The sequence below is a fragment of the Anomaloglossus baeobatrachus genome, chromosome 11 (genome assembly GCF_048569485.1).
Source record: "Anomaloglossus baeobatrachus isolate aAnoBae1 chromosome 11, aAnoBae1.hap1, whole genome shotgun sequence".
Lineage (NCBI taxonomy): Eukaryota > Metazoa > Chordata > Amphibia > Anura > Aromobatidae > Anomaloglossus > Anomaloglossus baeobatrachus.
Genome location: NC_134363.1, coordinates 98,467,271 through 98,539,359, shown reverse-complemented (window position 1 = coordinate 98,539,359; position 72,089 = coordinate 98,467,271).

Genomic DNA, 72,089 nt, shown 5'->3' with positions numbered 1-72,089 from the left:
TTATACATAGACAGGGTGGGAGTGGAGAATTGTTGGAAAAGGGACGAGTTTTAAAATGTGTCTAAGAGGGGAAGGCGAGGGAGGTGGGGGGGAATTTAGTAGGGATTATGGACCAGGTTTGGAAAACCCGATGCTTCACGGGAGTACTCGAAAACAGGAAGTGGTGGGGAGCAGGAGGGGAGGGGGGAAAGGGGTAGGGTGGAGGCAGCATGGGGAGATACTACAAGGTTTGATGGTTTTACTGGGTGGGATAATGGGTGATAGAATTAAAGTGTTGAGTTGGAATATTAGAGGGTTATCAGATAGGTCTAGGAGAGCGGCAATAATTAAATATGTTCAAGACCAGAACCCGTCAGTAATATGTCTACTAGAAACGCATCTCACAAGGGAGACAACACATGTTTTAAATAGGAGATGGGTGCAGAGGGCCTATCACTCCACCTTTTCCAACTATGCAAGGGGTGTATCACTGCTGATCCATAACTCTGTGCAATATGAAGAGATAGAAGTGTATGTGGATAAAGAGGGACAGTGTGTGGCCGTCAAGTGTAAAATATTTGGCAGACTCATGTGTATAGCTGCAATAAATATACCACCTCCATATAAGTGCACCAAACTAAGGGAGATGAGGGAATTCTCTGAGAAGGGGGGAGTAATCCCTTTTTTACTGGTGGGGGACTTCAATAATGTGATAGATCTGTACTGGGATAGGAGTAGTAGACCTCCAGGTATCCAGGATAGTTGTATGACTTCGTTTGGCACTCTTATTGGGGAACTTGGAATGGTGGATGCCTGGCGAGTGAGAAATGGGAGGGTATCCTGCTTCTCTTGTTATTCGGCTTCGCATAACACTCTGTCCCGCATTGACATGGCTCTAGCTAGTGATCTGATGGATGCAATGATAGGCGACGTGCAATATCTGACAACAGTGATTTCAGATAATAGCCCAATTCTAGTGTCCATACGACGGGGGACCCTGACAGGGGGAAGGAGGGGAGAGTGGAAGCTTCATCCAGCATGGATCTGTCATATTAATATGGGGAATATAGAACGGGATCTTGGGGATTTCTTTATCCACAACGAGGGTAGCACTGGTCCGCTGGTGGTATGGGATGCGATGAAGGCATACCTCAGGGGGCTCCTGTTCAGGGATATCTGTAAACGTAAAACACAGACGAGGCAGGATGAGAAAAATAGCCTGGAGGCCTTAGATAAGGCAGAGCTGGAAGCAATCCGGAGTACTACTACGGACGCGAAGCAAAATCTTAGGCAGGCGCATGAACAGGTTAATAAGATGCTTTTGGAGAAGGCGGTAAGGAAGCAGGCATTCCAAAAATTGCATTTTTATGAGGAGGGGGAAAAAGTTGGTCATCTATTATCGGTCACAGCTGCAGCTCAAAGGAGTAGCTCATTTGTGCATGGTATGGACACAGTGGAGGGGACACAGGTCACTGAGGTTGAGGAGATCCTTGGGGTCTTTAAAGATTTCTATCGCACGCTATATTCTTCTATTGGAGAGATGAGGGTGGAAGAGGTGGACTCATTTCTTGAGCGAGGTGAGCTTCCGGTGTTGTCTGTGGTGGATAGAGATAAACTGGAGTCACCTATTACTATGGATGAACTGGAGGACGCTCTGCATGGCATGAGCAATGACAAGGCACCGGGAGCAGACGGGCTACCAGTTGAAATTTATAAACAGTTAGAAGAAATCCTATTACCCAAACTATTGAAAGTCTTTGAGGTGGCGGAGGGGGAAGGTATATTGCCTGAATCTATGAGAGAAGCAATAATAGTAGTAATTCCTAAGGAGGATAAAAGTCCGAGGCTTCCAGACTCATATAGACCCATCTCGTTATTAACAGCGGACGTGAAGCTTCTGGCTAAGGTGTTGTCAAACCGGCTGACTGGAGTTATATCTAACCTAATACATATGGACCAATCAGGATTCATGGCCAATAGGTCGACAGCTGCTAATATCAGGAGATTGTACCTTAATCTACAGTTGCCGCCTGACAACCCTGGCCGGAGGGTGATCGCTTCGCTAGATGTCCAGAAAGCGTTCGATAGTGTTGAGTGGGGGTATCTGTGGAAAGTGTTGCAGCATATGGGTTTTGGCCCACGGTTTGTAAAGTGGGTGCAGCTGTTGTATAATAGGCCTACTGCTAAAGTTAGAGTTAACGATATAACCTCCTCAGCGTTTGAGTTGCACCGGGGAACGAGACAGGGCTGCCCACTATCGCCGCTCCTATTTGCTATTGCAATAGAGCCTCTGGCGCCGGCCATTAGGAAATCAAAGGAGATCCATGGATTTAAGTATGGGCATTTAGAGGAGAAAATAGCTCTTTATGCTGACGATTTATTACTTTTCTTGGGGGATCCATCAGCCTCATTGGATCATGCCATGCAGATAATAGAGAAATTTGGAGAAGTTTCGGGACTGACCATTAATTGGTCTAAATCGAGCCTCTTTAAAGTGGATGGGGAAGTAGCCTGGACAAATGAGGATACTGGGGCTAACAAATTGAAGAATGTGGATGAATTTAAATATCTAGGTATCCAGATATCTCTGCCAGTAGAAAAATACATACAGGTGAACTTATGGCCTCTCCTTAAAAAATTGAGAGCCAAGGTGGATGCCTGGAACAAGCTACATTTGTCAGTTGTTGGAAGGGTTAATTTACTAAAGATGGTAGTAATGCCTAAACTCCTATACATACTGCACAATGCCCCTGTTTGTATTTCCAGGAAGAGATTTAAAGGGATAAACTCGCTGTTTAGGGACCTGGTGTGGGGTAAAAAGCAGCCTAGGGTGCGATTAGAGACTTTACAAAGGCCGAAGGATGAGGGGGGTCTAGCAATCCCAAATCCGGAATTGTATTATATAGCGGCGCAATGTCAAAACCTCAGGGGTTGGTCTCATCAAGAGAAAGATGGGGGCATTAAAGAAGTATTGGAATACATAGTGGGTAGAAGTCCATTGGTAATGGGACTAGAGGATGGTGCGGTGGGGCTCCTAGGTAGAACATCTCCTACAATGGCACTTATAAATAAGACCTGGGATAGGCTGAAAAGGGTGAGAGGGGTGACCCGGTTAACTAAGTTTACACCTATCTGGAATAACAGTAATCTGTCGGAGATTCAGAAAATGGGGAATATTGAGGAGTGGAAACGCAAGGGTGTAATATACATGCATCAGATATTGGACGGAGGAATTGTGAAATCGTTCCCACAGTTACAGAGTGAGTTTCAGTTACCGGCGTCCGGCTGGCTCCACTACAGTCAATTAAAACATGCGATTGCAGCCCAAGCGGCTAAACAAAGTGTGGCCATACAGACTGACCTGGTACTGGAGTATGTGTGTAAGGGCGGAGGAAGCACTAAAGGGATCATTTCTGGCACGTATAAAGATATATTACATACCTTTCTTTTAGACTACCCAATTAAAACTAAATCTAAATGGGAGGAGGAAGTTGGGCCGATAACGGAGGAGGTGTGGGAGAGTATCTTAGAGTATGTCCCTAAACTTTCCATGAGCGAACCGGCCAGACTGTCTCACCTATACGTGATTCACCGGGTATATAGGTCTCCCTTACTGATGTTTAAAATGGGGTTGAAAAGGAATTCGGAGTGTCCAAGGTGTCAGGGATCTGACGCAGGTATTTTTCACATGATGTGGTCTTGTCCGAGACTGGTCTCCTTTTGGACTAAGGTTATCCACAAGATAGGAAGAACATATGGGTGTGTCCTCCCCAGGGAACCAGTGATATGCCTATTGGGATATGTTGAGGAGCTTGGGGTGGAAAATACTATGAAAATTGCCATTGCTAGGCTGCTGTATGCGGCAAGAAAGCTAATCGCCAGGTCCTGGATTAAAAAAGACCCCCCGACCAGGGGAGAGTACATTAAAAGGGTGAAATGTATTCTTCAGCTGGAACAGGGAGTGTATGAAAGAAGGGGGAATGTTAAAATGTTTGAGAAGCTATGGTCTCCTTGGCTGCAATGCGGATAGGACGAGTGATGGACCAGTAAACTGATATGGGACGGGGATAGCCGTCTGAGACCTCTGATGTGTGTGTTTTGTTTTATTTGTGTTACTAGTTGTTCCTCCTGCACATAGGGGTGAACAGGATGGTTGCTATACTGCAGTTGGAGGGTATTATAAGTGTGTACTATATGGGATGTAGTATCGGGGAGAAGTGTTGCTGCCGGGGTGGGGGAGGGGGCGGGAGGGGGAGTTAAAGGGGTAATAGATGTGATAAATTTAATTTGGATGCCGATTTGTTATTCTGTTGTATGTATTCTGTTTTAATAAAAAAGTATCTGATTTAAAAAAAAAAATGAGTAGGATGGGGGCATATTATGAGCCAGATGGGGGCATATTATGAGCCGGATGGGGGCATATTATGAGCCGGATGGGGGCATATTATGAGCCGGATGGGGGCATATTATGAGCCAGATGGGGACATATTATGAACCAGATGGGGCCATATGCCATGATGGGTTATATAGCAGGATGCGGCCACATGCCAGTATATAGCAGGATGCGGCCATATGGCAGGATTACGGTATATAGCAGGATGAGGGACATATACTGTTTATACCAGGCAGGGAGGATCATTACCAGGATGTGGCACCTTAGTAGAGAATTTGGGGACATTACCCCCATAAAAGTGTCAGCAGCAGATCCTCGCCCCATAACAATGTGTCATGACCACATTTTTTGCTTACATTTTTTTTCCTATTTTCCTCCTCTAAAACCAGGGTGCGTCTTATAGTCCGGTGCGTCTTATAGTCCGAAAAATACGGTATATAGCAGACATGTATAGTTTTACTTTTATCTAAGTGGAGAAAAAAAAGTTTAGAAGTTTGTAAAAAAAAAAGAATTGCGCTTTTGTCGACATTTTCCGAGACTTGTAGCGTTCTCTTTTTTCTGGATCTGGTGCTCAGTGATGACTTATTTTTTGCATTTTGAGCTGGCATTTTTAACTATACAATTTTTGCATAGATAAAAAGTTTTAATCACCTGTTAATATTTAATGAAATGTTGTGGCAACCAAAAAAATGTTAATTTTGACGATTGGAATTTTTTTAGCAATACGCCATGTACTGATCAGATTAATTGATTTTATATTTTGATAGATTGGGCATTTCTGAAATAAGTGATACCAATGTGTTTTTTTTATTATGATTGTTTTATTTCAAATGGGGCAACAGGGGGTGATTTGAACTTTTAGACTTTTGGGGAGTTTTCACATTTTTTAAAACTTTTGTTTTGCATTTTTTATTCATTCTACTAGTCTCCCTAGGGAACTTTGTGGCTGCACATGACTCGCCCACCCCAGGGCTATGGGACACCCGGTGCCGGGCCGGACTAGTCCGGTGGTAGTCAGTGGTGGCTGGGTCCGGCTCCGTGGCCCTGGTGGGTGTCAGTAGAATATGTGGCTGACGACTTTAAGTGTGTGTTCGTGACGCCACCTGTGGTATGCGGCTATTAAGCCGCCGCTGCTGTGTAAGGCCTCCGGGGTGATGAAGTGGCAGCAATGGTGATACTGCTCCCCACAGGTGGAGCGGTGCCCCGGGACACAGTTGGTGCTTGTGGAAGTCTATGGTGTTGTGTGACTAACACGGTGCAGGGCCGACAAGCAATGAAAGAAACAGGTACAAACGGTAGTCTCTTTACCTTCTCCTCTTTTACTCGGCAGAAGTTTAGTCCAGGGAGACCGTCACAGATGGTAAAGATGGTCCGGCCGGCCTGGAAGTGCCTGGGGTGATCTTTGGCCAGTTGAGTATGAGGCCTACTCCCTAATCTTGCTTTTCTGTTTTAGGACACTGCACTTTGGGTTCGCAATTGCCCTCTTGCTGCTGGGACTGGTGGTTCGTCCCCTTTTCTGTGTGGTAGACTGCGCAGGCCCTCTCTGGTGCTCCTCTGCTGGAGTCCACACCGGGCCCTTGGAATGCAGCTGTACCTTCAGATTACTTCTTGGCCAGGGGGCTTGCAGCTCTCCTGCCCTCCGGATTCAGCTGCCAGGGATGGATTTTATGCCCTGGCAACCACAGACTCCGATGTCCGAGTCTCTTCTGTGCCTCTCTGCACCTCTTGCTTCACTGGGCCAAGCTATTCCAGCTCTAGGCCCCAGTTCTACAAGGCAGCACTACTCTCCGTCTGTCCTCTTTCACTCCTGTCTACAGACTAACCACTACTTCCTCCCTCCAGCCAGATTTAAGGAATGCTCCCTGAAGTTCCAGGTTCAGAGCTCCCCCTGCTGGCCGGAGGGAGAACTGCGTTGGGTGTTACACTTACTGGCCAATAGATCTCCCAATTACCTCCAGGCTCAGCATTAACCCTTTGGGAGGGCAATGCTGTTGTGGCGACCAGGTCCTGGGGCGCCACACACACACTGATCACTTCTCCTGATCAGAGTGATGCTTCAGCATTGCTTTAATTAGGAGAAATGATGTGTTACTATGAGTGCCCGTGATCTGCCAGCATTCACAGGAAACACATCATGGCAGTGACAGAAGTCATCCTCTGACCCGACGCTGCCATGCCAAACTATTAGACGAATGTTCAAAGGAAAACCGGGGTCACCGCCACGCTTATCAACAATGCAGGCCGGAATTATTGATCCAAGTCTTTTATTGCAGGCACATATACAGGTCAATGCGTTTCAGGGGTCTCTGCCCCCTTCTTCAGGACAGTATAGTAATGACACTATCCTTGTCATTACTATACGGTCCTGAAGAAGGGGGCAGAGACCCCTGAAACGCATTGACATGTCTGTGTGCCTGCAATAAAAGACTTAGATTAATAATTCCAGCCTGCATTGGTGATAAGCACGGTGGTGACCACCCTTTTTCCTTTGAAAATTCGTCTAATATTACTGCACGGCTGCCGCTATCTCCGTCCACGATTATGTGATTTTAGGTGTTGTAACTTTTTCACAACCCCTATAGGTGAGTGCACCTAATTATCATTATCTGTTTTTTTATCTGGTAAGAACCTATGCGCCTTTTTCTCCACAGTTATTCAAACCTTGTTGCATGCCAAACAATTGGCATCCCATGATTGCATCATGGGGCTGCCAATGGTGGCTGGGAGCAGCGCAATTCCCGCCAGAGAGCTATAGATTGCGCTGTCAGAGTTTGACAGAGCGATCTAAGGGGTTAACAGGTGGGGGTGAATCAGAGGACCACCCCAACCTGTTAGCTGGACATGTCTGCTGATCAGATCAGCAGACATGTGCGGGGAATAATGCAGGCTCGTTACACAAGTCCACATTAAAGGGACAGACACGAACAAGGACATACAGGTACGTCCTTCATCTTGAATGGGTTAAATACCTTCCCCCGTTAACAAACTTCTCTTACCCGGAAAAAGCTATGTTGCTTTATAGATACACACATGGAAAATAAGTTACAGCAAAAATCAGCAGTTAAGATCCGTGAATTTTACTTGAATATACAACAAATTCGCATTTTTCAGAATATGGAAGTTTGGTAAAAGTTGGTAAATAAATTACATTCCATCATTATTCATCTTGTTGTTCTTGTCCATCGGCAGCACAGGATTAACTCCTTCCTGTCTAGAACTTGTGTCAAATTACACTAAAGAAAGTTGTACAAAGTCTTGACCATTTGTTTGTATTATTATTATTTTTGGTTTAGATATTCCTTCCATCCTTCCCCCTTAATAAAACTTTTGTAATCCAAAAATGCTATGTTGCTAGGAAGATATTTACAGGAATGCTTAACTATTAATTTATTGAGTGATAACTCACCATTTAAAAGAAAGGTGTCACATAAAAGCACTTCTGCGCTAATTTCTGTATAAAAGAATGGATATAATGAGTAAATGGTTAATGAGAAATCAATCACAGCACTAGATACAAACACACAGTCTGACCCCCTCATACCAGCAGTGTGGGTATTAATACTTTATGTTATAAATGCGCATTTATGATTATAGTTACAGTTGAATCAAGTTACTATATCGCTTTCAGGTGTTTAGTAAATTTTACTTTTTAGGCTAAGTTCACATTTCCGTTGTTTTGCATCAGTCACATGCGTTGCTTGACGCATGTGACTGATGCGCTGTACAACGGATGACAAAGAACAGAATTTTCTTTGTCGGACTCCGTTGTGTGTGGGGGGCGGAGCGCGAGGGGACGGAGTTCAGGGTGGGTGGAGCCGAGTGAGGCCGTTGGCACTGAGGACGTCAGTGCCGCGGGGACTGCAGGGCTGGGGACAGGTGAGTGTGTGAGTGTGTGTGTGTGTGTGTGTGTGTGTGTGTGTGTGTGAGTGTGTGAGTACATGCTGAGTGTGGGAGGGGGCGGAGCCAAGTGGGGAAGCGTCGGGCTCCGTGCACAGCCAGGGTAAATATCGGGTAAAAGCAAAGCAATTTTTGCTTGGTTACCTGATATTTATCTTGGATACCAGCATACACCACTTAGCACTCCCTGCACACGTAACCACTGTAAATATCGGGTAACTAACCAAAGCGCATTGCTTGGTTACCCGATGTGTATCCTGGTTACGGGGGCAGGGATCCAGAGAGAGCATGCGCAGCAAAATCCTACGGATTGTGCTGCTCAAAAAACGTTACAGGCTGCGTTGCTCCCGCCCGGCGGTCAGTTACAAAATGACTGATCGCGACGCAGTGGATAGAAGTCTATGGGGAAAAACAGGATTCCTGCAAAATATTTTGCAGGATACCGTAATTCCTCAAGGCGACGGATTGTGACTGATGCAAAACAACAGAAATCTGAACTTAGCCTTACTAAGCAACACTCCCAGTGTGAACTGGTGTGTGATTTTATATGTATGCACCTCTGGGAGACACTTGTTTCTATTTAATGCGCTAATGGATTTATCTTAAACTGTACATTAATTAAATCCATTCTTTTATACAAAAATTAGCACAGAGGTTCTTTTATGCTATTTATGCTATTTATATATACTTTTCAGTGCACAATATACAGGTGCACTTGTCACGATTGCAGTTTCTTTCCATTTAGCCACTGTTAGGCTGAGTTCACATGTTGGCAAAATGATGTCTGACAGATCAGTTTTTTAACATGGGAGTCTAGGGAGAACGGATCCGTTAACAGATTGTTATTTATATTCAATTTGAAATGGATCAGTTACAAAAGGAAGGAAAAATCATAGCAATCTGTTAACGGATCTGTTCTCCATAGACTCCCATGTTAAAAAAAACGGATCTGGCAGACATCAGTTATTTTACAATGAACAAAAAAGTTGTGTTTGCACAACTTTTTCCCAATGAATATCTGCAGGATTCGTTCTAATGGATGATTACTGGACATATGAACTCAGTCTTATTGTGACACAGAGTTTTGCACAAACTTTGCTGACTGTCATGGAGGCATTGGTCTCTGTTCACATTGCAGATTCTGACACTCCGCTCGATGGTTTCTCTAGTGTCTGGGATCAACATAGGCAGACAATAAACATCAAGCTGCGGTGTACTGATTCATAGGCAGCCTAGCAAGAATTAATTTCTACTAGTCTGCTTGTTTGGCTCCTATGATCACATGGGATGGGGAAGCTAATCACATCTGCTCCCCTCCTATTTATTCTGGATGAAATCTTCTACCCATGCCAGCTATAGGTTATTTCTGTGTTGGTCTGTGAGCTGAGCTTTGGTGTCCCAGACTCTCTGGTGAAAGTGTTGCTTTTGCTTGCAGTGGTTGTGGAATTTACCCCTGTTGTCTTGTTTCTTCCTTCCTACACTTGTTTTCCTCCTAATCTCTTATTGTCTTACTAGAAGGTGGCCCGATTCTACGCATCGGGTATTCTAGAATTTACGTATTGTGTAGTTAATGTATGATTTTTGTTATATATATATATATATATATATATATATATATATATATATAGATGTTGTTGTGTGTAGTTACCAAGTGTTTGTATAGGGCGCTGTACATGTTCTGGGTGTTGTCTATGTGTGTCGGGGGGTGAGAGCGGTTTTGTTTGTGTGTTGCATGTGTTGCGTTGTTTGTGGAGCACTATGTGTCTGTAGCGTTGTGTGTGTGTGATGCGCGGTTTGTGTGGGTGTGGGGTGTGTGTGTGTGTTTTGGGGGGAGGTATGTTTTGTGCAGTGTGTGTTGTGCGGTATGTGCGTATATTTGTGTGTGCCGCGGTGTTTGTGTGTTGGGTGTTGTGTGTGTGCAGCGTTGTCTGTGTGCGTGGGTGTCTGTGTAGGGCGGTGTTTGTGGTTCCCAGTGTGTGTGTGGTGTGTTCTGCAGTGCGTGTGTGGCGGTGTGTGTGTGTGTGTTTTGGGGGGAGGTGTGAACCCCTCATCGTGCTCCATCCCCCATACTGCGCACCCCCCATCGTGCTCCATCCCCCATGCTGCGCACTCCCCATCGTGCTCCATCCCCCATGCTGCACACTCCCCATCGTGCTCCATCCCCCATGCTGCGCACTCCCAAACGTGCTCCATCCCCCATGCTGCGCACCCCCCATCATGCTCCATCCCCCATGCTGCGCACTCCCCATCGTGCTCTATCCCCCATGCTGCGCACTCCCCATGTGCTCCATCCCCCATGCTGCGCACTCCCCATCGTGCTCCATCCCCCATGCTGTGCACCCCCCATCGTGCTCCACAGTCACACATCAGACAGTATACACGCACACATCTGATCGTATACACTCACACACACACCCCACTTCTCCCTGTGCCCACCGGTGGGCGGTCCCAGCAGCTGTGCTGCACGCCGTGCTCCTCTGCCGACACTCACAGATCCGATCGCATATACTCACACACACACACACACTCACACATCAGAACACACTCACACACATCCGATCGCATACACGCACACACACACTGACAATATCGCACATACGCGCTCACACAATCACAACATCCGGAGATACCACATGCTTCCGGCCATGTGATCCTCCGGCAGGTCCTGGAAGGTCACTGCACAGTATCGCCGCCGAGAAGCAAGCGATATCACGGGATGTTGTGAGTATGTGGATGCGATCTGGTGTGTGTGAGGTGTGTGTGAGAGTGAGTGTGATCTGATGTGTGTGTGTCTGTTCTTATGTGTGTGCGTGTGTGTGTGTTCCGCCGCTGCAGGACCTTGATGCGCTCACCTCGGGGCGAGAGGCCATTCCGTGTGGGGGGCGGAGCCTGGGTGAGCGGCCAATCCGTGCGGGGGGGGCGGAGCCGAGGCGAGCGGCCAATTCGTGCGGGAGGAGGAGCCGAGGCGAGCGGCCAATCCGTGAGGCCGAGCGGCCAATCCGTGCAGGGGGGGGGCCATGGCGAGCCCAGCGGCCAATCTGCTGTTTGTCACCGTAAGGACATGGCCAATCCGTGCGGGGGGGCGGAACCGAGGCGAGCGGTCAATCCGTGCAGGGGGGAGGAGCCGAGGCGAGTGGCCAATCCGTGTGGGGGGGCGGGGCCATGGCGAGCCCAGCGGCCAATCCGCTGTTTGTCACCGTAAGGACATGGCCAATCTGTGTGGGGGGGAGGAGCCGAGGCAAGGCGAGCGGCCAATCTGTGGGGGGGGCGGGGCGGGGCCATGGCGAGCCCAGCGGCCAATCCGCTGTTTGTCACTGTAAGGACACAATTTTGGAGAAAGACAGACAGACAGAATAAGGCAATTATATATATAGATACCTCTTTGTACAAAGTAACAAAGTTTTGGTTTCTCCTGTCTGTCTATTTCTGTAGTTTTTAACACACTCTTGTCTCATATCTCCCTTGGGGAGAGGGAGAGGTAATAAGATCAGGACTGGTCAGGAGCAGGGGCAGGAAGGAGAATCAGGCCTCTCCACCATTAGGATTATCCCTGAAGTTAGGGATAGTGTAGGGCCCCCTAGCTTGAGGGTCATGTTAGGAGGCCCAGATCCCTGCTTTCCCATAATCATTGTGACACTTATCTGGTGTGTTACAGGGGTGCAGGCACACATTTACTTTTTACCAAACTGTAGAACTCATTTTAGTGATAATGTTTCATATGTCATATATTTCACATTTGTCCAATAACAGGCGCTAGCAAAAAGATAAAATAAGTAAAAAAAAGTCACCACTTTAAGATAAATTGAATTTAATTGATAACATATGATTAACATACTGACATTTTCACAAATTTTGAAAAATAAATAAATTCTAGTTAACTTTAGTATCTACTTACAGAATTTTGGCATTTATGGAATAAGTGACATTGACCTAGTGAAGATCACTTGAGCGTTATAGTATTCCACATTCTCTGCATAAACTTGGCAGGCGTTATTCATGTTTTCAATTGCCAGAACATGTTGGTGCCTCTTTGTTATGCCAGTCTTGGATAAGCTTATCAGCTTAGGGTTGGTGGTCATACTCAGAGGTCACGGTATTGTTCTACAGTCCCTGGGTATAGCAAATAAATATTGAATTTTGAAGTCTTCTAAAGACCATACAGGATGTCTAAAGTAATACTGGGTGGTTAATTAGACAAAAGGAATGTTACTGCCTGTTTTTAAACTATAGAATCCACCTGCTGAAAATATTTCATTCATTAGAATAACAAAAAGCAATAAGACAAAATTGTAACCGAAATACATGAATATAATACAGGAAATATTTTAATGAAATATTGCTTTAAAATGAATCAGTGGTCTCTAACTTGTGGATCTCAAGCTTTTGCAAATAAAGAATGCTCTGACAGCCTGCAACAGGAGGAAACCACATCACGTACACACTGCAGAAAAATGAAATCAGTATAAGGGTACTTTCACACTTGCGTTGAACGGTATCCGTTGCATTGCGTTGTGTAACGAATGCAACGGATGTGTTGCATATAGTGGCACAACGGATGCAACGGATGCTGCAAAACAACGCAATTCGTTTTGATTTTTTTTTTTTTTTTTTTACAGTTTTACCAGCGGCAGACTATTGTAAACGATCATCTGATCGCTCCCAGTAGCCGGCCGCCGGGTGATCAGCTGATCGCTCCCTGCAGCCGACCGCCGGGTGATCAGCTGATTGCTCCCTGCAGCCAACCGCCGGGTGATCAGCTGATCGCTCCCTGCAGCCGGCCGCCGGGTGATCAGCTGATCGCTCCCAGTAGCCAGCCGCCGGATGATCAGCTGATCGCTCCCTGCAGCCGGCCGCCGGATGATCAGCTGATCGCTCCCTGCAGCCGGCCGCCGGGTGATCAGCTGATCGCTCCCTGCAGCCGGCCGCCGGGTGATCAGCTGAGCGCTGTCACTTGCCGGCGCCCGGGCATGCCGGCGGGTGGGCGCTCAGCTGAGCGCTGTCACTTGCCGGCGGCCGGGCATGCCGGCGGCCGGGCATGCCAGCGGGCGGGCGCTCAGCTGAGCGCTGTGACTTGCCGGCGGCCGGGCATGCCGGTGGCCAGTCGCTCAGCTGAGCGCTGTTGCTTGCCGACGGCCGGGCGCTCAGCTGAACGTTCGGCCACCGCGAGCCAAAATAAAGTTTGATTTAAAAAAAAAAAAAAAAAGAGCATGCGCAGTGGAATCCAGAGGATTCCGCTGCTCAAAATAACGTTACATGCTGCGTTCCTCCCGCTGGGCGGAAGCAACGGAGCATCGCCCAGTGAAAGCAACGCAGGTCCTTTTGGTACAATCCGTCACCCATACAAGTCTATGGGAAACAGCGGAATCCGTTAACGGATTCCGCTGTTTTCCAAAAGGGCGGATTGTAACGGAAGGAAATAAACGCAAGTGTGAAAGTACCCTTAGGCATGGTGCCAACAGTATATTAATTACAGAATATTCTATCCCTAATACAGTGCCTACAAGTAGTATTCAACCCCCTGCAGATTTAACAGGTTTGATAAGATGCAAATAAGTTAGAGCCTGCAAACTTCAAACAAGAGCAGGATTTATTGACAGATGCATAAATCTTACAAACCAACAAGTTATGTTGCTCAGTTAAATTTTAATAAATTTTCAACATTAAAGTGTGGGTCAATTATTATTCAACCCCTAGGTTTAATATTTTGTGGACTAACCCTTGTTTGCAATTACAGCTAATAATCGTCTTTTATAAGACCTGATCAGGCCAGCACAGGTCTCTGGAGTTATCTTGGCCCACTCCTGCATGCAGATCTTCTCCAAGTTATCTAAGTTCTTTGGGTGTCTCATGTGGACTTTAATCTTGAGCTCCTTCCACAAGTTTTTAATTGGGTTAAGGTCAGGAGACTGACTAGGCCACTGCAACACCTTGATTTTTTCCCTCTTGAACCAGGCCTTGGTTTTCTTGGCTGTGTGCTTTGGGTCGTTGTCTTGTTGGAAGATGAAATGACGACCCATCTTAAGATCCTTGATGGAGGAGCGGAGGTTCTTGGCCAAAATCTCCAGGTAGGCCGTGCTATCCATCTTCCCATGGATGCGGACCAGATGGCCAGGCCCCTTGGCTGAGAAACAGCCCCACAGCATGATGCTGCCACCACCATGCTTGACTGTAGGGATGGTATTCTTGGGGTCGTATGCAGTGCCATCCAGTCTCCAAACGTCACGTGTGTGGTTGGCACCAAAGATCTCGATCTTGGTCTCATCAGACCAGAGAACCTTGAACCAGTCTGTCTCAGAGTCCTCCAAGTGATCATGAGCAAACTGTAGACGAGCCTTGACATGACGCTTTGAAAGTAAAGGTACCTTACGGGCTCGTCTGGAACGGAGACCATTGCGGTGGAGTACGTTACTTATGGTATTGACTGAAACCAATGTCCCCACTGCCATGAGATCTTCCCGGAGCTCCTTCCTTGTTGTCCTTGGGTTAGCCTTGACTCTTCGGAAAAGCCTGGCATCGGCACGGGTGGAAACTTTCAAAGGCTGTCCAGGCCGTGGAAGGCTAACAGTAGTTCCATAAGCCTTCCACTTCCGGATGATGCTCCCAACAGTGGAGACAGGTAGGCCCAACTCCTTGGAAAGGGTTTTGTACCCCTTGCCAGCCTTGTGACCCTCCTTGTGACCCTCCACGATCTTGTCTCTGATGGCCTTGGAATGCTCCTTTGTCTTTCCCATGTTGACCAAGTATGAGTGCTGTTCACAAGTTTGGGGAGGGTCTTAATTAGTCAGAAAAGGCTGGAAAAAGAGATAATTAATCCAAACATGTGAAGCTCATTGTTCTTTGTGCCTGAAATACTTCTTAATACTTTAGGGGAACCAAACAGAATTCTTGTGGTTTGAGGGGTTGAATAATAAATGACCCTCTGAATAAACTTTTCACAATTTAAATAAAAAATAAAAAAAGAAATAACATTCTTTTTTGCTGCAGTGCATTTCACACTTCCAGGCTGATCTACAGTCCAAATGTCACAATGCCAAGTTAATTCCGAATGTGTAAACCTGCTAAATCTGCAGGGGGTTGAATACTACTTGTAGGCACTGTAGATATCTTCATGCATACAGTGCCTTGCGAAAGTATTTGGCTCCCTTGAATTTTTCAACCTTTTCCCACATTTCAGGCTTCAATCATAAAGATAAAAATTTTAATTTTATGGTGAAGAATCAACAAGTGGGACACAATTTTGAAGTTGAACAAAATGTATTGCTTATTTTAAACTTTTGTAAAAAATAATAAACTGAAAATTGGGGCGTGCAATATTATTCGTCCCCTTTAACTTTCAGTACAGCAAACTCACTCCAGAAGTTCATTGAGGATCTCTGAATGATCCAATGTTGTCCTAAATGACTGATGATGATAAATATAAGCCATCTCTGTTTAATCAAGTCTTCGTATAAATGCACCTGCTCTGTGATAGTCTCAGTGTTCTGCTTAAAGCACAGATAGCATCACAAAGACCAAGGAACACAACAGGCAGGTCCGTGATACTGTTGTGAAGATGTTACGGGGGGCTGTCTGATAATAACCTAAAGGAGTATCAAACAGTCAGGGTCCACCGTGCAAAGACTCTGCTGCAGACTATGGCAGAGTGCAATACCTCTGTTAACTCACAGAAGGATATAATAAGTAAGTAAAGCAATTCCTCCCTTACTTGGAGGGTGTGTGGAATGATCTCTGTTAATAATCACAGAGACAGAGGCAATGTGTGCGAAATTGCACCTACCTAGGTCCACTCTTCTAGTGGTGCCAAAGAGACGAACAGCAGCGTAAGCCGCACAAAGCTCCTACCTGCGTTCGCTCCACTAGTGTGCGAGGACACGAACCACTAGATATTGCACCTGCCTAGGTCCGCTCTTCTAGTGGTGCAAAAGAGACGAACAGCAGCGTAAGCCGCACAAAGCTCCTACCTCTGTTCGCTCCCCTAGTGTGCGAGGATACGAACAACTGCCAGACGCAGTATAATGAACGTTACCCTAGCGGCAACGTCCACCTACGAGTCGAACAACTAGGCCCAGCCAGACCATGTGCCTCAGGCACCTGCCTATGTCCGCTCCCCTAAGAGGTAAGGATACGGACAGCAGCCGAAGCTGTAAGGTATAAGAACGCTACCCTGCCGGTAGCGCTCACCTAGCATAGACAGAGGAATGCCTAGAGGAACGCGCACAGAGCGTCTACTCTTATGCATGAACCAAGAGGACTGAGCGCCATGCGGCGTGTGTCAGGGTCTTATATAGACTCTGTGCCTCATCCAAGATGGAGGACACCAGAGCCAATCCGCTGCCAGAACGACAGGAGTGACGTCATGCTGGCCTATCACTGAGCAAGGCATCACAAGCACATGACCAGCGACCAATCGGCATAGAAGGTGTCAGAGACATGTGACCTCATGTCAGCGATGATGTCACCCGCACATGTGCAATGGCTCCAAGATAGGACTTAGTCTCTGGCGCTCGCACATGTGCAGTAGCAAGAAATCTGGACTTAAGCGGGCTTTACACGCTACGACATCGCTAATGCGGAGTCGTTGGGGTCACGGAATTCGTGACGCACATCCGGCCGCATTAGCGATGCCGTTGCGTGTGACATCGATTAGCGATTTTGCATCGTTGCAAAACAGTGAAAAATCGCTAATCGGTGACACGGGGGTCCATTCCCAATTATCGTTACTTCAGCAGTAACGAGGTTGTTCCTCGTTCCTGCGGCATCACACATCGCTGCGTGTGACGCCGCAGGAGCGAGGAACGTCTCCCTACCTGCCTCCCGGCCGCTATGAGGAAGGAAGGAGGTGGGCGGGATGTTACGTCCCGCTCATCTCCACCCCTCCGCTGCGATTGGGCGGCGGTTCAGTGACGTCGCTGTGACGCCGCACGGACCGCCCCCTTAGAAAGGAGGCGGTTCGCCGGTCACAGCGACGTCGCCGGACAGGTAAGTATGTGTGACGGCTCTGGGCGATGTTGTGCGGCACGGGCAGCGATATGCCCGTGTCGCGCAACAGATGGGGGCGGGTACCCACACTAGCGATATCGGGACTGATATCGCAGTGTGTAAAGTAGCCTTTAGTCTCCAGCGCTCGCACATGTGCAGTAGCAAGAATTCTGGACATAGTCTCCAGTGCTCGCAGCAACCGTAACAGTACCTCCCCCTCAAGGGCACCCCTCCCGGCGACGCAGGTAATTGGCAACTAAGTCGGGAGCATGGACAGCCTCCTCAGGCTCCCAAGAGCGATGTTCCGGGCCGTAACCCTCCCAATCTATCAAGAAGAACCTGCGCCCTCTAACCATCTTAGAACCAACTATGGCTCGTACCTCATAGCTAGAGCGAGAGGAATCAGAGGCAGGAGAGTGCACTTCACGAGCGTGAGGTAAAATAGCCGGCTTTAGCAGTGAGACATGGAATTTGTCATGAATCCTAAGATGGACGGGTAACTTCAATTGGTAGACTACAGGATTTACCTGTCGAAGAACCTCATAAGTACCCAGGAAGCGAGGAGCAAATTTGACAGAGCTCACTCTAAGTCTCACGTGTTTTGCAGAGAGCCACACAAAGTCCCCTGGAGAAAAGACAGGAGCCGGGCGACGAAACCGTTCGGACACCGTCTTCATACGGTCCTTAGCTGCTTGGATCGACTCTTGAGTCCGATCCCAAACCTCTCTGGCATTAGTTGCCCAGTCGGCCACAAGAGGAGGAGGTGCAGCAGCGGGAAACGGTACCGGTACCCTAGGGTGTTGCCCATTATTGAGTACGAACGGTGTCTGCCCAGTGGCCTCAGCCAGCGAATTATTAAGGGCAAATTCTGCCCAGGGTAGGAGGGAGGACCAGTTATCGTTGTTCTCAGCAACAAAGTGTCGAAGGTATATAATCATAGATTGATTGGTACGCTAAACCAAACCATTGGTCTCCGGATGGTACGCCGAAGAGAGATTCAACTCAATTTGCAGAAGGCTACAAAGATCTCGCCAGAAACGGGAAGTAAATTGAGGGCCTATATCACAAATGATACGATCTGGCATCCCGTGAAGCCTAAAGACATGCTTGAGGAATAGTTTGGCTAGTACCCTGGAAGATGGGATTCTCGATAACGGTACGAGATGAACCATCCGGGAGAAATGGTCCGTAATGACCCACACAAATCTATGTCCCTGTGAACATGGAAGATCACCCACAAAGTCCATGCCTACCACCTCCCATGGTCTATCTGGCACTGGTAAAGGATGCAAGAGCCCAGCCGGTCTCTGCCGTAATGGACGGTTGCGAGCACACGAGTAGCAGGAACCGACATATCTCTTGACGTGGCTGGCTAAGTGTGGCCACCAATACCACCTCTCCAGTAACTCTCGTGTCCGCCTAATACCAAAATGCCCACCCACCTTTGAGGTGTGGGCCCATGACAGTATATCATTCTGTTGATCAGGCGGAACAAAGGTCATGTCCAGTGGGATTTGGTCTAACGTCACAGGGGAGAGCGTATGAAAAACCCTGGAGGGAAGGATCAGACGAGGTTCGTCAATCTCTTCCTGGGTAGAAAGCATAGAGCGAGACAGGGCGTCTGCCTTGTTATTCTTACTCCCAGACAGATAGTTGATGGAGAAGTGAAAGCGGGAGAAAAACAAGGACCAGCGGGCTTGGCGAGGATTCAGACGCTGAGCGGTTTGTAGGTACGTCAGATTCTTATGGTCTGTATAGACCTGGAAAGGATGTTTCGCTCCTTCCAGCAAGTGACGCCACTCCTCCAAGGCTAATCTCAAGGCGAGCAGTTCCCTATCCCCAATGGTATAGTTTCTCTCTGCCGGTGAAAAAGTTTTCGCAAAGAAGAAACACGGCCTTTTTCTACCTGCACCATTCTTTTGATACAAGACCGCACCAGCACCCACTGAAAAGGCATCAACCTCTAAGAGGAAGGGCTTACTCTCATCGGGTCTTTGAAGAACGGGAGCAGTTGAAAAGTGTCTTTTTACTGCCTCAAAAGCCTGAGATGTCTCAGTAGACCAGGCTTTGGGATTAGCACCTTTCTTAGTCAAGGCCACCAAAGGGGCCACCAAAGTAGAAAAATGGGGTATGAACTGCCTGTAATAATTTATAAATCCTAAGAAGCGTTGCACCGCCTTCAAGGAATGAGGTTCGGACCATTGCAGGACAGCAGAGAGCTTTGCAGGATCCATAGCCAGGCCCTCTTGTGAGATAATGTAACCCAAAAAAGGCAATGAGGACTGCTCGAATACACATTTCTCGAGTTTAGCAAACAATGAGTGCTCCCTTAAACGGGAAAGGACACGAACGACATCCTGACGATGAGTCTCCAGATCAGGAGAAAAAATCAGGATGTCGTCCAGATACACCACTACTGAGGATAACAGTAAATCCCTGAACACATCGTTTACGAAGTCCTGAAATACTGCGGGTGCATTACATAACCCAAAAGGCATGACGAGGTATTCATAGTGACCGTCTCGGGTGTTAAAAGCGGTCTTCCATTCGTCACCCTTTCGAATTCGTACCAAGTTATACGCACCCCGCAGATCCAACTTCGTAAAAACTTGAGCTCCTCTCAGTCTGTCAAAGAGCTCCGAAATTAAAGGTAATGGGTATTTGTTCTTTATTGTGATTGCGTTGAGACCCCTGTAATCTATGCAGGGACGCAAATCACCCTCTTTCTTCCGAACAAAGAAAAACCCAGCTCCTGCGGGAGAGACAGACTTACGAATGAACCCCTTCTCTAAACTCTCTCTTATATAGGTCGACATGGCCTCCGACTCAGGTATCGACAGGGGGTAAACCCTGCCTTTAGGTGGAACCGAACCTGGGATAAGGTCTATGGCACAGTCATACGGCCTATGGGGTGGAAGAACCTCAGCACCCTGTTTGGAGAACACGTCAGCGAAATCCAGATAGGGCGTAGGTATGGGAGAGAGATCAGTAGATGCAACCGCAATGACCTTAGGTGGTAAGGGAAGACATCGGGACTGACATTTCGAACCCCAACTAATAATGCTGTCAGACTCCCAGTCAATGTGAGGAGCATGAGTCCGAAGCCATGGGAGACCCAGAAGGACGTCGTCTATACCCTCAGGCAAAACAAGAAAAGAAATCTCCTCTATGTGACCCTGAGACAGGGAAAGGCGCAAGGGAACTGTCCTCAATGTAATGGAGTCAGAAAACATAGTTCCATTAACAACACGGACAGGAATAGGCGCCTCTAACATGATAGAGGGAATATTGTGTCCCTTTACAAATCCTGAGGACACAAAAGTCCCGTCAGCTCCGGAATCCACAAAAGCCATAATAGGTCATGTATTCTCAGATAACAAGAGCTGACCTGGGATACAACACTTAGAGGGTGCAGAAGACGTCTCTAGTAACTAGTAACCCCCCTCTAATGGTTACTAGGCCAGGGAGTTTCCCTGACGACTAGGACACTTGTTGGCATAGTGCCCAGCCTGACGACATACGTAACATATAGGAGGACCAGACTTGCGTAATCTGGAAGACGTATGACCTAACTCCATAGGAGTGGGAGATGTTTCAGATGCTGAGGAAGATGGTAGTGGACCCTCAACAACTGCAATAGCCCGATGCTTAGGGCGTGAGGAAGAGACCTCGAGTCTACGTTCCTTATTTCGTACATCGATCCTCGTTGCTACTGTGATCAAGTCCTCCAGAGAAGCAGGGACCTCACGAGTAGCAAGAGCATCCTTGACATAGCCTGCCAACCCTCTCCAGAAGATAGGAATCAACACCTTCTCTGGCCAATCTAGTTCTGCCACCAGAGTTCTAAAAGCAATGGCATAAGAACTAGTGGATACCGAACCCTGAGATAGATCTAACAGTCTCAGGGCCGCATCATGGGTAACCTGCGGACCCATGAATACAGCCTTAAGAGCATCAAGAAAGTCTTGATGTCTCAGAGTAACCACATCAGAGCGCTCCCATAGGGGAGTCACCCATTCTAAGGCTTTGTCCTGAAGTAAAGAGATGATAAAGCCTACTCTGGACCTCTCCGTAGAGAAGCGAGAAGAGTTGACCTCTAGGTGTATCTGACACTGACTAATGAAACCACGACATGATCTGGCATCGCCAGAATATCTGTTTGGCAGAGCAAGTCGAGGATCATGTGCAGATGTCACCATGGTCTGAGGTTTATCCTCTATACTCTTGAGCCGTCACTCAAGTACTTGTATGTAACAGTGTAACTGCTGATATTCTGCCATAACTGCCAGACCCTTGGCTCAGTCCTAATGTTACGGGGGGCTGTCTGATAATAACCTAAAGGAGTATCAGACAGTCAGGGTCCACTGTGCAAAGACTCTGCTGCAGACTATGGCAGAGTGCAATACCTCTGTTAACTCACAGAAGGATATAATATGTAAGTAAAGCAATTCCTCCCTTACTTGGAGGGTGTGTGGAATGATCTCTGTTAATAATCACAGAGACAGAGGCAATGTGTGCGAAATGGCACCTACCTAGGTCCGCTCTTCTAGTGGTGCAAAAGAGACGAACAGCAGCGTAAGCCGCACAAAGCTCCTACCTGCGTTCGCTCCACTAGTGTGTGAGGACACGAACCACTAGATATGGCACCTGCCTAGGTCCGCTCTTCTAGTGGTGCAAAAGAGATGAACAGCAGCGTAAGCCGCACAAAGCTCCTACCTCTGTTCGCTCCCCTAGTGTGCGAGGATACGAACAACTGCCAGACGCAGTATAAGGAACGTTACCCTAGCGGCAACGTCCACCTACGAGTCGAACCACAAGGCCCAGCCAGACCATGTGCCTCAGGCACCTGCCTATGTCCGCTCCCCTAAGAGGTAAGGATACGGACAGCAGCCGAAGCTGTAAGGTATAAGAACACTACCCTGACGGTAGCGCTCACCTAGCATAGACAGAGGAATGCCTAGAGGAACGCGCACAGAGCGTCTACTCTTATGCATGAACCAAGAGGACTGAGCACCATGCGGCGTGTGTCAGGGTCTTATATAGACTCTGTGCCTCATCCAAGATGGAGGACACCAGAGCCAATCCGCTGCCAGAACGACAGGAGTGACGTCATGCTGGCCTATCACTGAGCAAGGCATCACAAGCACATGACCAGCGACCAATCGGCATAGAAGGTGTCAGAGACATGTGACCTCGTGTCAGCGATGATGTCACCCGCACATGTGCAATGGCTCCAAGATAGGACTTAGTCTCTGGCGCTCGCACATGTGCAGTAGCAAGAAATCTGGACTTAGTCTCCAGCGCTCGCACATGTGCAGTAGCAAGAAATCTGGACTTAGCCTCCAGCGTTCGCACATGTGCAGTAACAAGAAATCTGGACATAGTCTCCAGTGCTCGCAGCAACCGTAACAGAAGAAGTTTAAAGCCAGATTTGGTTACAAAAAGATTTCCAAAACTTTAAACATCCCAAGAAGCACTGTGCAAGTGATCATATTGAAATGGAAGGAGTATCATACCACTGCAAATCTACCAAGACCCGGCTGTCCCTCAAAAATTTAATCTCAAACAAGGAGAAGACTGATCAGAGATGCAGCCAAGAGGCCCATGATCATTCTGGATGAACTGCAGAGATCTACAGCTGAGGTGGGAGAGTCTGTCCATAGGACAACAATCAGTTGTACACTGCACAAATCTAGCCTTTATGGAAGAGTGGCAAGAAGAAAGCCATTTCAAAGTTTGCCACACGCCACCTGGGAGACACACCAAACATGTGGAAGAAGGTGCTCTGGTCAGATGAAACCAAAATCAAACTATTTGGGCACAATGCCAAACAATATATTTGGCGAAAGAGTAATACAGCTCATCACCCTGAACACATCATCTCCACTGTCAAAAATGGTGGTGGCAGCATCATGGTTTGGGCCTGTTTTTCTTCAGCAGGGACAGGGAAGATGATTAAAATTGATGGGAAGATGGATGGAGCCAAATACAGGACCATTCTTGAAGAAAACCTGTTGGAGTCTGCAAAAGACCTGAGACTGGGATGGAGAATTGTCTTTCAACAAGACAATGAACCCAAACATAAAGCAAAATCTAAAATGCTATGGTTCACAAATAAACGTATCCAGGTGTTAGAATATCCAAGTCAAAGTCCAGACCTGAATCCAATCGAGAATCTGTGGAAAGAGCTGAAAACTGCTGTTCACAAACGCTCTCCATCCAACTTCACTCAGCTCAAGCTATTTGCAAGGGACGAATGGGCAAGAATTTATGTCTTTCGATGTGCAAAACTGATAGAGACATACCCCAAGCAACTTGCAGCTGTAATTGCAGCAGAAGGTAGTGCTACAAAGTATTAACTTAAAGGGGACAAATAATATTGCACGCCCCAATTGTCAGTTATTTCTTTTTTAAAAATTTTTAAAATAAGCAATAAATTTCATTCAATTTCACAATTGTGTCCCATTTGTTGTTGATTCTTCACCATAAAATTAAAATTTTTATCTTTATGTTTGAAGTCTGAAATGTGGGAAAAGGTTGAAAAATTCAAGGGGGCCAAATACTTTCGCAAGGCACTACATTCATTTCACTAATATAAATTCCACAGCTAAATCTACATCAAATCAAGATAGAAGTCATGTAAACATATACAGATTTACGACGCAGATTTCACAGAATATTTTATCTATACTGTGTATGTGATAAAACATTACAGCAATATGTTATGCTAAACTACGTTGGGTTTTATTTACCAGTCTTTAAATTTTCTTAATTAAAAAATAATCTCATAATGCAACTAGAGAACTAGAGACTTCTGCAGGCACAGACTCAAGTGTTTTAAATATCTTTGCAACTGATTATTATTATTTATTTTTTTTTAGTCATATGCCAATAGATGACATCAATACTATACAGCAATGGTATAAAATACAACTGGGAATGGGTGAGGGAAAGAAAATGTGGGTTGAAGTTGGGTGGAAGTTTAGGGAAAGGAGGTATAGTCATGCAGATTCTAATTCTTTAATAAATATTATTAAAAATCAAAAGGAAGAAATTGGTTATCAAAGGTAACCGCATTTTATTTGAGTTTTAATTATAAATAACAGAAGGTCACAATATAATTTACAATTATTGTAACTGATAAATTCTAAATTATAATATTGAAACAGAAGTAATAATAATAATGATAAAAGTGTTCAAAGGTACTGTTCATCTATTCCGTTGCACGTCAAATGTATCTTCTTGCGGTAGGTATGATCAGATCTTTCCATTGTAGAGATAAAGTTAAGTTCATTGATCGATTCTAAAGTTGTTGGCAGATCTGTGTCTTTCCAAAGTCTTGCTACTGGAATTATGCTGGTGTTTATAACGTGAGGTATACTCTAACTTTTATTCAGATATACAAATGAATGGATCTATGAAACTCAAATTGTCTGAGTTTGCCAAATTTTACCCCAAAATTTGATTTGCATAGAATAAATTTGAGTGATTCATATATATACAATACCTTTCATTACCTGGAAAATACAGTGATAAGCATAAGCATTACAATGTTTTTAAATTTTGACTTTCTTCATATCTCACCTTCCTCTACATCTTTGAGCGTGAAACTTCCTTAATGTTATAGTCAATATTCTTGACTATCTCATACATAAATTTGACTTGCAACTAGAGATGAGCGAACCGGTTGCGGTTCGGCTCGAGCTTGGTTCGCCGAATGGAGGTCACGTTTGAGTTCGAGTTCGGCGAACCGATTCGGCGAACCACTCGAACCCCATAGGAAACAATCGGAGGCAATCACAAACACATAAAAACACCTAGAAAACACCCTCAAAGCTGTCCAAAAGATGACAAACAACTCACAACACAACACAAACACATGGGAAAGTGACAAGAACAAATTATCATGCGAAAACAAAACAGCGTTACGAGGAAAAAGAGGACGAGACATAGATATAGGCATGGCATGCACTTGTAAAATCATGTAAAACACAGCAAGGTGACTCCAAGTGAAGTCTCCCTTTTTCCCAAAAATTGGGCCACACAGACACCCACCCCTTCAGTGGCAGCACTTGTGGCCCAGTTGTACACTTCACAGGTAGATTTGCATCAAGCACATTCAAAAATACAAAATCTTTAACCGTCCCCAGGATGACACCGGGGTAGGTAGCAAAGTCTTTGCTGAACCATAACTTGTTCATCTTGGCTCTTTTTAAAAACACAGCAAGGGTTACTTCAAGCGGAGTCTCCATTTTTTCCAAAAATTGGGCCAAACAGACACCCCTTCAGTGGCAGCACTTGTGCCCAAGTTGCAAACTGTATGTGTTGATTAGCATCAAGCATATTCCAAAATACGCCAGCCTTAACTGTCCCCAGGATGACACCGGGGTAAGTAGCAAAGTCTTTGCTGAACCATGACTTGTTCATCTTGGCTCCTTTTTACAAACACAGCAAGGGTTATTCCAAGCGGAGTCTCCCTTTTTTCCAAGAATTGGGCCACACAGACACCCCTTCAGTGGCAGCACTTGTGCCCCAGTTGTACACTTCACAGGTAGATTTGCATCAAGCACATTCAAAAATACGCCATTGTTAACCGTCCCCAGGATGACCCCGGGGTAGGTAGCAAAGTCTTTCCTGATCCCAGCTCTGTTCATCTTGGATCATTTTTAAAAGCAATGTAAGCAAGGGTTACTCCAAGCGGAGTCTCCCTTTTTTCCAAAAATTGGACCCCACACACACCCACCCCTTCAGTGGCAGCAGTTGTGCCCCAGTTGTACACTTCACAGCTAGATTTGCATCAAGCACATTCAAAAATACGCCATTGTTAACCGTCCCCAGGATGACACCGGGGTAGGTAGCAAAGTCTTTGCTGAACCATGACTTGTTCATCTTTGCTCCTTTTAAACAACACAGCAAGCAAGGGTTACTCCAATTGGAGTCTCCCTTTTTTCCAAAAATTGGGCCCCACACACACTTACCCCTTCAGTGGCAGAACTTGTACCCCAGTTGTACACTTCACAGGTAGATTTGCATCAAGCACATTCCAAATACACAAGCATTTACTCTCCCCAGGATGACACCGGGGTAGTAAACTCCTTGCAGATCCATGACTTGTTCATTTTGATGAAAGTTAGTCTGTCCACATTGTCACTGGACAGACGCGTGCGCTTATCTGTCAGCACACACCCAGAAGCACTGAAGACACATTCTGAGACAACGCTGGCAGCTGGACACGACAAGATCTCCAAGGCGTAAGTGGAGAGTTCAGGCCATTTTTCAAGATTTGAAGCCCAAAATGAGCAAGGCTCCATTTGCAAAGTCATGGCATCGATGTTCATTTGGAGATACTCCTGTATCATCCTCTCCAGCCATTGACTATGTGTCAGACTTCTTGTCTCTGCTGGCCTTGCAAAGGATGGTCTAAAACAAATATGAAACGATTCAATAAAATTACTGTTACCAGCACCAGATACGGTGCTGCTGGTACGGTTAGACTGTTGATGACGAGGCCGTCCCATGTTTGTCAAGTTACAACTGGGAGATTCACTCCGTGCACCACGGTTGTTTGTTGGAAAAGCCGAGCTAAGATCGAGTAACAGCTTCTGCTGATACTCCTGCATACGTGCGTCCCTTTCTCTGGCTGGAATTATGTCACAAAATTTGGACTTGTACCGGGGATCTAATAGTGTGGCAAGCCAGTAGTCATCATCACTTCTAATTTTGACAATACGACGGTCATGTTGTAGGTAGTGCAGCAAGAAGGCGCTCATGTGTCTTGCGCAGCCATGCGGACAAAGTCCACGCTGTGTTTGTGGCATAGAGGTGCTAACCGTTCTTTCTTCCTCTGACATCTCCCCCCAACCTCTTTAAACTCAAATTTGACCAAGGTCTCCCTCATCTGCTGAGTCTTCCATGTCCACGGATAGTTCGTCCTCCATTTCTTCATGTTCTCCTGCACCTTCCTCAACATTTTGCCTGCTACCATGCGCCCTTGTTGATCCCTGTCCTCCATGTCCCATGCCTGCCACCTTGGTGATGATGAACGTCTGGACCTTGGTGATGTTGCTGTCCCTTGCGCATATGAATCCTCCTGTAGTTCCTCCCCTTCCTGTTGTCCCACCCCCTGACACCGAATAGTGTTTAGCTTGTGCTCCAGCATATAAATGACTGGAATTGTCATGCTGATAATGGCATTGTCAGCGCTAAACATATTCGTCGCCATGTCTAAACTGTGCAGAAGGGTGCATATGTCCTTGATCTGAGACCACTCCATGAGGGTGATCTGCCCCACCTCTGCATCTTGTTTGCCCAGGCTATATGTCATGACGTATTGCACCAGTGCTCGGCGGTGCTGCCACAGTCGCTGTAACATGTGGAGAGTCGAAATTCCAACGTGTCGGCACATCGCATTTCAGGCGATGAACTGGCAGGCCGAAAGACTTCTGGAGCGATGCAGGTCGCTCAGCTGCGGTGGTTAAATGGCGGAAGTGAGCAGACAGTTTTCGTGCCCTGTTCAGAAGGCCATCTAGGCCGGGATAGTGTGTTAAAAATTGCTGGACAACAAGGTTCAACACATGAGCCATACAAGGCACGTGTGTCACCTTGCCCAGGCGAAGGGCCGCACCCAGGTTTGCAGCACTGTTGCACACGGCCTTACCAGGCTGCAGGTTGAGTGGAGACAACCATTTACCAAACTCAGTCTCCAGAGCTGCCCACAACTCATCCGCTGTATGACTCTTATTTCCAAGACATTTCAAGATAAAGACCGCCTGATGCCATTGCGCTCTGCTGCCAGCAAAGTAATGAGGTGTGCGTGATTCCTTGTGCGCAGTTACAACGCTGGTGGCCGAACCAGGCAGGCTTGGGGCGGAGGTGGAGGACCCAGACGAGGTTGAGGAGGCAGAAGCAGTGGAGGAACTTGGACAGGCAGAGGATTGACGCGCAAGTCGTGGGGACGGCAAGACTTGTGCAGCAGACCCTTCACCATCTATCACCATAGTTACCCAGTGCCCAGTCAGCGACATGTAACGTCCCTGTCCAAGTATCGGTGGTGAAATGCACCCGTTCACACACAGGGTTTCTCAAGGAAGCAATGATGTTGTGTGCGACATGCTGGTGTAGCGCAGGCACACCTTTCTTAGAGAAGTTGTGGTGACTGGGCATCTGGTACTGGGGCACAGCGACGGACATAAGGTCTCGAAAATCCTGTGTGTCCACCAGGCGGAAAGGCAGCATTTCAGTAGCCAAGAGCTTACAGAGGGATAAAGTTAACCTCTTAGCTTTGTCATGGGTTCACAGGAAATTGCCTTTTATTTGTCCACATCTGATGGACTATGATCTGGCTGCTGTGTGTAGATGGTGGTGAGTAGGGTGTCCCTGGAAAAATGCAGGTTTGTGAGGAAAGTGCAGGCGTAGACATGATGTTGCCTTCATCCAACGTTGGTGCTATCGATGTCTGAGAGAGCTGTACACACGCACTTGTTTCCGCTTCCAAACCAACTGACAACCTACCAAGCAAACTGCCTGTTGCGGTTACAGTGGTGGAAGGTGTGCGTGGAAAACCAGGTGTGACAGCTGTCCCCACAGTCCTAGAAGATGAAGAGCGCGCGGATGCACTGGAAGGGGCAGGCGGTGGATGGTCCACTCCGCTAGGCCACATTGCAGCATGGTGAGCTTCCCACTGGGACATATGATATTTATTCATGTGACGATTCATGGAAGAAGTTGTCAAACTGCTGAGGTTTTCACCTCTACTTACAGATTCCCGCCAAATTTTACAGATCACATGATTTGGGCGATCCTTTGCAAGGTCAAAAAAGGACCAGGCTAGGCAAGGCTTAGAGGACATGTGACCTGCTGAGCCACCCCGACTACTGCTCAGAGGCAGAGTGGTGGCTGAGGATGCAGTTGTAGACGTGCTACCAGTACTCCTCCTCTGTCCAGGAAGGCGCAAGGTAACTTCGTCGTCAGTTGCATCCTCCTCCACTGCCTCTGTTGACCTCCTTGAGTGCCTGACTGTGGGTTGACAGTAGGTGGGATCTAGAACTTCCTCATCAAGTGTTGTGTTTGCACTCCCCTCACCCTCAGACCTAGCCTCTTCCTGCCCTAACTGACCCTAACTGAATATTTAAGTTGTCATCCCAATCTGGTATCTGCGTCTCATCGTCATCAGTATGTTCCTCATTGTCTCTACCAACAGGTGTTACAGTTTGTGAATAAGGGTCAACATTATGCTCAGAAACTTGGTCATCCCAGCCTGAGTCACAAAGGTTCTGGGCATCACTGCAGACCATTTCCTGGTCTGTACTCACTGTAGCTTGGGAGCAGACCTCTGATTCCCAGGCTATAGTGTGACTAAACAGCTCTGCAGACTCAGCCATCTCTGTTCCACCATACTGTGCAGGGCAGATGGAGACTTGAGAGCTGGGAGAAAGCAAGTGTGATTGGGATGACAACTCAGAGGACTGGGTTTTTTGTGGATGCGGTAGTTGAGATGGAGGAGAGGGCACTTGTTGGACCACTTGAGATCCATTCAAGCATTTTCTTTTTTTGGCCATCATCTACCTTTGTTCCAGTTGATCGTGTCCGTAAAAAAGGGAGCACATCGGATTGAGATCCATTCAAGCATGTGCTTTTTTTGTGCATAATCTACCTTTGTTACAGTTGTTCGGGTCCGTAAAAAAGAGAGCACATTGGATTGTCCACGGAAAGTAGTAGACATCTTACTTTTGCTGGAAGATGGCCTATCTTCAGCAGATGTTAATGTAGCTTTGCCACCTTCCCCACGGACAAAAACATTTTTTCATTTTCCAACACGCCTGTTTCCCTTTCCACCAGCATCTGTCATTTTGCCACTCATTTTGATAGCGACAAGATTGGCCACTTAAAATGTGGTAGTAATAATTGAGAGGTGGTGTAGATTGCAGAGGTGGTCTAGCTTTATTGACAGCTGAAGAAACAACAATAACTATCCCTGACAATGCAATTATGGCCCTTAAAGTTTCAGCAGTGTTTGCTATTATAATAACTTAGTAAAAAATGAGCAGGAGGGTGGAATGCAGATGTGCTGGAAATTGCTTGGCACCAGTGGGACACTAATGGAGTACAGCAGCCACTTTTTGGATGCCACTAAGTTTCAGCAGTGTTTGCTATTATAATAGCTTAGTCAAAATGAGCAGGAGGGTGGAATGGAGAGGTGCTGGAAATTGCTTGGCACCAGTGGGACACTAATGGAGTACAACAGCCACTTTTTGGACGACAGCCTGTTTCGCGCTGTGAGTAGCGCTTTGACAAGTCCTGACTTGTCAAAGCGCTACTCACAGCGCGAAACAGGCTGTCGTCCGCTCCCCGTCCCTGCACTCCGTCCTCCCCTCACTGTTCCTGAGCTTGTCTGCGATAGCAGAATAAAGCTTTTTGGCCACTTACCCTGTGAGCTGCCTCCTTCTTTTTCTAGATTACTGGAACTTTACTATGCTGCTCGCTGAGCACCACTCGGTCAGGCACCATCAGCCCAGGAACATATGACGTCCAGAAAACAGCTGATTGCTCCAGAACTGTGAGTATGGCTCCACTGCCTGGCAACCTAGGCTGCAGTGCCCGACTTTTCTCTTTGATAATTTTATATACTTACTTATGCAGATTCTTGCAACGTTACTGTGTTGTTGCTGTTTTCCTACTGGTGATTGAACAAAAAAAAAATACAACCTGTTCTCACGTTCCCTAACAGCTCAATGTTTTATTAGGTGGATTTACAAGCAATAGGTCACTAATTTAAATCGAGAAGCAGCCATGAAGAAGATTTACCAAGAACACAGCAACATCCAGCTCATTGCTAGCAGTCTCTAGGACAAGAAAATTGCATTATTTGAGTGCCATGACACTAGGAAGAATACAAAAAGGTGGTTGTCCAGGCAAAAATATTGAACCCAACAAGATGTCTCATCACAAAGTTTATCAGTTCTAGGGCCACAAACACAGCAGTGGAGGTGGCACATATGTTTCATAATAGTGAGGTCACAGAAGTCCATGCAAGCACCATGTGGCGCACATTACACAAGTTTGGAATGGCGGCCAAAAAAAAGTGAAGAAGCCTCAACTTCCATATCATCTTAAGATGTGTTGGCTCCAAATTGCAAAGAAGTACAAAAAGTAGACAGTAAAAGATTGGAACCTGGTGATTTGGAGCAATAAGACAAAAGTCAATAGACTAGGCTCAGATGGGTGCACCCAAATAGATTTGGAAGAAACAAGGGAAAAATGTTCTAATGGATCGAGAAATTGAAGAAACTGTCAAGTTTAGTGGAGGAAGCTTGATGATATTGTTGTGTCAAAGCCAGAGGCGCTGGAAAATTGACCAGGATTAATGGTGGTCTCAGTGCTGAGCTATATGTGAGTATCCTACTAGAAGAGTTACTTTGTACACTTAAAGAAGTTGTCCAGTTACCAAAACTGATTTTTTTTTCTGATAAATCTTGCTAATATGTGCCCCTCAACACATCTATTATGTTTTTTCAGCAAAATTACCTTTTATTGTGCACTAGCAGCACATGCTCATTGCTGACTCCAGCTCTGATGGGGTTAATATCTCCTCTGACTTCCTGTGTTCAGTTCCTACAAGTCCCAGAATTCTTTGTGGCTCTAGGGCGGTGTCTAGCTTATCTAACACACCCACTGTGTCTAACACACCCACTCTCCTCTCCACCCAAAGCCTCCTCCCTGCCTCTTCCCTGTGGATGCACTGAGAGCAATCACACAGAGACATCCGAAGCTGCCAGCTCTGCACAACCAGGGGTGTGGGTGTGTGTGTGTGTGTGTGTCGGCGCAACATGTGAAAAAAATAATTGGGGAAAAAAAAGTGAAGGGGTCATGAGATTGCTTTTTTTCCCTCTTGCCTAGTCTGTGTCGTCCGTATCATCCGCAAACCGCATATGACCGGATCCTGTGGATTAAATGTGCAGCGCATGCAACCGTTATTTTACCGGATCCTTCTGCAGCGGGACACAGAATTTATCGGCCGGCGCTGGAGTCAGCTGACTCCTGATTTCACAGCCCGCATACGCTGCAATGGCTGCAGGTGGGCTCATTCACATGACCGTTCCGTTTGTCCTGGTCAGTTCCTGTTTTTTTTGCGGACCCACAGACAGGACCATCTTTTCAATGTCTTTTGTGTAGGATCGGATGGTACACGGTAGCACTTCCATGTGCATCCGATCCTACAAAAAAAAACCATCGGATGCCATATGTCTGCTCCGTTATTATGGAACATGTCCTATTCTGTTCCGTAAAAACGAACCGTGACTCAATACAAGTCAATGGGTCCACAAAATTCCCGGAAGCAACGCGGAAACACTTCCGTGTGACTTCCTTCGGGTGCCCGTGCAGTCAGTGTCCCGCTCCAGCCCCAGCCCCGCGGCTGCCCGCTCAGCAGTGTCAGCTGCGGCCCGCACTGCAGTGTCAGCAGCCATGGAGTCAGGAGGTTAGTAAGTTCATTACCTACGGTGATGAAGTCCTGCCCTCCTGACGTCAGCGGTCGTCACTGCCTTCTATGCCCGCCTCTTGTCACATCACCTCTCGCTGTCGACCCGAGACTGTGACTAGTGGTGACATCACGGGCCGCTCGCGATACTTGGTTTGTGAAGGCGGCGGTCATTGAACTCGGTGACAGCGCTGCTGTCAGGAGTTCAGCGATCATCGCAAGTAATATGCCTCGCTAACCTCCTGATAGCAGCACTCGTCATGCCCTGCAGTGACCTGGGCTGACCTATTGATGTTAGCTCAGGTCACTGCACGGCTCTCCCAGCAAATAGGGAACATTCTGTTCTTCATTGACTGGGACATTGACAATGGTATGGATCATCGTGGGACCCCCTTGTATTACACCAGACCTGGATTTGTTTTTCTTTCTAATAAATTGGTGAAAGCGGGAATGTGTTGGGGAGTGTTTTTTCAAATAAAAATGTGTTTGTTGTCTATTTTTTTTTTTTTATTACTGCCTGGGTTGGTGATGTCGGGTATCTGATACACGCCTGACATCACTAACTCCAGGGCTTGATGCCAGGTGACATTACACATCTGGTAGTAACCCCATATATTACCCCGTTTGCCACCGCACCAGGGTAACGGGATGAGCTGGGAAAAGAACCAGGACTGGTGAATCTAATGGATGCGCTACTTCTGGGGTGGCTGCAGCCTGCTATTTTTAGGCTGGGGAGTGTCCAATAATGGTGAACCTCCCTAGTCTGAGAATACCAGACCACAGCTGTCCGCTTTACCTTGGCTGGTGATCCAATTTCGGGGGACCCCGTGTTTTTTGTTTTAAATTATTTATTTAATTTAAAATAACAGCGTGGGGTGCCCTCTGTTTTGGATTACCAGCCAAGGTGAAGCTGCCAGCTGTGGTTTTCAGGCTGCAGCAGTTTGCTTTACCCTAGCTGGCTACAAAAATAGGGGGAACCCCACGTCATTTTTTTTAATTATTTATTTTTGGCTAAATACAAGACTAAGCACCTTAATGCCACATGAAAGTCACAAAAGGGTGCCAGCTTAGAATATGCATGGGGGTGGGACATTATATATGTCTTTCTCATCTATCTATCTATCTATCTATCCAGCCCTCTATTCATTCATTCATTCATCTCTCTAGGCTGGGGCCACACGGGGATTACTGCGATCCCCTCGCATTACACTCGGCTCACGCTCAGTACAGCAGAGCTGAGTGTCATGCGTGTGTCCCTGCGACTGAGGTCCGACTGTGCGAGCAGACCTCAGCTGCGAGGGGCGGTCCAGCACTCGAGGGGTGGGCCAGCACTGAGGGATGGGAGGGATTTCTCTCCCTCTCTCCTCCGTAGTTCACCGATGTACCGCAAGTGCAGTGCGATTTTTCTCTCACCCCATACACTTGAATGGGTAAAAGAGAGAGTCTTGCATTACAGTTGTAGCATGCTGCTATTGTTTTCTCGGTCCAATTAGGGCTGAGAAAATAATCGCTCTTGTGCGCTAACACACAGGCTAATATTGGTCCGAGTGGAATGCGATGTTTTATCGCACTCCACTCGCACTGTTTTTCTCGCCGTGTGGCTTAGACCTTACTTGTTCTATGTCCCCCTGCATCCATCGCAGCGTGTGCAGGCTGGAGTTCAGCTGAGTTCAGATCAGCTGACTCCAGTGCTGGACTGAACTCAGGTGACCTCACAGCCTGTACACGCTGCGATGGATGCAGGGGGACACAGAACAAGTAATCGGCCGACACTGGAGTCATCTGATTACTTGGGATGAATGAGCAGTAAAATGCTCTGGTGCTCGATGGGCAAAGCCCATGCCGATTTTTTTAAAAAAAAATCATTAAAAATAAAAAAACACAAAAAATCACATTGTTTGTGGGCTCCCGCTGCATTTTCTATTGCTAAGGGTAACCAAAGCAGCTACTGGCTGCTAGTCCCCGCTGCTTGGTATTACTTTCACTGGCAATAGAAATCCAGGGAAGCATTTTTTTTTATAAAGGTTTTTCCCTGAAAACTATTTTAAGAAAATGACGTGGGCTTTGCCATCTTTTTGTATGCTAGCCAGGTACAGCAGGCAGCTACGGGCTGCCCCCAACCCCCAGCTGCCTAGTTGTACCCGGCTGGGAACCAAAAATATAGAGAAGCCCTTCTTTTTCATGAATTTCATGAAATAATTAAAAAAAAATATGATGTGGGCTTCGCCGAATTTTTGAGTCCAGCCAGGTACAACTAGGCAGCTGGGGATTGGAATCCGCAGTGCAGAGTGCCCAAACTTTCTAGGCCCCCCACTGCGAATTGCAGTCCACAGCTGCCCCAGAAAATGGTGCTTTCATAGAAGCGCCATCTTCAGGCGCTGTATCCAACTCTTCAGTGGCCCTGGTGGCAGGTGGCACGCTGGGTAATAAGGGGTTAATACCAGCTATGTTTTACCAGCTGGTATAAAGCCCGAGATTCTTAATGTCAGGCCAAGTTTGACCTGGCCATTAAGAATCTCCAACAAAGGGTTTAAAAAAAAAAAAAAAAGACATCACACAGAGAAAAATACTTTATTAGAAATAAATACACAGACACAGTAGGGACTCCATGTTTATTACTCCCTCTCACCCCTCCACGATGGAGAGATTTCTGTACTGACCATGCCAGGAGAGAGCGAGGGAAAAGAGAGAGAGCGAGGGGGGGGAAAGAGAGCGAGCGGGGGGAGGAAAAGAGAGCGAGCGGGGGGGGGAGGAAAAGAGAGCGAGCGGGGGGGAGGAAAAGAGAGCAAGCAGGGGGGAGGAAAAGAGAGCGAGGGGGGGAGAAAAAGAGAGCGAGGGGAGGAGGATAAGAGAGCGAGCGGGGGGAGGAAAAGAGAGCGAGGGGGGAGGAAGAGAGAGCGAGGGGGGGAGGACAAGAGAGCGAGGGGGGGAGGAAAAGAGAGCGAGGGGGGGAGGAAAAGAGAGCGAGGGGGGAGGATAAGAGAGCGAGGGGGGAGGAAAAGAGAGCGAGGGGGGGAGGAAAAGAGAGCAAGGGGGAGGAAAAGAGAGCGAGGGGGGAGAAAAAGAGAGCGAGGGGGGAGGAAAAGAGAGCGAGGGGGGAAGGAAAAGAGAGCGAGGGGGGAGAGAGCGAGGGGGGGAGAGCGAGGGGGGGAGAAAGCGAGGGGGGGAGAGAGCGAGGGGGGAAAGAGCGAGGGGGGAAAGAGAGCGAGGGGGGGGAAAGAGAGCGAGGGGGGAAAGAGAGCGAGGGGTGAAAGAGAGCGAGGGGGGGAAAGAGAGCGAGGGGGGAAAGAGAGCGAGGGGGGAAAGAGAGCGAGGGGGGTGAAAGAGAGCGAGGGGGGTGGAAGAGAGCGAGGGGGGGGAAAGAGAGCAAGGGGGGGAAAGAGAGCGAGGGGGGGAAAGAGAGCGAGGGGGGGAGTAGAGAGCGAGGGGGGGAGAAGAGAGCAGGAAAAGAGCGGGAGAAGAGAGAGGGGGGGAGAAGAGAGAGGGGGGAGAAAAGAGAGGGGGGAGAAGAGAGAGGGGGGGGAAGAGAGAAAAGGGGAGGGAAAAGAGAGAGAGCAGTAAAAGAGGGGGGAGAGGGATAAGAGGGGGGCAGAGAAGAGGGGGAAGAGAGGAGGGGGAGAAGAGTGGGGGAAGAGAAGAGAGTGGGGAAGAGAAGAGAGTGGGGAAAGAAGAGAGGGTGGGGCAGAGGTGCTCTGTCACCAACTGTCTCCACTCTGTGACTTGTGGTGCAGGTGACAGAGTGCAGACAGTTGGTCCCATGCAGCAGGACAGGTGGCAGAGCACAGCGGTGACATGCCTGTCAGTGTCTTGCTGCGTCCTGTAGTGCTGCTGGGAGGAGCAGATGATCACACTGCCCGACACCAGCCGCTCTCCTGACATCGCAGCAGAGCGGGCGGGTGGAGAGTGTGAGCACATACTTACGTGACAGGGGGGATTTCAGCTGAAGAACCCCCCCTGTACTGCACACTGGCGCCCCGTGCCTCACCATCTGCAGGACGCTGGCTCCACACTGACGTCCTCCGGCTCCTCCCCTCGATGCTGAGCTGTGCCGTGCGGTAGTCACCGCCCACAGCCCTGTCACTCAATCTGAGTGGTGCCAGCCTCCTCTGACGTACCCGTCAAGTTTGAGAGCCCGGAACTTGCCGGGACGTAAGAGGATGCTGGCGGCCACAGCTCCAGGGGGTCATGTGACAGGCACTGAGCGTGCAGGATAGCGCCGCTCAGTGCCAGAAATGGAAATACAAGCCAATGCAGAAAATACCTAGAATTGTAAGAAGAACTCCTACAGAAAATAAAAAAAATGGGTGAACCACCCCTTTAAATACTATGGGTATGAAAAGGATGACATAGTGTTTCAGCAAGACAATGACCCAAAGCATATGTCAAGATTGGCAAAGAAATGGTTCAATAATGATGAAGCAATTTCTCAATTGAATTCTGATCTCAGGTCTTGTCTACACCATCCCAATGTTTGTCCATACTGGTCGACTCACTTGGGTATGTATACAGCATTTTCTTCAACATTACCCACAAGTGATCAATTAGGTTGAGGTCTAGGGACTGTAGGTGTCAATCAAGCACCTCTGCTTCATTATCATTCATTCTTCACAAATCTCGATGTATGCTTTGGGTCGTTGTCCTGCTAGAGCACTATGTCGTCCTTTTCATACCAATAATACTCAAGTGTACAAAGTAACTCGTCTTGTAGGATACTCACATATAGCTCAGCATTGAAATAACCATAGATCCTGATCAAGTAGCCAACGACTTTAGCTGTGAAACACCCGCATATCATCAGGCTTCCTCCACCAAACTTGACAGTTCCTTTAATTTCTCAATTAGCCCCTTTATCACTTGCTTCTTCTAGACCCATTTGCACACATAGCCTAGTTTATTGAGTTTTCTCATCACTCCAAATCACCAGTTTCCAATCTTCTACTGTCAACTTTTCATGCTTCTTTGCAAACTTGACCCAACACTTCTTTTTTCAGACCACCATTCCAGACTTGTGTTTCACGGTGCTTGTATGGATGTCTGTGATCTCACTATTATAAAGCATATGAGCCACCTCCACTGCCATGTTTGAAACAGCAGGACTGCTAGACCTTGTGATGAGCCGACTTATTGACTCTGCTATTTTGCCTTGACATTCACCTCTTGGTTTTTAAATGGATGGACAAACTTCATTTCATATTTTTCCAACTGTGACGCCCCTGGACAATTCAGGTCCTCACAGGGTACTGCACAAACTACCCTTTCCGTGCAGTATTCAAATCCCTCATGGTTCTCGGTCCCCATCTTGCAGTGTTGCCTCCAACAGCAAATCAAATCCAAGATACACCATGCCCCACAACCACCAGGCACACCAGTGGACGGCTTAAGCGGAATAGGGTCGCCCACCTAGGGGTCAGGTAGGGGAAGTGAGGCGTGTAGAAAAGAAGTGGAAAAGGAGAAGCGTGGTAGCTAGAGATGAGCAAAAAGGTCGCGGTTCGGCTCGAGCTCGGTTCGCCGAACCAAGGTCTGGTTCGAGTTTGGTTCGGCGAACCGTTTCTGCGAACCACTCGAACCCCATAGGAAACAATGGGAGGCAATCACAAACACATAAAAACACCTAGAAAACACCCTTAAAGGTGTCTAAAAGGTGACAAACAACTCACAAGACAACACAAACACATGGGAAAGTGACAAGGACAAATACTCATGCAAAAACTAAACAGCGGGACGAGGAAAAAGAGGAGGAGACACAGATATAGGCATGGCATGCCCTTCTAAAATCATGTAAAACACCGCAAGGTGACTCAAAGTGGAGTCTCCCTTTTTTCCAAAAATTGGGCCACACAGACACCCACCCCTTCAGTGGCAGCACTTGTGCCCCAGTTGTACACTTCACAGGTAGATTTGCATCAAGCACATTCCAAATCCAGAAGCATTTACTCTCCCCAGGATGACACAGGGGTAGTAAATTCCTTGTGGATCCATGACTTGTTCATTTTGATGAACGTTAATCTGTCCATATTGTCACTGGACAGACGCGTGCGCTTATCTGTCAGCACACACCCAGCAGCACTGAAGACACGTTCAGAAACAACGCTGGCAGCTGGACACGACAAGATCTCCAAGGCGTAAGTGGAGAGCTCTGGCCATTTTTACAAGATTTGAAGCCCTAAATGAGCAAGGCTCCATTTGCAAAGTCATGGCATCGATGTTCATTTGGAGATACTCCTGTATCATCCGCTCCAGCCGTTGACTATGTGTCAGACTTGTTGTCTCTGGTGGCCTTGCAAAGGATGGTCTAAAAAAATTATGAAAAGATTCAATAAAATAACTGTTACCAGCACCAGATACGGTGCTGCTGGTACGGGTAGACTGTTAAAGATGACGAGACCGTCAGATGTTTGTCAAGTTACAACTGGGAGATTCACTCCATGCACCACGGGTGTTTGGTGGAAAAGCCAAGTTAAGATCGAGTAACAGCTTTTGCTGATACTCCTGCATACGTGCGTCCCTTTCTATGGCTGGAATTATGTCACAAAATTTGGACTTGTACCGGGGATCTAATAGTGTGGCAAGCCAGTAGTCATCATCACTTCTAATTTTGACAATACGAGGGTCATGTTGTAGGTAGTGCAGCAAGAAGGCGCTCATCTGTCTTGCGCAGCCATGCAGACCAAGTCCACGCTGTGTTTGTGGCATAGAGGTGCTAACCGTTCTTTCTTCCTCTGACATCTCCCCCCAACCTCTTTCAACTGAAATTTGACCAAGGTCTCCCTCATCCGCTGAGTCTTCCATGTCCATGGACAGTTCGTCCTCCATTTCTTCATGTTCTCCTGCACCTTCCTCAACATTTCGCCTGCTACCATGCGCCCTTGTTGATCCCTGTCCCCCATGGTCCCATGCCTGCCGCCTCGGTGATGATGAACATCTGGACCTTGGTGATGTTGTTGTCTCTTGCGCATATGAATCCTCCTGTAGTTCCTCCTCTTCCTGTTGGCCCACCCCCTGACTCCGAATAGTGGTTAGCGTGTGCTCCAGCATGTAAATGACTGGAATTGTCATGCTGATAATGGCATTGTCAGCGCTAAACATATTCGTCACCATGTCGAAACTGTGCAGAAGGGTGCATAGGTCCTTGATCTGAGACCACTCCATCAGGGTGATCTGCCCCACCTCTGCATCTCGTTGGCCCAGGCTATAATCATGACGTATTGCACCAAGGCTCGGCGGTGCTGCCACAGTCACTGTAACATGAAAAACAAGGAGGACAAAACAGAGTGTAATGCAAAATAACAATATTTATTGTACAAGAAAGGACTGGCACAAAGGAGGGTTAGCGGCAAAATCAGAGGCATGTGTATAACAAGTTGTGTATGAAAACCGTATAACATACACATACAGTGTCAAATAGCAACTGTGAGATGACAATATAAGCATGAAGTGCTATGGAAAAATCACAGTGGAGCAGATGTGTTGTAACTACCAATACAGAAAGATGGGCAAAAGTCATAGCATATGTACAGAGTAAACGCCCCACACTGAGTATGTGTCAAACACATCCCGTAATGCACATAGCACAGATGGTAAAATTAGAATTCATATGCATAGAGATTGCATCATATAAAGACAGATTGCAGACACACTGACCGGCAGGTCAGACATAGAGGAGTAAAGGAGAATGGGCGCCAAGAACCTAATACAGAAAGGGCATACCCATAGTCCAAACACAGCCTGTGAGCAGCAGCAGAGAGGTCCCCCTGGAGAAGACCTCAACGCATACGTTTCACGATTCTATACAGGTATGATCATTTCATCAGGGGGATAAAAACGCTGTAAGCAAGCCATGCTTTTAAACATGGCAGCAAACTGCCCTGGTCACTCCCCCATCGACGTCAGCACAGCCGCACCATAGGTGTTCCGGGCTCCGGAATCCCCAGCAATCAACGCCCATCAATGCGGTATGCGCATGCGCGGGAATGGGGAAGCGTCACCCACACCCGGCGCATGCGCAGGGGCGATTCAGGATGCCGAGGAAACAGGAAAGATGAACCCGGAGGTGTAGCTGTGGGACGCAGAGGAGGGAGGGACGAGGGAGGTGACATGAAACATAAACAGACGCGGTCACACAAAGGAAAGATGTAAAATACAGAAGATCTTCAGTCTTGAATATAGGTCCCAGTCCGTGATCACAGTCATATAATAAAGAAGTAAATGCCATGCAGAAGGATTCAGCATTCCTTAAGAGGTGCCAGGAAAGAATTTTTACTGTAATTAAAAACAAAAATTTATATAATTAAAACGAGGCACTAAAAACCAGGGAAACAGGAGGAAGACAGTGATCATCGCAAAAATGGTGCAAAGCTAAGATGTTCGTTTAACCCCTTAGGGGACAGTGTTCCCAACGTATAAATCCAGCGGGTTTCACGTTGGGCTAGAATTTTCCGTACATTCCCTCCCCTTGCGCCCCCATGAATAACATCAATACCCCTAACTAGTAGGGATCTTGAATCACAATCATGGAAGGCGCGAAAATGGCGTGGAAGGGTCTTTAAGCTGGAAGTGTCGACCACCGTCCGGGCCGCAGCAATGTCCCTCACATGCTCCCTCACACGTTTACGTAATTCTCTGCTGGTAAGACCAACATATATCATGTGGCAACCGCACGTAGCATAATATATCACATTGCTGGTGCCGCATGATATATAATGCCGGATATCATAACTTACGGTCACCATCAGCAGAAGTGAAGGACAAAGTGCGAAACACATTGCTGCAGGCCAGACAGTGGCTGCAAGGAAAACAGCCCCTGAGGGGACTACCAAGGTCCAGAAAAGTACTGGGCTGGCATGGGATGTAATGACTCCGGACAAGGATGTCACGTAAATTACGTGACCTACTGGGTGTCATAAGGGGGCTATTGGGTAATAGATTCCGAAGGGTAGGGTCAGATTGGAGAACCCCCCAATGCCTGCTCAAAATGGACCGCATACTGTTCCACTCATGATTATAAGTGGAAATAAACCGGATTGAACCTGAATCAGAGGAGTTGCCATACTTAGCCGCACCACCATAAAGCAAGGTAGAGCGAGGGGTATGTTTCGCCCGTAAATAAGCTTGTTTAATACTCCTATTACTATAGCCCCGCTCTTGAAAACGAATTGTGAGGTCCGCCGCTTGCTCCTCAAACTTCAAGTCAGAAGAGCAAATGCGCTTCATGCGCAAGAATTGACCTGTCGGGATGGCCCGAATAGTAGACTGATCATGGGATGACGAGGCATGCAACAAGGAGTTAACCGAAGTTGCTTTACGGAAAACATCCATTTGAATAACCTGATTGTCGTCAATTTCAATGTCAATATCAAGAAAATCCAAACGCCTTGCGTCACTCTTATGGGTTAACTTGATATTGAAAGGGTTCATGCCTAGTCGGCCCATGAACTCGTCAAGTTGCTCCGCCTTGCCCGTCCACAAAATAAACAAATCATCAATATATCGCAACCAGCACTGCACATGGGCATTGGCCGGCCCGCCCCCGTCACCAAGCAAACCCCTCTCCCAGTATCCCAGGAAGAGGTTTGCATACGAAGGCGCGCAGGCCGCGCCCATGGCAGTGCCGCGTTGCTGCAAATAATGTATATCTTTAAATAAGAAAAAATTGTGGGTAAGAACAAAACGGAGCAACTCAAGGATTAAGTCACACATTGGGCCATCCCGACTGGAATCCAACAGAAAGTACTTAGTAGCCTCAAGTCCATCCTCATGGCGGATGCAGGTGTAGAGGGACTCAACATCTGCAGTAACAAGCAGTGTACCCTCATCCACAGAGATGCCATCTATCCTCCTGAGAACGTCTGTCGTGTCACGGACATATGAGGGGAGTGTTTCAACTAACGGTTTTAAATAATAGTCAATAAATTGGCATATTGGCTCACATAACCCCTCAATGCCGGACACGATAGGACGACCAGGAGGACAGAGGGCATCTTTGTGGATTTTTGGCAGTAGATAAAAAGTAGATATTTTTGGAAAACGTACTGTGAGTCCCTCTACAACCTGCTTACTGATGATACCATCATCACATGCTCTGCCGAGGATGGACTGGAGTTGAGCGGAAAAGGTTTGAGCGGGGCTATAGTGGAGTCAGTGATAAGTAGTCTTATCACGTAGCTGGCGAAGTGCCTCCCTCTCGTACATGATAGTAGGCCAAATCACGATGTTTCCCCCCTTGTCCGCAGGCTTGATAACAATATCGTCCAACTTGTCCAGGGACTCAATCGCCAGTCTATCCTGGTGTGTTAAATTATCATAGCGACGTTTCCTGGACAGTTTTTCAAAGTCGCTGACAACAAGTTTAGTAAATATCTCGACAGCAGGACATACGGACAAGGGGGGAAACCTAGTTGATCTGGGTGAAGCACATGGTGGAAACTCACCTTGCGAACTGGGCGCAACCTCATCTAACAACTCCTCAAGATCCCGTATGGCCTGTTGTTCATTAGGGTCCAACGGTCCTTCAGAATGAGTACGTTTATTATGGAGCTTACTAAGAACAACCTTCAGAGCAAAAAGATATAAATCTTTCACTGCTGTAAAGCAGTGGAAGGAATGGGTAGGTGAAAAGGAGAGTTCCCTAGACAGAACATCAATCTGGGAGGGGGAGAGGGTATGATCTCCATGTCAGATTCATCAGTATCACTGGGAGCAATGTTAGGTCGTCCAACTGAGCCAGCACCTCGTATCCTGGAATATGAGCGTGATCTAGATCGACGTCCCACCACGTTTGATCGCCATCTATAAACACGGTCTTGATGGAAGTCATTTTGATCGCGTTGAAATTTTTTCATTTTTAAAGTTTTTATATCTTTTTCCAGGCGTGCTAGGTCAGACTCATTCTGACTAGTAAACTTGGCCAAAGCTTCTGCCAACATACTTTCTTTAATTATGGTCAGAAGTTTCTCCATTTCCCCCTCCATCTCCGAGATCGAGGCAGTGTCTAGCTCACTGAGAAGGCTGAGAAATCCCTTAGAGCAGTCATTGGAAAGCTCCTCCCAGCGAGAATTCATAGAATCATTATCCACCTGGAAGGATGGAAATACTTGGACCCTTAGGCCTCTTGGTATTAACCCCTTTTGTATGTACTTGTCCAGAAACGCCCGATTCCACCAAACCTTGGTACGTCTGTGGAGCAGGTTTCTATAGCTTTGCACATTTTCGGATAATACACAGTCTCCCTCTGTCTCTGCTGCAGCGCCGCCAACCTCAGCGAGTGCCTTGTCCAGCTTTCTTAACCATGACTCATCATGGGAGCGGAAATCCATGGTGGAAGTGGAATGAGCTGTGGGAACCACAGAAAAATTAATTAGAAAGCAAGAAGCCACAATATAAAGGTAGGAAAAGGATGGCATAATAACCCTTCCTACATGGCACTCTCTAGACATATGAAAAACAAGGAGGACAAAACAGAGTGTAATGCAAAATAACAATATTTATTGTACAAGAAAGGACTGGCACAAAGGAGGGTTAGCGGCAAAATCAGAGGCATGTGTATAACAAGTTGTGTATGAAAACCGTATAACATACACATACAGTGTCAAATAGCAACTGTGAGATGACAATATAAGCATGAAGTGCTATGGAAAAATCACAGTGGAGCAGATGTGTTGTAACTACCAATACAGAAAGATGGGCAAAAGTCATAGCATATGTACAAAGTAAACACCCCACACTGAGTATGTGTCAAACACATCCCGTAATGCACATAGCACAGATGGTAAAATTAGAATTTATATGCATAGAGATTGCATCATATAAAGACAGATTGCAGACACACTGACCGGCAGGTCAGACATAGAGGAGTAAAGGAGAATGGGCGCCAAGAACCTAATACAGAAAGGGCATACCCATAGTCCAAACACAGCCTGTGAGCAGCAGCAGAGAGGTCCCCCTGGAGAAGACCCCGACGCATACGTTTCACGATCCTATACAGGTATGATCTTTTCATCAGGGGGATAACAACGCTGTAAGCAAGCCATGCTTTTAAACATGGCGGCAAACCGCCCTGGTCACTCCCCTATCGACGTCAGCACAGCCGAACCATAGGTGTTCCGGGCTCCGGAATCCCCAGCAATCAACGCCCATCAATGCGGTATGCGCATGCGCGGGAATGGGGACGCGTCACTCACACCCGGCGCATACGCAGGGGCGATTCAGGATGCCGAGGAAACCGGAAAGATTAACCCGGAGGAGTAGCTGTGGGATGCAGAGGAGGGAGGGACGAGGGAGGTGACATGAAACATAAACAGACGCGGTCACGCAGACAAAGGAAAGATGTAAAATACAGAAGATCTTCAGTCTTGAATATAGGTCCCAGTCCGTGATCACAGTCATATAATAAAGAAGTAAATGCCATGCAGAAGGATTCAGCGTTCCTTAAGAGGTGCCAGGAATAATTTTTACTGTAATTAAAAACAAAAATTTATATAATTAAAACGAGGCACTAAAAACCAGGGAAACAGGAGGAAGACAGTGATCATCGCAAAAATGGTGCAAAGTGAAGATGTTCGTTTAACCCCTTAGGGGACAGTGTTCCCAACGTATAAATCCAGTGGGTTTCATGTTGGGCTAGAATATTCCGTACATTCCCTCCCCTTGCGCCCCCATGAATGACATCAATACCCCTAATGTTACGGGGGGCTGTCTAATAATAACCTAAAGGAGTATCAGACAGTCAGGGTCCACCGTGCAAAAACTCTGCTGCAGACTATGGCAGAGTGCAATACCTCTGTTAACTCACAGAAGGATATAATAAGTAAGTAAAGCAATTCCTCCCTTACTTGGAGGGTGTGTGGAATGATCTCTGTTAATAACCACAGAGACAAAGGCAATGTGTGCGAAATCGCACCTACCTAGGTCCGCTCTTCTAGTGGTGCAAAAGAGACGAACAGCAGCGTAAGCCGCACAAAGCTCCTACCTGCGTTCGCTCCACTAGTGTGCGAGGACACGAACCACTAGATATGGCACCTGCCTAGGTCCGCTCTTCTAGTGGTGCAAAAGAGACGAACAGCAGCGTAAGCCGCACAAAGCTCCTACCTCTGTTCGCTCCCCTAGTGTGCGAGGATACGAACAACTGCCAGACGCAGTATAAGGAACGTTACCCTAGAGGCAACGTCCACCTACGAGTCGAACAACTAGGCCCAGCCAGACCATGTGCCTCAGGCACCTGCCTATGTCCGCTCCCCTAAGAGGTAAGGATACGGACAGCAGCCGAAGCTGTAAGGTATAAGAACGCTACCCTGCCGGTAGCGCTCAGCTAGCATAGACAGAGGAATGCCTATAGGAACGCGCACAGAGCGTCTACTTTTATGCATGAACCAAGAGGACTGAGCGCCATGCGGCATGTGTCAGGGTCTTATATAGACTCTGTGCCTCATCCAAGATGGAGGACACCAGAGCCAATCCGCTGCCAGAACGACAGGAGTGACGCCATGCTGGCCTATCACCGAGCAAGGCATCACAAGCACATGACCAGCGACCAATCGGCATAGAAGGTGTCAGAGACATGTGACCTCGTGTCAGCGATGATGTCACCCGCACATGTGCAATGGCTCCAATATAGGACTTAGTCTCCGGCGCTCGCACATGTGCAGTAGCAAGAAATCTGGACTTAGTCTCCAGCGCTCGCACATGTGCAGTAGCAAGAAATCTGGACATAGTGCTCGCAGCAACCGTAACAGTACCTCCCCCTCAAGGGCCCCCCTCCTGGTGACGCAGGTAATCGGCAACTAAGTCGGGAGCATGGACAGCCTCCTCAGGCTCCCAAGAGCGATGTTCCGGGCCGTAACCCTCCCAATCTATCAGGAAGAACCTGCGCCCTTTAACCATCTTAGAACCAACTATGGCTCGTACCTCATAGCTAGAGCGAGAGGAATCAGAGGCAGGAGAGTGCACTTCACGAGCGTGAGGTAAAATAGCCGGCTTTAGCAGTGAGACATGGAATTTGTCATAAATCCTAAGATGGACTGGTAACTTCAATTGGTAGACTACAGGATTTACCTGTCGAAGAACCTCATAAGGACCCAGGAAGCGAGGAGCAAATTTGACAGAGCTCACTCTAAGTCTCACGTGTTTTGCAGAGAGCCACACAAAGTCCCCTGGAGAAAAGACAGGAGCCGGGCGACGAAACCGATCGGACACCGTCTTCATACGGTCCTTAGCTGCTTGGATCGACTCTTGAGTCCGATCCCAAACCTCTCTGGCATTAGTTGCCCAGTCGGCCACAAGAGGAGGAGGTGCAGCAGCGGGAAACGGTACCGGTACCCTAGGGTGTTGCCCATTATTGAGTACGAACGGTGTCTGCCCAGTGGCCTCAGCCAGCGAATTATTAACGGCAAATTCTGCCCAGGGAAGGAGGGAGGACCAGTTATCGTGGTTCTCAGCAACAAAGTGTCGAAGGTATATAATCATAGATTGATTGGTACGCTCAACCAAACCATTGGTCTCCGGATGGTATGCCGAAGAGAGATTCAACTCAATTTGCAGAAGGCTGCAAAGATCTCTCCAGAAACGGGAAGTAAATTGAGGGCCTCTATCACAAATGATACGATCTGGCATCCCGTGAAGCCTAAAGACATGCTTGAGGAATAGTTTGGCTAGTACCCTGGAAGATGGGATTCTCGATAACGGTACGAGATGAACCATCCGGGAGAAATGGTCCGTAATGACCCACACAAATCTATGTCCCTGTGAACATGGAAGATCACCCACAAAGTCCATGCCTACCACCTCCCATGGTCTATCTGGCACTGGTAAAGGATGCAAGAGCCCAGCCGGTCTCTGCCGTAATGGACGGTTGCGAGCACACGAGTAGCAGGAACCGACATATCTCTTGACGTGGCTGGCTAAGTGTGGCCACCAATACCACCTCTCCAGTAACTCTCGTGTCCACCTAATACCAAAATGCCCACCCACCTTTGAGGTGTGGGCCCATGACAGTATATCATTCTGTCGATCAGGCGGAACAAAGGTCTTGCCCGGTGGGATTTGGTCTAACGTCACAGGGGAGAGCGTATGAAAAACCCTGGAGGGAAGGATAAGACGAGGTTCGTCAATCTCTTCCTGGGTAGAAAGCATAGAGCGAGACAGGGCGTCTGCCTTGTTATTCTTACTCCCAGACAGATAGTTGATGGAGAAGTGAAAGCGGGAGAAAAACAAGGACCAGCGGGCTTGGCGAGGATTCAGACGCTGAGCGGTTTGTAAGTACGTCAGATTCTTATGGTCTGTATAGACCTGGAAAGGATGTTTCGCTCCTTCCAGCAAGTGACGCCACTCCTCCAAGGCTAATCTCAAGGCGAGCAGTTCCCTATCCCCAATGGTATAGTTTCTCTCTGCCGATGAAAAGTTTTTCGCAAAGAAGAAACACGGCCTTTTTCTACCTGCACCGTTCTTTTGATACAAGACCGCACCAGCACCCACTGAAGAGGCATCAACCTCTAAGAGGAAGGGCTTACTCTCATCGGGTCTTTGAAGAACGGGAGCAGTTGAAAAGTGTCTTTTTACTGCCTCAAAAGCCTGAGATGTCTCAGTAGACCAGGCTTTGGGATTAGCACCTTTCTTAGTCAAGGCCACCAAAGGGGCCACCAAAGTAGAAAAATGGGGTATGAACTGCCTGTAATAATTTATGAATCCTAAGAAGCGTTGCACCGCCTTCAAGGAATGAGGTTCGGACCATTGCAGGACAGCAGAGAGCTTCGCAGGATCCATAGCCAGGCCCTCTTGTGAGATAATGTAACCCAAAAAAGGCAATGAGGACTGCTCGAATACACATTTCTCGAGTTTAGCAAACAATGAGTGCTCCCTTAAACGGGAAAGGACACGAACGACATCCTGACGATGAGTCTCCAGATCAGGAGAAAAAATCAGGATGTCGTCCAGATACACCACTACTGAGGATAACAGTAAATCCCTGAACACATCGTTTACGAAGTCCTGAAATACTGCGGGTGCATTACATAACCCAAAAGGCATGACGAGGTATTCATAGTGACCGTCTCGGGTGTTAAAAGCGGTCTTCCATTCGAATTCGTACCAAGTTATACGCACCCCACAGATCCAACTTCGTAAAAACTTGAGCTCCTCTCAGTCTGTCAAAGAGCTCCGAAATTAAAGGTAATGGGTATTTGTTCTTTATTGTGATTGCGTTGAGACCCCTGTAATCTATGCAGGGACGCAAATCACCCTCTTTCTTCCAAACAAAGAAAAACCCAGCTCCCGCGGGAGAGACAGACTTACGAATGAACCCCTTCTCTAAACTCTCTCTTATATAGGTCGACATGGCCTCTGACTCAGGTATCGACAGGGGGTAAACCCTGCCTTTAGGTGGAACCGAACCTGGGATAAGGTCTATGGCACAGTCATACGGCCTATGGGGTGGAAGAACCTCAGCACCCTGTTTGGAGAACATGTCAGCGAAATCCAGATAGGGTGTAGGTATGGGAGAGAGATCAGTAGATGCAACCGCAATGACCTTAGGTGGTAAGGGAAGACATCGGGACTGACATTTCGAACCCCAACTAATAATGCTGTCAGACTCCCAGTCAATGTGAGGAGCATGAGTCCAAAGCCATGGGAGACCCAGAAGGACGTCGTCTATACCCTCAGGCAAAACAAGAAAAGAAATCTCCTCTATGTGACCCTGAGACAGGGAAAGGCGCAAGGGAACTGTCCTCAATGTAATGGAGTCAGACAACATAGTTCCATTAACAACACGGACAGGAATAGGCGCCTCTAACATGATAGAGGGAATATTGTGTCCCTTTACAAATCCTGAGGACACAAAAGTCCCGTCAGCTCCGGAATCCACAAAAGCCATAATAGGCCATGTATTCTCAGATAACGAGAGCTGACCTGGGATACAACACTTAGAGGGTGCAGAAGACGTCTCTAGTAACCCCCCTCTAATGGTTACTAGGCCAGGGAGTTTCCCTGACGACTAGGACACTTGTTGGCATAGTGCCCAGCCTGACGACATACGTAACATATAGGAGGACCAGACTTGCGTAGTCTGGAAGACGTATGACCTAACTCCATAGGAGTGGGAGATGTTTCAGATGCTGAGAAAGATGGTAGCGGACCCTCAACAACTGGAATAGCCCGATGCTTAGGGCGTGAGGAAGAGACCTCGAGTCTACGTTCCTTATGGCGTACATCGATCTTCGTTGCTACTGTGATCAAGTCCTCCAGAGAAGCAGGGACCTCACGAGTAGCAAGAGCATCCTTGACATAGCCTGCCAACCCTCTCCAGAAGATAGGAATCAACACCTTCTCTGGCCAATCTAGTTCTGCCACCAGAGTTCTAAAAGCAATGGCATAAGAACTAGTGGATACCGAACCCTGAGATAGATCTAACAGTCTCAGGGCCGCATCATGGGTAACCTGCGGACCCATGAATACCGCCTTAAGAGCATCAAGAAAGTCTTGATGTCTCAGAGTAACCACATCAGAGCGCTCCCATAGGGGAGTCGCCCATTCTAAGGCTTTGTCCTGAAGTAAGGAGATGATAAAGCCTACTCTGGACCTCTCCGTAGAGAAGCGAGAAGAGTTGACCTCTAGGTGTATCTGACACTGACATGATCTGGCATCGCCAGAATATCTGTTTGGCAGAGCAAGTCGAGGATCATGTGCAGATGTTACCATGGTCTGAGGTTTATGCTCTATACTCTTGAGCCGTCACTCAAGTACTTGTATGTAACGGTGTAACTGCTGATATTCTGCCATAACTGCCAGACCCTTGGCTCAGTCCTAATGTTACGGGGGGCTGTCTGATAATAACCTAAAGGAGTATCAGACAGTCAGGGTCCACCGTGCAAAGACTCTGCTGCAGACTATGGCAGAGTGCAATACCTCTGTTAACTCACAGAAGGATATAATAAGTAAGTAAAGCAATTCCTCCCTTACTTGGAGGGTGTGTGGAATGATCTCTGTTAATAACCACAGAGACAAAGGCAATGTGTGCGAAATGGCACCTACCTAGGTCCGCTCTTCTAGTGGTGCAAAAGAGACGAACAGCAGCGTAAGCCGCACAAAGCTCCTACCTGCGTTCGCTCCACTAGTGTGCGAGGACACGAACCACTAGATATGGCACCTGCCTAGGTCCGCTCTTCTAGTGGTCCAAAAGAGACGAACAGCAGCGTAAGCCGCACAAAGCTCCTACCTCTGTTCGCTCCCCTAGTGTGCGAGGGTACGAACAACTGCCAGACGCAGTATAAGGAACGTTACCCTAGCGGCAACGTCCACCTACGAGTCGAACCACAAGGACCAGCCAGACCATGTGCCTCAGGCACCTGCCTATGTCCGCTCCCCTAAGAGGTAAGGATACGGACAGCAGCCGAAGCTGTAAGGTATAAGAACGCTACCCTGCCGGTAGCGCTCACCTAGCATAGACAGAGGAATGCCTAGAGGAACGCGCACAGAGCGTCTACTCTTATGCATGAACCAAGAGGACTGAGCGCCATGCGGCATGTGTCAGGGTCTTATATAGACTCTGTGCCTCATCCAAGATGGAGGACACCAGAGCCAATCCGCTGCCAGAACGACAGGAGTGACGTCATGCTGGCCTATCACCGAGCAAGGCATCACAAGCACATGACCAGCGACCAATCGGCATAGAAGGTGTCAGAGACATGTGACCTCGTGTCAGCGATGATGTCACCCGCACATGTGCAATGGCTCCAATATAGGACTTAGTCTCTGGCGCTCGCACATGTGCAGTAGCAAGAAATCTGGACAGTCTCCGGCGCTCGCACATGTGCAGTAGCAAGAAATCTGGACTTAGTCTCCAGCGCTCGCACATGTGCAGTAGCAAGAAATCTGGACTTAGTCTCCAGCGCTCGCACATGTGCAGTAGCAAGAAATCTGGACATAGTGTCCAGTGCTCCCAGCAACCGTAACACCTAACTAGTAGGGATCTTGAATCACAATCATGGAAGGCGTGCCCAGTTCGCAAGGTGAGTTTCCACCATGTGCTTCACCCAGATCAACTAGGTTTCCACCTTGTCCGTATGTCCTGCTGTCGAGATATTTACTAAACTTGTTGTCAGCGACTTTGAAAAACTGTCCAGGAAACGTCGCTATGATAATTTAACACACCAGGATAGACTGGCGATTGAGTCCCTGGACAAGTTGGACGATATTGTTATCAAGCCTGCGGACAAGGGGGGAAACATCGCGATTTGGCCTACTATCATGTACGAGAGGGAGGCACTTCGCCAGCTATGTGATAAGACTACTTATCACCGACTCCACTATAGCCCCGCTCAAACTTTTTCCGCTCAACTCCAGTCCATCCTCGGCAGAGCATGTGATGATGGTATCATCAGTAAGCAGGTTGTAGAGGGACTCACAGTACGTTTTCCAAAAATATCTACTTTTTATCTACTGCCAAAAATCTATAATGCAGCCACTGGTAAGGTATATCAATACACAAGACCTGAAATACAGCAATAATACCTAAAATATAACTTTTAATGGTTCCTCTAAAAATAGGGAAGGATCACCTTGCCTATGCATAAAAATCAATTCAGGGAATCAATCAACTGCTAGAATTCTCTAAATTCATTAAGAGAGACCAGCAAACCTTGTGAAGTTGCAAACACACCTCAATAGCAATTGATGTTGACAAAATACAATTAAATAATCAACCAAGATGGATAGTTTTTACAACACAACCGCTCATTCACACTCTGTTTATATCAATAGCAGCAGCGTTATCCACCACAATAATAACCACTAGTTACTAACAACAAGAGGTTCTTAGGAGACCTTAGTTAACAGCAAAATATTAGGTAATTTCACATCTGGTTGAAACGGAGAAACAATATCCAGGGATACAATATTCACTTTGTCAACCTGATACTGTCTGTCAGGGAACAATCTCACCCAGATCCTGGTATCTTGTTTCCCAGAAGGTCAGTGTGTCCTCATATCCGGCGTAGTCCTGAAGACCCTCATCAAACAGGTCTAGGACCCCTTATGAATGGACCCACTTTCCACTCCCAGAATCTCCTTCTCCCGACGCGTTTCCTGCATACCATTCATCAGGGGAGCATAGAGGAGTAAATCTATACTGGGTTAATCTATAACAACATGGGATAAAACAAAAAGGGTCTCAGTTATAGCCCCCAAACGTGGACCCCACTCCATAAAGAGGAGACATAAAAGCAGGCAGAGCGACTTACCAGGCAGTGACAGTGCTAATCTTGTATGCTGTACACCGCCGCTCAGTAACAATACCTTTTTAAATGATCGCCACTCTGCCGCCGGCGTCTGACGTCACTTCCGTCGCCGCGCCCACCACTTCCGCCCGGTGGAGCGCATCTGTGGAACGCATCGCGTCCCATAGGAAGCGGTCATCAGAGAACTTCCGGCGCACTCCCTGTGTCATCCTAGTTACACAGGAGTTGGGCGTGAGTACGCCCAGCGGCCCGCCCCCTCACTTGGTTGGGAAAGCGCAGCCGATACCATACTATCGCGCATGCGCTAAGTCAGTGGACCGGACTACCCCAACCCCAGGAGGAATGTAATAACAAAACCGCACATCACTCAAAGAGTGCTTTGGTGAAACCAACAAAACTTGGAACGGGCATAACCGCTAAGAAAACCAGATGATATGGCCATATTTTCGAAATTATGCAGATCAAACATTAAGATAGATAACAGAGCAGAGACAAAATCCAAAGTCCTTAATCATAAGCCCTGTTTTTAAATTCCCCTTTTGTGTCCGAAATGCGTCAAGCCGCACGGCAAGTCGCATGGCGATTTTGGATGATTTGTGACCCTTTTCTTTATTTTTAAACTTCCAAATAAAGCATGAAGATTTTTATTCATCCATATTGGTGCTGAGTCCCACTCATTTTCTATTACCGTTTACTCTGAAGCTGGACCTGCCTGTCCGCAGGACTACGTGCATCAACCGCAGACTGGAGGACCTTACATGGGTGAGCTGAATACTTTTTTTCTCTACTTTCCCTGTTATAGATTAACCCAGTATAGATTTACTCCTCTATGCTCCCCTGATGAATGGTATGCAGGAAACGCGTCGGGAGAAGGAGATTCAGGGAGTGGAAAGTGGGTCCATTCATAAGGGGTCCTAGACCTGTTTGATGAGGGTCTTCAGGACTACGCCGGATATGAGGACACACTGACCTTCTGGGAAACAAGATACCAGGATCTGGGTGAGATTGTTCCCTGACAGACAGTATCAGGTTGACAAAGTGAATATTGTATCCCTGGATATTGTTTCTCCGTTTCAACCAGATGTGAAATTACCTAATATTTTGCTGTTAACTAAGGTCTCCTAAGAACCTCTTGTTGTTAGTAACTAGTGGTTATTATTGTGGTGGATAACGCTGCTGCTATTGATATAAACAGAGTGTGAATGAGCGGTTGTGTTGTAAAAACTATCCATCTTGGTTGATTATTTAATTGTATTTTGTCAACATCAATTGCTATTGAGGTGTGTTTGCAACTTCACAGGATTTGCTGGTCTCTCTTAATGAATTTAGAGAATTCTAGCAGTTGATTGATTCCCTGAATTGATTTTTATGCATAGGCAAGGTGATCCTTCCCTATTTTTAGAGGAACCATTAAAAGTTATATTTTAGGTATTATTGCTGTATTTCAGGTACTGCCAAAAATCCACAAAGATGCCCTCTGTCCTCCTGGTCGTCCTATCGTGTCCGGCATTGAGGGGTTATGTGAGCCAATATGCCAATTTATTGACTATTATTTAAAACCGTTAGTTGAAACACTCCCCTCATATGTCCGTGACACGACAGACGTTCTCAGGAGGATAGATGGCATCTCTGTGGATGAGGGTACACTGCTTGTTACTGCAGATGTTGAGTCCCTCTACACCTGCATCCGCCATGAGGATGGACTTGAGGCTACTAAGTACTTTCTGTTGGATTCCGGTCGGGATGGCCCGATGTGTGACTTAATCCTTGAGTTGCTCCGTTTTGTTCTTACCCACAATTTTTTCTTATTTAAAGATATACATTATTTGCAGCAACGCGGCACTGCCATGGGCGCAGCCTACGCGCCTTCGTACGCAAACCTCTTCCTGGGATACTGGGAGAGGGGTTTGCTTTGTGACGGGGGCGGGACGGCCAATGCCCATGTGCAGTGCTGGTTGCGATATATTGATGATTTGTTTATTTTGTGGACGGGCAAGGCGGAGCAACTTGACAAGTTCATGGGCCGACTAGGCATGAACCCTTTCAATATCAAGTTAACCCATAAGAGTGACGCAAGGCGTTTGGATTTTCTTGATATTGACATTGAAATTGACAACAATCAGGTTATTCAAACGGATGTTTTCCGTAAAGCAACTTCGGTTAACTCCTTGTTGCATGCCTCGTCGTCCCATGATCAGTCTACTATTCGGGCCATCCCGACAGGTCAATTCTTGCGCATGAAGCGCATTTGCTCTTCTGACCTGAAGTTTGAGGAGCAAGCGGCGGACCTCACAATTCGTTTTCAAGAGCGGGGCTATAGTAATAGGAGTATTAAACAAGCTTATTTACGGGCGAAACATACCCCTCGCTCTACCTTGCTTTATGGTGGTGCGGCTAAGTATGGCAACTCATCTGATTCAGGTTCAATCCGGTTTATTTCCACTTATAATCATGAGTGGAACAGTATGCGGTCCATTTTGAGCAGGCATTGGGGGGTTCTCCAATCTGACCCTACCCTTCGGAATCTATTATCCAATAGCCCCCTTATGACACCCCGTAGGTCACGTAATTTACGTGACATCCTTGTCCGGAGTCATTACATCCCACGCCAGCCCAGTACTTTCCTGGACCTTGGTAGTCCCCTCAGGGGCTGTTTTCCTTGTGGCCTCTGTCTGGCCTGCAGCAATGTACTTCGCACTTCGTCCTTCACTTCTGCTGATGGTGACCGTAGTTATGATATCCGGCATTATATATCATGCAGCACCAGCAATGTGATATATTATGCTACGTGCGGTTGCCGCATGATATATGTTGGTCTTACCAGCAGAGAATTACGTAAACGTGTGAGGGAGCATGTGAGGGACATTGCTGCGGCCCGGACGGTGGTCGACACTTCCAGCTTAAAGACCCTTCCACGCCATTTTCGCGCCTTCCATGATTGTGATTCAAGATCCCTACTAGTTAGGGGTATTGATGTCATTCATGGGGGCGCAAGGGGAGAGAATGTACGGAAAATTCTAGCCCAACGTGAAACCCGCTGGATTTATACGTTGGGAACACTGTCCCCTAGGGGGTTAAACGAACATCTTAGCTTTGCACCATTTTTGCGATGATCACTGTCTTCCTCCTGTTTCCCTGGTTTTTAGTGCCTCGTTTTAATTATATAAATTTTTGTTTTTAATTACAGTAAAAATTATTCCTGGCACCTCTTAAGGAATGCTGAATCCTTCTGCATGGCATTTACTTCTTTATTATATGACTGTGATCACGGACTGGGACCTATATTCAAGACTGAAGATCTTCTGTATTTTACATCTTTCCTTTGTCTGCGTGACCGCGTCTGTTTATGTTTCATGTCACCTCCCTCGTCCCTCCCTCCTCTGCGTCCCACAGCTACACCTCCGGGTTCATCTTTCCGGTTTCCTCGGCATCCTGAATCGCCCCTGCGCATGCGCCGGGTGTGGGTGACGCGTCCCCATTCCCGCACATGCGCATACCGCATTGATGGGCGTTGATTGCTGGGGATTCCGGAGCCCAGAACACCTATGGTGCGGCTGTGCTGAGGTCGATGGGGGAGTGACCAGGGCGTTTTGGCGCCATGTTTAAAAGCATGGCTTGCTTACAGCGTTGTTATCCCCCTGATGAAATGATCATACCTGTATAGGATCGTGAAACGTATGCGTCGGGGTCTTCTCCAGGGGGACCTCTCTGCTGCTGCTCACAGGCTGTGTTTGGACTATGGGTATGCCCTTTCTGTATTAGGTTCTTGGCGCCCATTTTCCTTTACTCCTCTATGTCTGACCTGCCGGTCAGTGTGTCTGCAATCTGTCTTTATATGATGCAATCTCTATGCATATAAATTCTAATTTTACCATCTGTGCTATGTGCATTACGGGATGTGTTTGACACATACTCAGTACATATGCTATGACTTTTGCCCATCTTTCTGTACTGGTAGTTACAACACATCTGCTCCACTGTGATTTTTCCATAGCACTTCATGCTTATATTGCCATCTCACAGTTGCTATTTGACACTGTATGTGTATGTTATACGGTTTTCATACACAACTTGTTATACACATGCCTCTGATTTTGCCGCTAACCCTCCTTTGTGCCAGTCCTTTCTTGTACAATAAATATTGTTATTTTGCATTACACTCTGTTTTGTCCTCCTTGTTTTTCATATGTCTAGAGTGTGCCATGTAGGAAGGGTTATTATGCCATCCTTTTCCTACCTTTATATTGTGGCTTCTTGCTTTCTAGTCGCTGTAACATGTGGAGAGTCGAATTCCAGCGTTTCAGCACATAGCATTTCAGCCGATGAACCGGCAGGCCGAAAGACTTCTGGAGCGATGCAAGTCGCTCAGCTGTGGCGGTTGAACGGCGGAAGTGAGCAGACAGTTGTCGTGCCCTGTTCAGAAGGCCATCTAGGCCAGGATAGTGTGTTAAAAATTGCTGGACAACAAGGTTCAACACATGAGCCATACAAGGCACGTGTGTCACCTGCCCAGGCGAAGGGCCGCACCCAGGTTTGCAGCATTGTCGCACACAGCCTTACCAGGCTGCAGGTTGAGTGGAGACAACCATTTACCAAACTCAGTCTCCAGAGCTGCCCACAACTCAGCCACTGTGTGACTCTTATTTCCAAGACATTTCAAGATAAAGACCACCTGATGCCGTTGTGCTCTGCTGCCAGCATAGTAATGAGGAGTGCGTGATTCCTTCTGCGCAGTTACAACGCTGGTGGCCTGACCAGGCAGGCTTGGGGCGGAGGTGGAGGACCCAGACGAGGTTGAGGAGGCAGAAGCAGTGGAGGAACTTGGACAGACAGAGGATTGACACACAGTTATAAAAGCAAAAAAAGTTACACTTATGATTAAGGACTTTTTTTGCTTTTATAACTGTCCGAAACGCGTAAAGTTATCATGACCTCCATGCTTTCCATCTGAGTGGATACTTGGTCTTCACGCTGTTTTTAATGATGTTTCAATAAATTTTGGATGTTTTTACCAAAGGAGATTTTGTGCCGGATCATCCTTTTCTTTACACCTCTCTGAGAGAAGTAGTGGCGACTGGGCATCTGGTACTGGGGCACAGCGACAGACATAAGGTCTCTAAAATCCTGTGTGTCCACCAGGCGGAAAGGCAGCATTTCGGTGTCCAAGAGCTTACAGAGGGATAAAGTCAACCTCTTAGCTTTGTCATGGGTCACAGGAAATGGCATTTTATTTGTCCACATCTGAGGGACAGAGATCTGGCTGCTGTGTGTAGACGGTGGTGAGTAGGGTGTCCCTGGAAAAATGCAGGTTTGTGAGGAAAGTGCAGGCGGAGACATGATGTTGCCTTCATCCAACGTTGGTTCTATCGATGTCTGAGAGAGCTGTGCACACGCACTTGTTTCCCCTTCCAAATCAACTGACGACCTACCAAGCAAACTGCGTGTTGCGGTTACAGTGGTGGAAGTTGTGCGTGGAAAACGAAGTGTGACAGCTGTCCCCACAGTCCTAGAAGATGAAGAGCGCCCAGATGCACTGGAAGGGGCAGGCGGTGAATAGTCCGCTCTGCTAGGCCCACTGTAAGATATGATATTTAGTCATGTGACGATTCATGGAAGATGTTGTCAAACTGTTGAGGTTTTTGCCTCTACTAACAGATTCCCGACAAATTTTACAGATCACATGATTTGGGCGATCCTTTGCAAGGTCAAAAAAGGAACAGGCTAGGCAAGGCTTAGAGGGCATGCGACCTGCTGAACCACCCCGACTACTGCTCAGAGGCAGAGTGATGGCTGAGGATGCAGTTGTAGACGTGCTACCAGTACTCCTCTGTCCAGGAAGGCGCAAGGTAACTTCGTCATCAGTTGCATTCTCCTCCACCGCCTCTGTTGACCTCCTTGAGTGCCTGACTGTGGTTGACAGTAGGTGGGATCTAGAACTTCCTCATCAATTGTTGTGTTTGCACTTCCCTCACCCTCAGACCGAGCCTCTTCCTGCCCTGACCGAATATTTAAGTTAAAAAAACTGTGGAGGAAAGAAGCGCAATAGGGTCTTACCCAAATAACATTGGGAGAAATGCAAGGGGAGATCTTACTCACCTATAGGGGTTGTGAAAGTCACAACTCCTATATCAGCATGTGTGTAGATAATCCAGAGTCACAGCAGCGGTCCCTCGGTTTGGCAGATTTTATGTTTTCTTGCCATCTGGTCCTGAAGAAGGAAGGGGTGCCTTCCGAAACTCGTAGACCTGTAATTGGAATAAAAGACAACATTGATCTAACAGCTTAATGTTGGTTGTCATTGGCGCGGCTTGAAAACCCTCATCCTATTGTCTGATTTTATGTTTTCTTGCCATCTGGTCCTGAAGAAGGAAGGGGTGCCTTCCGAAACGCGTAGACCTGTAATTGGAATAAAAGACAACATTGATCTAACAGCTTAATGTTGGTTGTCATTGGCGCGGCTTGAAAACCCTCATCCTATTGTTCTCTGTTATCGAATATTTAAGTTGGCATCCCTATCTGGTATCTGCGTCTCATCGTCATCAGTATGTTCCTCATTGTCTCTACCAACAGGTGTTACAGTTTGTGAATAAGGGTCAACATTATGCTCAGAAACATGGTCCTCACGGCCTGAATCTGAGTCACAAAGGTTCTGGGCATCACTGCAGACCATTTCCTGGTCTGTACTCACTGTAGCTTGGGAGCAGACCTCTGATTCCCAGGCTATAGTGTGACTGAACAGCTCTGCAGACTCAGCCATCTCTGTTCCACCATACTGTGCAGGGCGGATGGAGACTTGAGAGCTGGGAGAAAGCAAGTGTGATTGGGATGACAACTCAGAGGACTGGTGTTTTTTGGATGCGGTAGTTGAGGTGGCGGAGAGGGGACTTGTTGGACCACTTGAGATCCATTCAAGCATTTTCTTTTTTTGGCCATCATCTACCTTTGTTCCAGTTGATCGTGTCCGTAAAAAAGGGAGCACATCGGATTGTCCACGGTAAGTAGTAGACATCTTACTTTTACTGGAAGATGGCCTATCTTCAGCAGATGTTAATGGAGCTTTGCCACCTTCCCCACGGACAAACACTTTTTTTCCTTTTCCAACACGCCTGTTCCTCTTTCCACCAGCATCTGTCATTTTGCCACTCATTTTGATTGCGACAAGATTGTGCACTTAAAATGTGGTAGTAAAAATTGAGAGGTGGTGTAGATTGCAGTGGTGGTCTACCTTTATTGACAGCAGAATAAACAACAATAACTATCCCTGACAATGCAACTATGGCCCTTAAACTGGCAGCACAGTTTGCTATTCTAATAGCTTAGTAAAAATGAGTTTGACGGTGCAATGCAGAGGTGCTGGAAATAGCTTGGCACCAGTGGGACACTAATGAAGTCCAACAGCCACTTTTTGGATGCCACTAAGTTTCCTCAGTGTTTGCTATTATAATGGCTTAGTAACAATGAGCTTGAGGGTGCAATGCAGAGGTGCTGCAAATTGCTTGGCACCAGTGGGACATTAATGAAGTCCAACAGCCACTTTTTGGATGCCACTAACCGGCAGCACTCTTTTCAATTAAAATGGCTTTGCAAAAATGTGCAGGAGGGGAGAATGCAGAGGTGGTGGGACTTGCTTGGCACAAGTGCCAGAATAATGGAGAACAGCAGCCACTCTTTGGATGGCACTAATTGGCAGCACTCTGCAATTAAAATGGCTTTGCTAAAAAGGGCAGGAGGGTACAGTGGCAGAGTTGTGGGTCAGTGTAGAGGAAAGGAAGCCTCACTTTACTTTCTATCCCTCCTAATGGTGAAATGCAGCGAGGAAGTCCCTGAGCTTAGCTACACAGACGCTGTTATCTGTAGCTGTTAAAAACTGTTTCCACGGACCTGACTGTCACCTATGGCTCTGAGCCAGCTGTAATTAGCCTTTAAAAGGGCTGAAAGAAACTTCAATCCCTATTCTGTATAGCGCTGTACGTAGAGCGTACACAGCAGGACCGGCGACATGAGCGGCGTCAGCAGGGACTGACACCCAGACGCAGAAGGCAGATAATGGCGTCCAGACGGGCAGATACCCGTTTTTATAATGCAGGGACATGTGACATGGACATCCTATGACACATGCCCTTGCTTGTCTGGCAAAAAGTCCACTTAGCTGTGTGTGTGTCTGGGATTGGCTGACATGCTGGCCCGCCCCACTAGACGCACGCTTAGGGAGAGAAGAAAAGAAAAAAAAAAAAAAAAATGGCGATCGCCATTATACCAGCAGCAGTGATCTGAACTCGCAGTCCCCGCACACTATACCCTGAAATTTCATAATAGTGTGAGTCACAGAGTGACTTACACTATTACAGCGAAAAGCCAGCTACTAATTAGCTTGGCTTTTGGCTGATAGAACCGTTCTCGAACGTAACTCGAGCTAACGAACTTTTAGCAAAAAGCTCAAGTTCTAGTTCGATCTAGAACACCCCCTAAAATCACTCGAACCGCGAACTGGAGAACCACGAACCACGTTTAACTCTAGTGGTAGCCCTCGAGCTGAGAGGAGCTCAGAGGAAGCTGGGAGTAGTGGCTCCCAGGGGAAGCTGACTAGGTTGCAGACGGTGGTCTGGACCTAGAGGAGTCGGACCCCCGGTCGAAGGAGATTGAGGCTAGGTGCCTGGGACCTGTCAAAGAGGAAGGTCAGCAGCCTGGTCCTATCACCGGTCCGAGACCGAAGGCACGACTGGGTACATGGACCTTAGGTCAGGGAGAAGCTTCAGGCAACCCGGCAATTAACCTGCGGAGAACGGAGCCTTTATTAACTGTTCCCACTAGCTTCAAAATCGGTGCACTAGCGCAACGATGGGGATAGGGCCTTCCAAACAAGCAGCCCACTGAAATCCCAAGCGTGAGCCCTGAGAGCAGGCTCCCTCACTTAGCCACAGTGGAGAGCGGGGCCCAGCAAGTTTCAAGCTACCGGGCCACTACGGAGAATCTAAACTTTGTACCAGGCAGCACTGCAGGAGACTGGACCCGGACGAGCTCCCCTTTCAGAGGCAGCGGCACCCAGAGACTTGGTTTACCCGGTTGTCAGCGTCTGCTTATTTGCTGAGCGAGTACCTGAGTGACCCCCCCTTCACGGCACCCCGTAGCATCATCCAGAGTCCCGGGGCTTGCCCCTACCCGTGGAGGGCAATGGCACCTTGCTGCCCCGCTTCATCACCCTGGGTACTCCCAACGGCAGCGGCGTACTCCGAGTTACCGCACACCACGGGTGGCGTCACGAACTATAAATCCCCTGTAATTACCCCCTTTCACTTTACAGTGTGGCTCCTAAGCCCCGGGTCCGGAGACCCTCGAGCCACAAACAAACACTCATCACGCACCCGAGTGGTTCGATCCGTTGCTGGGGCGGTACACCCTCTTAAAACTTGGCGTCACGAACAGGATTCGGACAGGACTCACTAACCTGGGTGACGTGCGCCTTGAAAAGTGAAACTGCGTGTCAAAAGTCCCGTTCCCGCCATTTTCCGCCCTTCGCCCTGAGAGTTTGCCTGGAACCGGAAGTTTCCAGAGGGCCCCAGCACAGCAGTGAATGGCTGGCGAAAATCAATGGGGCGTGACGGCATTTAACAGCGGAAGTGGAGCAGGGATGCCAGGACTCTGCCATATCGTTCCTGGGTTCCGCATAGGCAAGATGGCAGTTGCACGAGACTGGCCCCCAGAGCGTGCTGCTCCTGGGACCACGACCTGGATCGAGCAGCAGTAGGAACAACTGTGTAGGAGAATGTGGACGCAGTTCCTCTTTATTCTGGACCACTGGAGGGAAGAGATGAGGAGCCTGGTATTGGTGGTGCGAGCCCGTGAGATTGAAGTCTCACGCGAGGACTGGGTAAGCAGCTACCCAGCCCCGGTTGATACGGCCTATATGGCTGCCGGGTCCAGTCTGCCCCCCTCTGATGCAAGTGCTCCACCACCGTCACTCTCGTCCTCGGCGGACGCCGAGCTACCTATCCCACCACCGGCAGCGGAACCTTCAGCCCCCATTTACCAAGAGCAAGCTGCAGAGCTTCCGACCCAACCAGGCCACGACAGCGGCTATCCCATCATCAGCCCAACCAGACTCGGCCGCATCACCAGGGCCCGTACCTTGATACGGAGCACCCGGACTCTGCACCCCGGGCTGCGGAACTGTCTGTCTTTTCTTTCATCATGGCGGAGGCGAAACCTGAGGAGCTACCAGCTCTGCCACTGCGCAGCATCCTGGCGGCTGCTGGGGAAGCAGGAGTCCATCTCTGAGAGCTACCAGTAAGGAAGGCGAGGCCGGACCGCTGACGCCCCCTACTGGGAAAGAGAAAAGCAACTACAGAAAATACACCTGGAAGTGACAACAAGAGATCAGCGACGACAGGAGATAGCTGCCCGTACTCAAAGAGAAAAAGAGCACCTGAGAAACAAACACTTGATGATTGATGAGAAGATCCTGCCAGCGGCCGTGGTGCGTGGTCATATGGAATCGTGGTCACGGGACCCGGCTACCTAAAGTTAAAAATGTTAGAAATCTGTGTTTTCTTTTCATAGTTTCATAGTTTCATAATTTTTAAGGTTGAAGGGAGACTCTAAAGGCCCTGTCACACACAGAGATAAATCTGCGGCAGATCTGTGGTTACAGTGAAATTGTGGACAATCAGTGCCAGGTTTGTGGCTGTGTACAAATGGAACAATATGTCCATGATTTCACTGCAACCACAGATCTGCCAAAGATTTATCTCTGTGTGTGACGGGGCCTTAAGTCCATCTAGTTCAACCCGTAGCCTAACATGTTGATCCAGAGGAATGCAAAAGAAAACCCAATCTGTCAAATAAGCTCCAATGGGGAAAAAAATTCCTTCCTGACTCCACATATGGCAATCAGACTAGTTCCCTGGATCAATACCCTGTCATAAAATCCAATATACATAACTGGTGTTGTAGCTGTTCTGTTTTGTCACAAGTCAGCTTATGGGATCACCAGTGAGGTCCTCTGAATTAGGCCTCTTCAGACCTAATCAAGATCGAGCGCTCGGAGAAAAGACCTGCATTCATGTGAGCATGATCAATTTTCTGTTTATTCAGCTAAGGTACAGTTTATTTATACCATTTACAGATCAATGTGATATTGCAAAAAAGGCTTCTAGCTGGACTTTACAAGTTGCTCATATGACCTTTAAGTTTTAGCAAAACAAAAATGTAGAGTAATGCATATGAGATAAGGAGAAGATAAGAAGAACATTTAGAGACAATAATAATCCTTGAACTTGTCTCTAATTCTAAAGGCTCCATAATGACTATGAACTACCATCAGATATACTTACTAATGGAACAATAAAATATCTTTAATAAAGAAATAGAGAAACTATTAACCCTTCTATATCAATTTCCCCCTTTTGTAAATGGTATAACCTTCACTACAGGGTCAGTAGGCATCCAAACAGGAGCTGCTGGCTCATGGGCCTAGTACCCATTAGGGGTCTTACTACCACTTCACCCATCCACCCTCAGTGTGGACACCTACTCCCGGTCAGCAGGGGCCATTTAGGGTCTGTAGTAAACTACAGAGGGTTCAATACTGGAACTCTTAGCACATACATTATTCAGTAGTTTAGGTAATGCATATATCAATGCTTTTACAGCTATATAAAGCAATAGACAGAACAACAATATTTGCAGTGTTTTATGAGCACACCACGTATTGTTCATTTGTTTTCCGGTCATACCCGAGTTACAGCTACCCCGCTCCCTCCTAAAAGTCCGTTTAATAAATGATGATGTACAGCCCTCAATACCCTTCTGATATACTGTCTCATTGTCCTTGGTTAAGTCATGTGTATTGTGAGGTAGCAGCGTTGCTTGGGCAAAAACGTGAGGCAGCAGCGTGTTCACACCAACAGTCTATTTATTGTTGCAGCATAAATAGATCCAATTTTCCCACTGTCAAAGTCTCTTCCGGATCACAGCCAGTGCATATAGACAAATTCTTTGCATCAAAAAGTCTTGTTACCTTAGAACCCCGTTAACCGTAGGGATCTGTGTAAGGTTCTCCTAGGCTCACACTCTTGGCCTGTGTTCACTCCACACAGAGCCAGCCCAGCTCACACAGCATGTGTTAGCTTCACCAAGCCTAGCTCTCAACTGAGACACACCCTGCTGTGCTCTGCATGATTTAAACGAAAATGCCGGACATGAGGATTGCTACAAAACCTGGACTGGGAGGAGGGATCTGTCTCCCTGTTACCCTTTGTGCTATACTCCCAGTAATAGCTATAGCAAACTCAGAGGGTTTCCAGACACATTCTGGGGGACACATAGCGGTCTTCAAATATTACCCCTGTCACTGCCTCACAGTATGTATATAGAAACAGTTATTGTCTTTTCCACAATTTCCAACACCATTGTATTGAAGACTGAACCATAATCCATCATGGGGAATGGGGCCCGAATGAGGAATCTTAGTCTTTATTTTGGCAATTATGCCCTTGTCTGAATCATATTCTATCCACCACGAGTATCCATCGGGCCGTGTGATATTTAGCTGGAACCAGGGTTTAGTGACCCATCCAACTATAGTCAATGTAGCAGATACATCACGAGGTACATCTTCTCCCAAAAATCTAGATTGAGTCCAGGTTTTCATTGTGTATACAGTCTGGTACCAATACCTCCTGTGGTTCCAGAGGTAAGGCTAAATAAGGCATAGTCTTTGAAGAAATAGGACTGTGTGTGCAAATCCAACAGTCTTTTGGCTTTTCTCCTTCCATGTCCTCAGTAAGAGAAATATGGTGTTGAATGAGTTTATTATCCCAGTCCGTATTTAAAAGTTCGCTCAGTGTCTTTGTTTGGTGCAGCAACCCTGCTACACCGAGCAGGATAATTAGCAAAACTGTCATTATGCCGGTGGAGTGACCTTTTTACAGTGACTGGCGTGGATCCAGGTGGGTTTTCCCTCAAGTTTGACTGAGGTGGATGTGGTCAGCTGGACTTGGAATGGGCCATCAAAGCGTGGATCTAAGCTCCTTCTCACGTGTCTGCGCACGACCACCCAATCACCTGGATTCAGCTGATGCACATCTGCACTTGTATTGGGATCTGGAATGGATGAAAAGACATGTTTATGCACCACATTAAGTCTTTCCTGTAAGACCTGGACATAGGCTGTCATAGTGCCGTGTTGCATCTGTAACACTTGTGGAAAGTATAGACCTGTTTTGGGGGCACTACCAAACAGGACTTCAAAAGGAGACAAGCCTGTCTTTCTATTTGGAGTGTGTCTGACTGAAAAGAGTGCCAGGGATAAGCACTCTACCCAATTCTTTCCTGTCTCTGCCATGGCCTTTTGAATGTTTTAGTTTAAGTGTCCCGTTTAATCTCTCTACTTTTCCCCTGCTCTGTGAATGATAAGGGGTATGGAATGCCTGCTCTATTCCCAGGGCCTGCATAATGTCCCTCATTATTTCTCCAGTGAAGTGTGTACCCCTGTCACTTTCTATGGCTTCTGGGATGCCATACCTACAGACTAGTTCCTTCATCAGTTTATCTGCAGTTGTTTTAGCATTTGCACATTTTACTGGATAGGCCTCAAGCAATCCTGAGAAGAGATCTACACATACCAGGATGTATTCATACACTCCTACCTTGGGTAGTTGTATGTAGTCTATTTGCAGTCGTTGAAACGGGTAGAGCGGTCTGGGTGTTGCTTTCTTATGGACTTTTATTGTTTTACCTGGGTTGTGTTGTGCGCAGATAATGCAGGATTGTACGTGTTTGGAGGCTACGTAACTGAAGCCAGGAGCGATCCAGAAGGCATTCACCTAGTTACACATGTGACTTTTTGAGGCGTGAGTGGGGCCATGTGTTGCTTGTGCCATCATAGGGAACAGGGACCTTGGTAAACACAACCTATCCTTACTTTCCCATACTCCATTCGAGTTCAGCCCAGCTCCCATTTTCCCCCAGTGTTCCTTCTCTGTTTGGGCAGCCTGATGCTGGAGGGATTTCAGGACATCCAGACTCACTGTGGCTGGGACTTGCTGGCTCCCTGCCACTATCCTCTGATCCCTAGGCCTCTTTGCTGCTGCTTTCGCAGCCGCATCCGCCCTTCTGTTGCCCGCTACCTCCAGTGAGTCACCTTTTGTGTGTGCTTTCACCTTAATGATGCCAACCTGGACTGGTAACATTAGTGCCTCCATTAACCGTTTTACCAATTCTGCATTTTTAATAGGCTTACCAGCTGACGTAAGAAAAGCGCTACTTCTCCAGATAGGGTCAAAATCATGACAGATCCCAAATCCATAACTTGAGTCTGAATAAACATTAATTTTCCTACCTGATGCTGCCCTACACGCCTCAATGAGCGCTGTTAGCTCCGCCTCCTGCGCGGACATGTGCGGCAGGAGTGGTTCAGCTCGGATTACCTCATGTGAGGATACTACTGCATATCCAGTGTAGAATCTCCCATCCAGGTGGTATCTGGAGCCATCTACAAAAAACTCAAAATCTGCATTAGTAATAGGTGTATCATAGACATGTGGAAAACCTGCTGTCTCCTGACTCATCAGCTCTATGCAGTCATGTTCATGCTGTCACGCTTCCCGGTCCCCTGGTCCCGCTCTCCGGTCCCCGTGGCCCGCTCCCCGGCGGCGTCCCCTGCTCACCACTCCGGTCCCGGCCTCCTCTTCCCCGCCTGCGGCCTCCATGCGTCCAGCTCCCCGCTCCCGGTGCTCCTCTGCGACGTGGGACTCCCAGCCGGGCACCCCTGCTTCCTCTGCACCGCTCCCTGGACTGGCTTCTGGTACTCGGGCCTCGAGCATGCGCATTAGGGCGCGCGCGCGGTCATTGACCCTTTCTTAAAGGGCCAGCACCCAGAAACAGGAAATTGCATAGACAGGTACAGGGTATATTAAGATTCACTTTCCTGGTGGGCGGGGCCTGTTCTACATGTTTAGCAAGCTAGTGTTCAGGTCCCCGTATTGCTTTGCCCTGTGCTTTGCCTTGTATTAACCCTGCCTGTCTCGCAGAGCCTGCCCTGCCACGCCAGCCGCTCCGAACCAAGTCCATCCCTGGACCCTGACTGTGACTTCGGCGGATGTCCCACCACCTCTGCAGCTCCGCCAGTCTCCAGTCCCTGGCTCCGTTCGGTGACCCGTTCCATCGCTCAGCAGGTTCCGGATCCCGCCTGACCCTACAACCCGGCCTCGGACCCTGAGCTTCGTCACCCGGGCTACCATCCTGAACTTCGTGTGCTCAGCGCCATCCACCTTTCCTGCTCCTCTACGGACTGTCCAGCTACCTATAGTGCTTCGGCTGCCGTGCATCAGGACCCTCTGGCGGGGTGACCGGCCTGGTTGCCTCCTCAGGGGAAATCTGTGTACGGTCCAGTGCTTCCACCACCCGGTCGTAACAGCTAGAACAGGCCATGGATCCCGCCGAAGCACTAGCGGCCTTGCAGCAGGAACTCGTACGCCAGCACGAGACTCAGACCCGCATGCTGACCTTCATGTCTTCTGTGGATACCCGCCTGAACACGCTACAAGCGACGGCCACATCCTTGGCATCTCAGGTTTCCACTGTACAATCCACGGCCACAGCTCCCGTGGCAGCCTCCTCGGATGCTTCCAAACTTCGTTTGGCCTCACCACCCCGGTACGCCGGAGATCCCAAGACCTGCAGGGGATTCATCAATCAATGCTCTCTCCATTTCAAGCTGCTGCCGCACCTTTTTGCCTCTGACCAAGCCAATGTCGCGTTCATGATGTCCCATCTAGAGGGAGAGGCACTGGCCTGGATGAACCCCTTGTGGGAGAAGGAGGATCCGGTAACCACCAACATCCAGGAATTCCTGCAGGCATTTCGTGGCACCTTTGACGAGCCCGGACGCGCCTCCGCGTCTGCCTCATCCCTCCTCCGGCTACGTCAGGGGACTCTGACGGTGGGCCAATATGCTATTCGTTTTCGCACCTTGGCTTCGGAACTCGGGTGGAACAATGAGGCCCTAACCGCCGCCTTCTGGGAGGGACTCTCGGGTCGTATTAAAGATGAGCTGGCTGGTCGTGACGTGCCGTCCACCCTGGATGCCCTGATTGCCCTAGCGACTCGAGTGGATCTTCGCTTTCAGGAACGATCCAAAGAAGTGTCCCGCGAGAGGCGTCCGATACGGCACTCCTCCCCACCACAGAAGTCCATCGCTCCCCAGTTGGCGTCACCTGGCGTGTCTACCTCCGAGCCCATGCAGATTGACCGCCTGAGGCAGTCGGAGCAACGCCGAGCAGAACGACTAGCAAAGGGTCTCTGCTTCTACTGCGGTGATGGCACACACCTGCTACGCTCTTGTCCCGAGAAGCCGGGAAACTCCAAAGCCTAGGCTTGGTAGGAGAGGCCACCCTAGGTGCTGGGACTCTCTCAGACTCCGTTACCTGGACTATTCAAATCACTACAGAAGAGACCCGGTTCACGGCAGAGGCGTATCTCGATTCCGGAGCAGCAGGCAACTTCATCCAGCAGGCCACGGTGGATAAGTACCAGGTGCCTGTCCTCCCACTAGAGAAACCGCTGGTGATCACCTCTGTTGATGGGAAACCCCTCTCTGACACCGTCTCACTGATCAAGCCTGTGGAAGTACGGATCGGTGCTCTGCACACCGAGAAGATCACCTTCTACGTCCTCCCGCGCATGTCTCATCAGATCCTGCTGGGACTCCCATGGTTACGGACACACAAACCATCAGTCAGCTGGAGTACAAGTGAAATCACCCGATGGGGCTCCTCGTGTCACGAGAGATGTCTGAAATCCATCCAGCCCGTCCGACGCCCTCCGGTTCCAGAGTCTCTACCAGGACTGCCTTCTGCCTACTGGTCCTTCACGGACATCTTTGATAAAAAGGAGTCAGAGGTACTACCGCCTCATCGTCCCTACGACTGTGCCATCGAGTTACTGCCAGGAACTACGCCTCCTCGAGGACGGATATACCCCTTGTCCCCTGCTGAAACACGAGCTATGTCTGCCTATATCACCGAGAGCATGGCTAAGGGGTTCATTCGGAGGTCCTCGTCCCCTGCCAGAGCAGGGTTTTTCTTCGTCAAGAAGAAGGAAGGTGATCTGCGCCCTTGCATTGACTACCGGGGATTAAACCAGATCACCGTAAAAAACAAATACCCTCTGCCGCTTATCCCCGAACTATTCGATCGGCTCCGAGGAGCCCGTGTATTCACCAAGTTGGACCTCCGTGGGGCCTATAACCTGGTTCGCATTCGCTCTGGAGACGAATGGAAAACCGCATTCAACACTCGGGATGGGCACTACGAGTATTGTGTCATGCCCTTTGGTCTGTGTAATGCTCCGGCAGTCTTCCAAGAACTGGTGAACGACGTGTTCAGAGATCTCCTCTATGTCTGTGTCATGGTGTATCTGGACGACATCCTGGTCTTCTCTCCGGATCTACAAACCCACCAAGAGAACGTGCAGCTAGTTCTCCAGAGGCTTAGAGAGAATCGTCTGTACGCCAAGTACGAGAAATGCATCTTTGAAAAGTCATCTCTTCCCTTCCTGGGTTATGTAATCTCAGACACTGGCCTGCAGATGGACCCATAGAAAGTGTCTGCCATCATCAACTGGCCTCCTCCTTCCGGACTGAAGGCTATCCAACGCTTTCTCGGCTTTGCGAACTACTACCGTCAATTCATCCCGCATTTCTCTGCCTTGACTGCACCTCTCTCTGCCTTGACTAAGAAAGGAGCTAATCCTAAGGACTGGCCCCCGGCGGCCGATGCCGCGTTCTGCTCCTTGAAACAGGCGTTTGCTTCTTCCCCGGTTCTCCATTGCCCTGAATTGAACCGACAGTTCACCTTAGAGGTGGATGCCTCCTCCTCAGGAGCCGGGGCAGTGTTGATGCAGAACTCCCCCTCCGGAAAGATGGTCACTTGTGGATTCTTCTCCAAGAGCTTCTCGGCACCCGAACGCAACTACACCATTGGGGATCAGGAGCTACTGGCCGTGAAGCTGGCCTTGGAGGAATGGCGCTACCTCTTGTAGGGAGCTAAATACAAGAAAAAAGAGGAAAACGGACCTCATTATTAGATCATTGGGTCACTCCCATATACCGCATCAACCATCACAAAGAAAAAGATTGGGAGTTTATGACCCCTGTATATTTGCAACAGTATAATTAAAAGCTCATGCTCAAGTTGTTTAATAATTTAGTAAATTTTATTAATCACAAAAATTTTTTTAAAACACAATTCATTATATCAAATATACTGTATGCACAATCAATAACCGTAGTTCAATACATAACCAAAGATTGGATGACAGATAGAAAGTGTGGACACATAAAAAAGCCCAAAAATTGGGAGGGAGCCGGGGACAGGGCATGCACAGGCCCAAACCAAATAATGGGGTAAGAAGGATATATATTATATCAGACTATTATCTGGTGCACTAAATCCAATATATAAGCAATGAAGCAAAAAATGCAGTTGATATACTAAACAGACACTGGGTGGCGCTCAAGTACACAATACACGCCAGTCAGTCTGTGTATGCAGCGACAGATCTTTAACCGCACAGTGCACCAGACTTACCCATGAGTATATGAAGCAATGCTCGGTCACCGGGTCCCTTCCCTCGCCCGACGTACGTTTCGAGGTAGATCTTCTTCGAGGGCCATAAGGGGAATAAGGAAAGATGTGTGCTTAAGTAGGGTGCCCTGTGATGAGCGCAGGTGGTGGGCGGTTTTCCGAGCAGATGATCAGAGCCGTCCGACCATTCCAGGAGAGGCACGGGTAGGAGGAAATCCTCCTGACGTCACTATACCAATGCCTCTCCTACTAAGGAAGCGTCATCGGGCAATGTCAGAGTGGGAACACCCACCGGATGCGCTCCGAGCCGCCATGTCGGATATGGGCAAAAGAAAGGGCAGCTAGATATCATGCAAAAAAATGCATATTAGCGCCGAGGAGGGAGTCAGACATATATTAAAACAGCCGTAGATAGTAATCCAAGCAAATAGATATTATGAGAAGAATGACACAACAAAACAGAAATATAGAAGTGTATACACACTCCAAAAACTGTATACACCCCAAAGAAAATGGAGACAAATGTACATAGTTATAACCCACCCAGCACAAATTATGTG